The 72,089-nt window shown below is 36.6% G+C and overlaps 3 protein-coding genes across 4 annotated transcripts in view; 2 read left to right on the top strand and 1 right to left on the bottom strand.

The window, feature by feature from the left end:
- The window catches only part of LOC306867740 (COMM domain-containing protein 2-like), a 6,900-nt gene extending 4,138 nt beyond the window's left edge, over nt 1–2,762 (top strand). Inside the window, exon 5 of the mRNA XM_079413584.1 lies at nt 45–2,762. Coding sequence (XP_079269710.1) covers nt 45–242 — 198 coding nt within the window. The 3' untranslated portion in view covers nt 243–2,762. The remainder of the gene's footprint in view (nt 1–44) is intronic.
- A 10,578-nt stretch (nt 2,763–13,340) lies between these two features.
- On the top strand, nt 13,341–55,972 carry LOC306867722 (WW domain-containing transcription regulator protein 1-like). 2 transcript variants are annotated; one of them, XM_079413558.1, is made up of 6 exons: nt 13,341–14,040; nt 37,204–37,343; nt 46,750–46,952; nt 51,768–51,889; nt 52,017–52,129; nt 53,537–55,972. In XM_079413558.1, exons 1-6 carry the CDS (start codon nt 13,631–13,633, stop codon nt 53,716–53,718), a joined length of 1,170 nt encoding a protein of 389 aa, XP_079269684.1. In that variant the 5' UTR covers nt 13,341–13,630; the 3' UTR covers nt 53,719–55,972. The 2 variants fall into 2 exon arrangements, with proteins under 2 accessions (XP_079269684.1, XP_079269683.1); XM_079413557.1 differs by having other exon boundaries at nt 51,765–51,889.
- Nucleotides 55,973–57,449: 1,477 nt separating this feature from the next.
- Nucleotides 57,450–59,466, bottom strand: LOC306867419 (transmembrane 4 L6 family member 4-like). The gene is made up of 5 exons (XM_079413061.1): nt 59,244–59,466; nt 58,791–58,880; nt 58,311–58,456; nt 58,040–58,223; nt 57,450–57,906 (listed from the first exon to the last, which is right to left on the bottom strand). The coding sequence occupies exons 1-5, from the start codon at nt 59,415–59,417 to the stop codon at nt 57,898–57,900; spliced, it is 603 nt and encodes a 200-aa protein (XP_079269187.1). The 5' UTR covers nt 59,418–59,466; the 3' UTR covers nt 57,450–57,897.
- Nucleotides 59,467–72,089: the final 12,623 nt, after the last annotated feature.

Genomic DNA, 72,089 nt, shown 5'->3' with positions numbered 1-72,089 from the left:
GCTTAGTAGAGTAAGTGACTGTTCTGTGTTTGTTCTGCTTGTAGTTGGCCAGCCGGGCGCTCCGGCACCAGGTGAAGCCCACCGTGACGCTGAAGCTCCACCTGGAGGACGGTGCGAAGTGCAGCGCCCGCGTCCTGCAGACGGATCCTGCCACGCTGCAGCATCTCATTCACGAGCTGGAGCGAGCTCTCGCCGAGCTCAAGAGCAGCCACTGCCGCCGCATCCTCCGCAACATCAAATAGAGCCGCCACACTGATCAGAGACTCGCTTGATCGGCTGTAAACCAGTGATGCTGCGCTGATGTTCCTCACAGACCAATCAATGCAGATTTCATTGGTGCCATAAGGATTAACTGATGCCTTTGCTTTGTATTAAAGACAGTTCACCCAAGAATGAAAAGGATGCCATCGTTTACTCGCCTTCATGTCGTTCCAAACCTGTATGAATTTATATATTTGGATGAATGTTGGTAACCAAACAGTTTCAGTTCCTGTTGACTTCCACGATATTTTTAGTCGTATTATGGATCTGAAACCATTCAAACCAATCGCACATGTTTTACGAGGTGACTGATTCGTACTAATTTTTTTACAAGTTTTTTGCTAAATCGTATGTATTTTACGAGGTTCCCAATTTGTACGAATTCATACAACCTCATTCACGCGAATTTGTGCGATGTTCACTAAATCATTCGTATTTTACGAGTTCTTCAATTTGTATAAAATCTTACAAATTTGTACAACCTCACTCATTCGAGTTTGTGCTGAATTGTACGTGTTTTACGAGTTCCCCAATTCGTATGAATTGGTACGAACGACCTACCCCTAAACCTGGGGTCTAGGCAAATCATACCAAATTGTACGAGTGAAGTCGTACAAATTAGCCACCCCGTAAAATACGTACTAATTAGTTGTAAGTGCTGAACCATTTGGTTACCAACATTCATCAAAATATCTTCTTTTATGTTCCACAGAAGGAAAAGGGGTGAGTAAATAATGACAGATTTGTCATGTCTTGGTAGAGTATCTTTAAGTTTATGGCCCTGAAGGGTGTTTGTATGTATTTTTGGGCCGAGTTTACACCCCCGCAGAGCTGAAAGCGCAGTAGCAGATTCAGAATTTGTCTGTTAATGAGGCCAAGATGACCAATCAACTGCCTGTTTCCTCATTGCTCTGTTAACATTTGAACTGCATTCATAAATGCCCTTGTGCTTTTATTTGTTTTTCATCAATTCATATAAAAACATAATCCTTCAAATTGATTTTTAATGCAGTAAATGCACAAATGGATATGGGGTTTACTTTGAGCAAATGTTGTTAGTGATTTAACATGATCATGAGTCATTTAGGCTTTGTTGAATTTCAGGGAAACTTGTTTCCTTGTGTCAGGATAATGATTGATGTGCTAATAGCTAGCTTTGAATCTACATGTTAGCGCAGTCATCCACTCCCTTATGCTCGAGGTCGTGGTGTAACGTTAAATACGTGTGAGAGTATTCCAGAGATACACTGCCACTGTGTTTAGCTTCATTTATGAAGTGCTGGGTCTCTACCAGTGCTCTTCCATTTATTACCTTTTACTTTCAAATATTTATTCATTATATAATATTAGCCAGTTCAATAGCTTTGATTTTATCATTACAATAACATAACAACAACAACAAATAAAATTTAATATTTGTTAAAGTTTTGCTTTTGTTCATTAATTTGAAAATATTTGTATTTTTATGCACTTTTGTCATTTTTATTATAATTGTTTATTTTTCAGAATTGTTGGACATTTTAGTACTTCACATATTTATTTCATATTTATTTATTTTAAACAAATCGTCAAATATTTATATTTATTTGATTTTAGCTGATTTCAGATTCTAATTACCAAACTTTTTCAGTTGTATTTGTAGTTAACGATACAGTTTGAATCCCATGTAACTTCCACATTGTTCGATGTTTCGGAGTGAAAGTGGATATTCAGCGGGACACAATGCATACTGGGATATAAAGCGTCTCTATATGACATGAAAGGGGTTCAAATTAATAGGACTTGGAGACATCACAACAAAAAAGCCTTTTTAGAGGTGGACCAAGTTATGACATGTTGATTAAAAATTAGACAGAAATAAAAATAAATACACAATAAGACCAGGAATGTAAAGTAATAGATGGAATTGAACTTTTAAAAGAAAACATTTTAACAGTTTCTTTTTAATTAAAAAATGACCAGAAGCGGTCCTTAAACAATGAATGAAAGCCTATATAGAGCCTTCTGTCCATTTTGATTACACTGTATTAACAAACTAATTAATAACTGTCTTAATGTGATGCATATTTTTCAGTTGTACAGAAATGAAAATCATGCAATCAGAAAATCATGGCTTTTTTTTATTATTCTCAATTTATTTACATATTTTTTACTTTTTTCAAAATGCATTTATTCAAATGAATCAGCATAAATCTGTTCACTGTGAAAACAGTTGTATTGATCCATTTAAATGCATGGGCATGCTTAAAATATGACTAGCTGTAGAATAGGTAATATTCAATTGCTGTAGTAGATTTATTGGTGATTAATTTGTGTATGACTGACAAAAATGCATCACATTATGCTTAAAACTGTGTAATCCTAATAGATGGACATTTTATGAGCAATACTTAAATCTTAAACTGAGGCCCTTGCACACTGAGTCTGAAATTTTTGCATGTTAAAATATAAATATGACCACGTTGTGTCAATCACGTTTGCCTCCAAAACTTTTGTACCTCATAAAAAAAAAAAAATCTGCATCTGACTGTGTGCAAGGTTTGGATGATGAATACGAATAAACGCATACGAAATACCAGACTCTGTGCAAGGACCTTTTGTGTGTGTTGACTGTGCATTTGTTGAAGATGTGAGTTGTGTGAGGAGAGGAGGAGCTAATGACAGGTGTGTTTCCCATGAAGGCCGTCTGAACTCCTGCTGATGTCAACTGTTCCTCATCACAGATGGACAGTGTGTGTGTGTGAACTCTCACATCATGGGATATACACAGCAAAATCTCCAGTGTTAAAATCGTAGTGTTGAGGATTTTAGAGTAAAGTTGTGGTGTTGAATCTTAGAGGATTAACACCAGCTAGTGTAAACAGCACCCTCTGGCCGGAGTAAACAGAGTAGGGTGAAGCTGCAGGCCCGGAGGCCCAACTGCACGCTCAGACCAGCACTCCCAGACCTGCACGCTCAGACCAGCACTCCCAGACCTGCACGCTCAGACCAGCACTCCCAGACCTGCACGCTCAGACCAGCACTCCCAGACCTGCACGCTCAGACCTGCACGCTCAGACCAGCACTCCCAGACCTGCACGCTCAGACCTGCACGCTCAGACCAGCACTCCCAGACCTGCACGCTCAGACCAGCACTCCCAGACCTGCACGCTCAGACCAGCACTCCCAGACCTGCACGCTCAGACCAGCACTCCCAGACCTGCACGCTCAGACCAGCACTCCCAGACCTGCACGCTCAGACCAGCACTCCCAGACCTGCACGCTCAGACCTGCACTCCCAGAACTATCGTTTTTTCAGACAGTGCCTCCTGCTGTTTGGATGAACATTTGTTTTGTAGCGGTGTGTACCGTAATAATTTCCAACATTATAAACCTGCTAGCAAGTAGCAACATCGGACACGTGAGTAAGGTTATTAATTTTATTAAAGCAATTCCTGAAAATTACCAGGTTTTATGGCATAAATCAAGGTGACATCCTATTACACCAACAAATGAATAGCCTATTTTAGTATTCAATTTAGTATTTCATTTTTTGTTCTCCCCAGTTATTTTCAAACACGTGGTGCGTAACCTATTATTGCTAGCTTAGTCAGAGTTTGATTTGATCAAAATTAGTGTCAAAAGATAGCATGATTTTATCATATTTACAGCTTGTGCTTATTTTCTGTGTTATTGTACCATTCTGGGATACTTAATATGTTTTCTAACAAAATAAAAAATGTTAAAGTAAAAAATTTTGTAAAAAAAAAATGTATAATATATAATAAAATTATAATTTGTAACATATTTTAGTACTATGTAGGTCTACTGTACGTATTACTGTATAACTACTATTATTTCATACTATTAGTAGTAGAAGTATGTGTAAGAAAAATAATATTGCACATTCTTTTTATTGTACTTTACAAATCTCAAGAGCTACCACAGACAATAACAGTAACACAATAAGAGTGTAACAATTAGAAATAAGTTCTGTAATCATTACAAATAAGATCTTTGGAATAAAATGCGGCCTTGAATTTATTTTCATCAAAATATCAAGTAATCTGCGTAGAATTGACAATATGAGCTCTGTTGGGTTGTCTAAATAATTTGCGTGTGACTTGTGTATTTTTTCCCAGATGGTTTATTTGTACAGGACATCATTCATGGCCTTTGCGAGCTGCAGGGCTTGTCTTGGCAGGAGGCTGAAGAGGTGTTCCTCCAGGGCCCCATTTATTACTCAAGGTATGTTTTCAATTTTTGTTTGTACAAAAACTGTTGGATTTTTGTGTTACACAATATTTCTGACAACAGCATCTTTTAGTGAAGTTGAGAAATTTGACAGAAGAATTGCTCGAGAAATGAAAAATCTCCCCAACAAGAATATAAAGCATTTATTTTATTCAATGTTGTTTATTTTTATTTTAATCTGTGCTGATCAGCTGGCCCCCATCTTCACACAGATCTTCAACAGATCACTGTAGCTGTGTGAAGTCCCCTCATGCTTCAAACGCTCCACCATCATCCCGTCCCAAAGAAACACAAAATTACTGGACTTAATGACTACAGACCTGTGGCTCTAACGTCTGTAGCCATGAAATCATTTGAAAGACTGGTTTTGGCTCATCTGAAGGACATCACTGGACCCTTACTGGACCCCCTGCAGTTTGCCTACAGAGCAAACAGGTCTGTGGATGATACAGTCAACATGGGACTGCACTTCATCCTGCAGCATCTGGACAGACCAGGGACTTATGTGAGGATCCTGTTTGTGGACTTCAGCTCCCCTTTTAACACCATCATCATGGAAACCCTTCAGAATAAACTAACCCAGCTCACCGTCCCCACCTCTGTCTGTCAGTGGATCAACAGCTTCCTGACAGACAGACAGCAGTTAGTAAAGCTTGGTAAATCCTCATTCAGCACTCGTACCATCAGCACTGGAGCTCCTCAGGGCTGCGTACTCTCCCCACTGCTCTTCTCCCTTCTCCCACCAACGACTGCACATCTAAAGACCCCTCTGTCAAGCTCCTGAAGTTTGCAGACGACACCACACTGATCGGCCTCATCCAGGACGGTGACGAGTCTGCTTACAGACAGGAGGTTAAGGAGCTGGCTGTCTGGTGCAGTCTCAACAACCTGGACCTGAACACGCTCAAAACTGTGGAGATGATCGTGGACTTCAGGAGAAACCCCCCTGCTCTCCCCCCTCTCACCATCATGAACAGCACTGTGACTGCAGTGGAGTCATTCAGATTCCTGGGCACCACCATCTCTCAGGACCTGAAGTGGGATATTCACATTGACTCCATTGTCAGGAAGGCCCAGCAGAAGTTGTACTTTCTTCGCCAGCTGAGGAAGTTCAACCTGCCACAAGAGCTGCTGAAACAGTTCTACTCTGCCATCATTGAATCCATCCTCTGCACCTCAATAACTGTCTGGTTCAGCTCAGCTACCAAATCTGAACTCAGAAGACTACGGAGGGTAGTCCGGACTGCTGAGCGAATCATTGGTACAACCCTTCCCACTCTCCAAGAACTGTACTCATCCAGAGTGAGCAAAAGGGCTGGTAAAATCACTCTGGACCCCTCACACCCAGCACACTCCCTCTTTGAACTGTTACCGTCTGGTCGACGCTACAGAGCTCTGAGCACCAGAACGACCAGACACAGGAACAGTTTCTTCCCTCAGGCAATCCATCTCATGAACACTCAATAAATAAACGTGGAACACACAACTATTATTTATTCACCACACTTGCTTACTTTTTTATCTATCTATTTTTTTCATTTCTAATTTGCACATACTTGACCTGTACATAGTTGTCTATATTATATATTGTGTTTTTGCTGCTTCGTACATTGCCTATTTGGATATTTGTATATTATTCTTTTATTATATGTGTCCTGTCCTGTTGCTGTCTTTCTGTTGCACTGTGGAGCTTCTGTCACTACAACAAATTCCTTGTATGTGTAAACATACTTGGCCAATAAAGCTCATTCTGATTCTGATGTTATTTAATATGTAATATATACATTATTAACCCAATTATTTATTTTTTCACCATTTTTCTGTGCATTGTTTACAAGTCGATGATTTGTGGGACCTCATGAAAAAGAATACAAAAATAAAGTTTGGTGTGAAAAAATGACTCCAAGCACTATAATTTATTGTATGTAAATATAGAATTAATGTTCATCCCATAACTCAATACTAAAGAATGTGATAAATCATTAATAATTAGAAAAAATAATAAATGACTATGAAAATATTTAAGTAACTGAACAATTTCTATTTACAAATACAATTAATAAAAATAAACCAGACTTAATGCATTAAATCATAAGTATGTGTAATATTTTATATAATAATGCATTCAGTCATAGCGTAATATTTTATAGCAGAAAAAAGTTGCAATTTTTCAGCAATTGAATTCAGGTTAGATAGTCTTCCAAACAGCAGGAGGCCCTGTCTGAACCAGCAATAGTTCTGGGAGTGCAGGGGGGCCTCCGGGCCTGCCCTTATTAACACTGCGGAGTGTGATTAGTCACATCCGGGACATTTACTCGTGTGCGCGCCTGACCCATCTGAAATATTTTACACAGGCACCATTTTATTTACCTCATTTAAAATATGTATTTTATAACATCATATTTATTCATAGCGATATTTATGTGCTGTGCTCTCCTACACTTTCCTCAGAGATATTTTATTTCATTCACGATGCGGAGCAGACGGGGAACAATGGTTTTAACAAGGAAATTATATGTATTTTATAAAATAATATTATTTAATAATGGTATTTGTATGCTGTGCGTGCCTAAACGATCCGAAATGTTTCTCACTGATGAAATTTGAATTGATGTCAAATCAAACAACAGTATAAAACAATATCAGTAATTGTTTCTTGAGTCTACTGACCAAATTTTGTGATTGTTGAGCAATAATTGAATGAGTTTTCATAATGTTGATGTGTCACTATATTGGATTTGAGTGATTGTTCCATATACATTTCATATTTGTGTGTGTGTGTGTGTTTCATATATTCATATGTATATGTTTGAAAATAATTCTCTATACTCTCTATACTGAGTGAGTTCAATTGTTCACCATTGAAAGTGAATTTGTGCCATCACAAGACTTGGAACATGACACGTGAGTAGCATGAACTACAGATCAGATATGAGTTTTTGGTATACTTTTCCTGTCATTTATTTATGCTCTGTCCCATTTGTGTGCATTCATTTTGATAGACGGAGCCCTGCCTCAGTGCAGTGAGATCAGCATCAAATTCAGCTGAACTGAATTTGTACATATTATTTAACAAATATCCTAACTTGATTGTTGGTCTCTGTGCATGACTGTGTGTTCATGAGACACTATTAGTTCAGTTCACTCTGAATTGCTCACAAGTTGTGAAAAAAAAAATCAAGATTAATACAAATGTGACATAAAAAAACAACACATAGAAATCCCCCAAAGAATATTTGTGTACTTTCGTCACTGAGTTGAATCTTTTTCTCTGACTCCGGACCAGAGCTTCGGTTGTCGTGTCAGTCAAAATGACAGCTGAAAGATGAACGGGATAACTTCCCAGACAGCAAGCAGTGTCGGCCCAGATCCGTATGGATTTCACTTGGGCCAGATGTGGGCCGGATCTGGGTTCCTGTTGCAGCGAGCACAGCAGATATATTTACCTCAGAGAAAAAAACACATAAATTGTATTTCATGTTGTGTTTTTATTAATCTTAATTGTTCACAACTTGTGTACTTTTCCTGGTGGAGTTAGACTGAACTGCTTTGCTAACAGAGTCTCATGAACGCTCATTCATGCACAGAGACCACCAATCAGGTCAGGATATTCTGCAAATAATATGTTCAGTTTGTTTCTCACCAGACCCTATCGTATATACCCAGAACACATTGAATATACGGCACGTGTCACATGGGACCACTCTGTGATACTTTGCATGTTTTCTTTAAAAGCTTGGTGTTAATCGCCATACTGCCATTATATGAAGAAGCACGTGTGGGACATTTAAAAAAAAGCTTTTCATGTTCCGAAAAAGGAAGAAGGTCACGGCATTAGAACTAAATGATGAAATCATTTTTATTTTTTTGGGTGAACTATCCCTTAAAACAAATTGTTCACCCGAGTTGTTCTTTACTTATACTCATGCCGTTCCACAGACACTATGTATGACATGTATGCCAAACAGGTTTGGAATCACAGTAGGATAAAAAAAATGATGACAGAATCTTTGGGTAAATGTTTTGAGTAAACTATTATTATAATTGATACTTGTCTCTGATATTTGCCCCCCACCCTTTCCCTATTTTACAGGAGCACTTTTGGATTTCTTGCTTGGCTGAAAACCGCAGAGATCCACATCTTGTCATGCTGAAAATAAGAAAGAGATTACTCCAAGGACTCCAAACACCACTGGCACAGACTTCGTTCAGTGAGCATTAACATTCAGCGTTGATGGTAATGAATGAGATGCTGTTGTTTAAGCAGATACATGTAAGCACTATAAACCCAATGACATTCAGGATACATATGGATCAAAAAAGAATGTATTTTGTGCCTTTGCATTGATTTGCTGACATTACGTTTTAATTGTTGTAAGAACATGTTCTTTACATGTATTGAAAACACTGAAGGTGAAGACATTTTGGTGCAGGGAAAAAGATTTGCAATGTTTCAATTAAAATAAATAAATGTAGACATGCATTGTTTTGTGGAATTAAAAAAAAATGTTTTTAACCTGTACACGGACCACACAATGAACAATAAAGTACATTTTAACACCATAAGAGTTTAAATGTACTCTGTAAGTAATGTATATATGTCACACTTTCGAAAGTGTTATTTTAACTCCATAATGGAGGGAGTCATATATACATTTCAGGAGTGTTACATTTGACTCAATTCAACTCAATGAGTTCAATGCACACTGGCTTTTTTGCTGTGTAGGCCGGATGTTTAGTCTGAGCCACATCAAGTCACAATGGCTTGCAATTATATGAATCACGGACTTATTGTTCTGTCAGATGAATATAATCATCTCCACACATGAACATGTGCATTAGGCATGTACGCTGATGCTGAGGTGTGACTGGGATTTACACCGTTGACCTGATAAACGCTTCACAACACATCTGACCCACATTTCTAGCCTGCGATTGGCAACATCCTTCCACACTTGTGGCTCCACACTATAAGATACTAGCAAGTTGAAAAAATGTTTGAGCTCCAAAAGGAATCTTCCTCCTTTGCTGTTAGAGGGGGGATATTATTAGCCTAAATAAGCTGACGAAATACAAAATTACTGTAACTGAAACGTTATGTAAGCTGGCTTCCCTTCCAAAAATTTACCTATACAATACTGTGTATATATATATATATATATATATATATATATATATTTATATACAAAATAATAAATGGTTAGCCTGCTATAGTTAAACCATGGTAACCCCAAATTACCATGGTTTTGCTACACTAACCATAGTTTAACTGTGTAACTGTGGTTGTACAAATGGTAATCAATGCACCAAAAAGAATATAATAAATAATAATAATAATAGTGCTGCAAATAGCCTACTTGCAACACAAACAAATACAGAAATGTGCTGCAAATACTCGCAACACAACCAAATAATGTGCTGCAAACACACACAGACCACAACTGAACCTTAACGAAAATGAACCATGCTACAAAAAAACCATGGCAACTTTAGTTAAACCATGGTAACCACAAATTAACCATGGTGTTGCTACACTAACTTATACAAATGGCAGTAAATACGCCAAAAAAACATGGTTACTATACTTTTACTATAATAAAACCATGGTTAATTTTTGTAAGCATTGTTGGAGTCCCCTTGAAACATTTCCCTTATGAAAATTAACCATGGTTTTATTATAGTAAAAGTATAAAAACCGTTTTTTGTTTTTTTGGCGTATTTACTGCCATTTGTATAAGTATATAAATGTAACAAATTATTAATTATTATTAAATACATACAATATCAGGGTTAACCTAAGTTACATAAGTTACATACTAAGTCACCATGGTTAATTTGTGGTTACCATGGTTTAAAGTAGTCATGCTTTTTACTGGTAGCATGGTTCATTTTCGCAAGGGTTCAGTTGTGGTCTTTTCGTGTTTGCAGCACGTTATTTGGTTGTGTTGCGAGTATTTGCTGCACGTTTCTCTTTTTCCAGTGCATTTATGTATTTGTTTGTGCTGCAAGTAGGCTATTTGCAGCGCATTTCTCTTTTAGCCGTGCGTTTTATTATTTGGTTGTGTTGTGAGAGTTTGCAGAGCTTTTCTGTATTTGATTGTGTTGCGAGTATTTGCAGCACGTGCTCTCAAACTGATGTAGATGTTTTCTTAATTTGCTGGTGCTTTTTGTATTTGCACGTGTTTTCTTAAGTTGCAGCGTGTTGAGCTCTCTCGACCACCGTATAACTTAGAAAAAACAAAACAAAGTCTACACATGTAATTTAATACAATACATAATAACACACATCTTTTATTGATTACATTACATTTAGTTATTTAGCAGACACTTTTATCCAAAGCGACTTACAAATGAGGACAATGGAAGCAATCAAAATTAACAAAAGAGCAATGATATGCAACTGCTATAACAAGTCTCAGTTAGCTTAACACAGTACACGCAGCAAGGTTTTTTTTAAAATAATAAATAAAAAAAGAAAACAGAATAGAAAAAGAATTGAGCAAGCTAGTGTTAGACGCCTTTTTTTGCTTTTGTTAATTGTATAATAAATAAAAAGAAAACGGATCAAATACAAAAAGATTAGGAAAGCTAGTGTTAGTTATTTTTATTTTTTAGCGAAAACAAGCAATGAGTAGAGTGCAAGTCTAAAAGGGACAAGTTTTTTTTTTTTTTTTTTTAAGAATATAATTAGACTAGAGAGTGCAAGAGTTAGAGGGTCAAATAAAGATGTGTTTTTAGCCGATTCTTGAAGATTACATGATTACATGCAGTGTTGGGGAGTAACTAGTTACAGTACATGTAATGGAATTACGTAATTTAATTACAAAATAGATGTAATCAGTCAAAAATGTGTCATTAAATTACAGTTTCTTATGAAAAGTTTAACGATTACAAAGGGGGTTAAATCTGAATATTTTCACACATATACAGATTTGATTGATTTCTTTCATAAATTGCAAGACTGCTAAAATACGAGACACCAATGTTTCAGCAGTTTAGGACACATGCTTATCAATAACTGTTTAATTTCCTATTTGGGTTAATGCATGTGCTTTATTTTTTAAGATGAACTGTTTTTCCCATGTGTTCCCAGGTGATGCCAGTGTTTCCTGTCATAGCTATGCAAAGATTTGACAGTATGATAGCTATTAAACTTGATCTTGTTATGATTTTAAATCTGTTTTTAGCCTCAGAATGATCTCACAATAAGTAGAGGTGCTAAACTCTGATTTGGCTGTGCTTTAAAATGAAGTTTTCCTAAGTCTGACTGTAATCCGTGTTGAGGACTACAGTACTGTAGGGTTAACCCTGCCTGCTTTAAATGTTTGAAAATGATTAACAGTTGAAAACATTAGAAATTTAGAAATGTAATCAAAAAGTAACTAAATGTAATCAGTGACATTACTTTAATAAAGTAACTGAAATTTCTTCTAAAATTGCCAAGCACTTATAATCCGATTACATGACCTAAAATGTGTAATGTAATGTAATAGGGGCAGCTGGTTTTTCACATGAGTGATAGGCTTCGGTGAAATAAATCAATGAAATTGTATTATGTGTTTACTCAGGCTGTTTCTGGTTTATGCTGTGTTTTGTTTAGACATACACAAGCAGAAGAAATCAGGACGGGGCAAACACTTTTTCACAGAACTCTATATATGCAGCACTGTTTTGTTTTATTGTATGTATATAACAAAGCTCCCTGTCAAAGAACTTCTCAGCAAATATGCATTTTTGATGTTAGTATTTACTTGAAATAAATGCATTACTAGAAATACAATGTTGAACTGTTTGGCTTAGGTAAGAGTGTTAATTCTTTGGAGAACGATTACATTACATTTGGAAAAATGTGTCAAATCGATTCATACTATTATATTTATATTTTCAGTTTTCATTTATATTTTAGTTGAAGTTGTCATTTTAGAATTATTGTTTTATTTTAATGTGATTTTGCCATTTTAATGTGATTTTTTTTTTTTACATTTATATTTTGATTAATCTGTTCATTTCAGTTTTAGCTTTAGTATAATTTGCCTTTTTATTTCAGTTACTTGCCAAGGCAACATTTCTCATTTTTAAGCGTTTTAAGTTTAAATTTTCCATCTATTATTTATATTTTATTTTATTTCAGCTTTATTATAAATTATCTCATTACCTAGGAAATAAATGTGACACATGTAATTAAATAACTCAAATTACCAAATAACTCAAACCATAATATCTTACACATTAAATATACATTTATTATTTATTACAATATCTAATAGGCCTACTTTACATTAATAAGTTTGGGAATTCTGGATAAAAATATTGGGTGTTTATAATATTTTAGCAGTGCCAAAGTTGATGATTAAATGTACAATATGTCATGTTTGTTATCATTTCATTTATTATTTGTTTCCAATGTATGTTTAACATTTATTTAGAAATGTTACTATTATTAATATTTAACAAGTAATAATAATAAATATATTACTATTTTTAATATAGTACAGTATAGTAGTAAAATAGCACATTCAAATGAACCAGATTTAATAGATTAAAATAAAATGTTTAGATAATTGTGTCAGATTCTTCTTAAACTTTTTATTCAAAGACAATCTGGTTTTGAGTAGGCTACCACTTCAGTTTAAAACAACACCACATTTGTTGAGTTGCTAAATTCTGGATAATCCATAGATAATCTATAGTTGCTTTTATGAGCAGAACTGTAAGGCACTGATGAACTGAATATTCATGAGGGCTGGAGACACTGAATATTCATGAGGGCTGGAGGCACTTAATATTCATGAGTGACACAGGAGCCGCTCAGAGACGCAGAGGGAGAGAGAAAGAGAAAAGCTTGAGTTTACAAACTTTCCATCGGGACACAAACTCCGTCAGCGGAGCAGGAATATCTCTCAAAACTCTCAATGCGGGACAACATGACATACACTTCTGTAGCTTTATGACAACTTTTGAAAGACTTTGAAATACTTTTTAAGTAGACCGAAACTACTTTTACCAAAGAAAGGAAAAAAAAAAAAAAAAAAAAACAGGCCCAGCCAAAGAACTTCCTACAAGTTCCAGGATTTATTTTTTTAATCGAATATTTTCATACGATTTTCGGGGTTTGTGTGTTTTTATATCGAACAAAATGAGCAGTAACCCTCTCCAGCCGTTACCGGGCCAGCAGGTGATCCATGTCGCCAAAGACCTCGACACGGATCTGGAGGCTCTGTTTAACTCGGTGATGAGCCCCAAGCCCAGCTCCTGGAGGAACAAGCATCTGCCCGAGTCGTTTTTCAGGGAGCCGGACTCGGGTTCGCACTCCCGGCAGTCCAGCACCGACTCCGGCAGCCTCCCGCCGCATTGCCAGGTGGCGCATGTCCGCTCTCACTCCTCCCCGGCGTCGCTGCAGCTGTCCGCGGCCGCGCTGGGCGCTCCGAGCCCCGGGAGACACCACTCTCACACCCGCCACCAGTCCTTCGATGTGGCCGAGGACCTGCAGCTGCCGCCGGGCTGGGAGATGGCGTACACCCCCAGCGGACAGAAGTACTTCCTCAAGTAAGTGCTACATTAATTATGTGTGGATCGCGACATTCCAGCACGGCTCTACATTAGCTGAGCCATAAATCAGTTACTATAATGCATACGGGCTAATTGTGACCCCAAAACCGGCCATAAGGGCCAATTTTGTGAAATTGAGATGTATACGTCATCTGAAAGCTGAATAAATAATCTTTCCATTGATGTGTGGTTTGTTAGGAAAGGACTATGTTTGGCTGAGATACAAATGAAAATCTGGGATCTTGAGGGTGCAAAAAAAAAATAAAAAATTCTAAATATTGAGAAAATAGCCTTTAAAGTTGTCCAAATTAAGTTCTTAGCCATGCATAATCAAAAATTAAGTTTTGATATATTTACAGTAGGAAATTTACATCTTCATGGAACATGAGCTTAATATCCTAATGATTTTTGGCATAAAATAAATCGTTTTTAACCCGTACGTGTATTGTTGGCTATTGCTACAAATATCCCTGTGCTACTGATGACTGCTTTTGTGCTCCAGAGTCACATTTTACTTTCTCGCTACTTGATTCATTTACTTGTTTTGTTATTATTTCACTAAACGTGAACATAAAGCAACCGTCACTTTATTTCACTCGTGATTAAACTATTTATTATTTCACTTTTAAGTGTTTTAGTTACTTACACTTATCTAGAAACATCACCACATTGTTTTTAAAAGCAAGAAATCCCAAACAGGTTATAATCTCTAAACCGGTTTCTGATCCGAATCAGTGCGCGTTCACACTGATGAAATCTCTGCCGTCACGTTTAAGCTCTCGTTTTGATCTATGAACACACTCATGTGGAAGGCGTGGGCCGGAAACACACAACACAGTATCTGGGTGTGGATCTGAAAGACAAAAAACACCCGGTCTTGCTTACTGTCGTGTGCAACATGTTTCTCACAGCAGGCCTATGATCAAGGCCCTTTCTCACCTTGATAAGCAGGTGTTTAGCATATCTCAGAGATAGCCTATCTCTCCAGCGCGTCTCAATGTAAATGTGTGTTTTGACTTGCGTCTCTGTAGGAATGAGACAGCTATTCTTCTGCAGCCCTGGGGACTGTGCTCTTATCTGATTCGGGAGGGTTGATTAGTCACCAGGGTTGTGATCACCTCGGTGGGACGGCGACTGTGGGGTCTCGCCCCCGCAGCTCACTGATTGCGTTGAGATGATAAACACTTTAATGTATCAAAATCTAATTTGCTGACACCAGAGACCAACGCCAATTCTCACCTACCAGTTAAACAATTAGTTGCCCACATCTCTCCTACTAGAAAGCCTTCGGCGCTCCTTGGGTTGTAGTTGTCCTGTTTGTGGATAAACATGGATGGTTCTCAAATCTCAGTTTTACACTGGAAACCACGTGGCGAAGTAACAGTGCAAAGTAAACAACTTTTATAGACCTGGTAAAATGCAAAAATAGTAACGTGGCATGTCTGAATATGAAAACTGACAATTTTGAGTATGCAGAAATAGCATTCATTTAACGTGAACTAAACACTGGGTGAAATATTGTATTAGCATTAGCTGTATTACCAATTAACAGATCAATTTGCATCAAAATAGTTTGTTTGGACACACTGATGTCACAACAAACGATATTTAAAAGTTGATTAACCTATTTAGTTTAATTGTAATAATGTGTCCAATTATATTCATTTTTTTCCCTGCTGTACGCAACCCAGAAACCCGTTTTTGGGTCATAATCTACCAGCTGTGCAAAATAAATAAATATACACTACTAGTCCAAAGTTTGGAATAATTATGACTTTTTAAATGTTTTTGAAAGAAGCTTCTTCTGCTCATTAAGTCTGTTTATTTGATTAAAACTAAAAACAGTAATATTGTGAAATATTATTGCAATTTAAAGTAACTGTTTTCTATGAGAATATATAGTAAACTGTAATTTATTTCTGTGATCTGCAGCTGTATTTTCAGCATCAGTCTTCAGAGTCACATGATCTTCAGAAATCATAATAATATACTGATTTACTGCTCAACAAACATTTCTGATTATTATCAATGTTGAACACAGTTGTGCTGCCCGATATTTCCGTGGAAACCATGAGACATACCATTCAAAAGTTTGGTGTAAGATTGAAAAAAGTAAATAAATAAATGCTTTTATTCAGAAAGGATGCATTAAATTTTGCTAAATTTTTAATCTGCAGCACTTCAAAAACACACAAAATATGAAATGAATTATTCCAAACATTTGGCTGGTAGTGTACATATATCCTCTGTATGGGAATTTCCATGTTCTTCTTTTATCAGATTATCAACCAAGCCTCATTTATATGGGGTAATACTTAAAAACTTAGTTTCATAACTTCAGATTCACGTCGATGCTTTGATGGTGTGTTAATTCTGAGGCTCATTTCAAATGACTTTGGGATTTACTGGAACAATCTGTCTGCATCTCTTCCTTCTCTTACCTGAAACTTTCCGTGTGAAAGCCATAAGAAAGCGTGCCAGGGCTTGCCACACATTCAGCAGACACCTCCACCACCAACAAAGCAGCAGACGCAAGCTTCACACACACCGCCCTGCAATTAAACAGTCAGGAGAAGCCTGTCAGTAACGATCACATCCAGTCAGTAAACGTGCTTCCTCTCTTCCTGCTAACCTCACGCTTGTCTATAGGATCTTGTTTGCTTTGGAAGGAAATGCACAGAAGAAAACACAATAGTTTGTTGAGGCTCAGGAAGTGAATATTGTATACTGAGAGACTCTTCTTCTTTGGCTGGTTGCAGCTGTTCGTTTGCCCCCACTGTCTCTTTCCAGCGTCACACAACCCCCTCTTTCTGCTTCAACATCTTTCTGGATATCTTTGTTATAACTTGCAGTTCAAGGCACTCCAGCTCGACTGTTTCTGCAGGAATGATTGAGCCGATTGATTTTTGTAACACAATATCATGAAAATGCATGACTATTTTATGTTTTGCTGAACTCGTATATGAATTTGTAGGATCTTGTTCGTATGACAGAATACAGTCATGCTTACTTTTTGCTAAAAGTCATACGGTTTTGTGTGTTTTTAATCAAACCTGCATTTCTTCGCCTAACTTCATGAAACATGAGATAATTAAAGGTTTATTTTTTATCATTCTTGCTCTGATACCAAAGCAGCTTTAGTCCAAACAAGTGAGGCAAAAGAATTAGTGTTTATAGTTCTTTCTTCATGCAAAGGCAGTCTGTAATTATGCCTCCTTTTGATGCCATGCAAGCACGAGAAGGTCTTACAGTGTTCACTTTTGTTTGTGTGAAACTGTTTTTTTTTTAGTATGGTTTCTTTTTATTCCTGGAAACATGAGATACATAAATGTCATAAAACCTGCCTGCATCTCACATTTTAACCCAAAATGAAAAAAAATTAAATAGAATAAAACATTTATAATTAAGCTTATTTTAGATTTATTATTATATTTAGAACATTTTAAATGTAAAAATGCATTTTTTTACCATTCCCATTATGGTAGTCCATAAAAATCCCATTCTCATCCAGACTTTTTTAAATTCCCATTTCTCTTTAATACAATGTTTTTACTGTTTTTTTTGGTTTTTTTTAGTTTGTTTTGCTTTGTTTTTTGTTTTTGTTTTTTGCTTTGTTTTTTGTTTTTGTTTTTTGTTTTCCAACTCAGCGCAAAGGCAGCACAGTAAAAATACAATAATTTATTCACTTTATAATTTAAATAAAATATTTTCACATTACAGCAATGAGAATTTGTAGGATTTAGTTTTTTTTAATTTTTATGAAAATAATGTCCGAGTGCGAAAACTTATGATGGTCCTAAGATGTTTAATTGTCATCATCCAAAATATAATTTCTATAAAAAAAAACAATTTTTTTTCATATATTTTTATATATTTGTATTATATCTAATTTCTAATTACATAATTTTGTATTTAGTTTTTGGAGAGAACTATAACCAGGACATGCTCTGGACAGGTTTCGAGAGAGTCACCCGTATGACGACGCTTTATTGGTAAATAAACTCCGAGCAGTTGTGGGTTTGATGTATAACAGTCGTGTTGGAAGCCCGTGATGTAGAGAGAGGAATATTTCGCTTGATCCAACTCATTCTGTAAACTAAACGCGTCTGCTGTAGCAACTGGAGGTTTATTAATCAAAATCCTGCTCAACTGTTATTGAAATCCAGATGTGCTGTGTCAAGGAGAGGTAACGTCCCTCAGCGAATCAATCCCAGCTTTATGTTCAGTAGCATTACGTTTTAAAACACTTGTTAGCAGAGTTACTGTTGGGTCCGGGCAGCGGGAAATGTTTACTAAAGAAATCATTAAATGTATCCCCCTTTTCGTGGGCCGACGCTGAAGGAATGTCAGGATAATGCTTCTAGCTTGGCAGGGTGAGCGGCGAAACAATGGCATAAAGCGGCCTGTAATGGAATCTGTGGCTGTGCTATCTGCGCTGCAGACATAACACATGTGTTTGTGGAGATTCTCTCTGTCTGGGGCTCGAGAGGAGATGCTGGACTCTGGTGGCACGGCTGGAGAGACTTGAATGAATTGGAAAGTCATGAAGATCCAGTCGTGCGATGCTGGTTGGCTGGGCCGCATCTGGCTGGCCCTTTCTTCTCCGCCGATAGCTGCCATCAAAAGACAAAAGTCTCTTTGTAGCCATGATTTTTTTTCGAGTCACTTCAGGGCCTTGCGTGACTCGCCGATATAAACTGTATAAAAGCAATTAAAGTTGAAGGAAATGCCGTGCGAGTGAGCGCTGAACACATTTGTAGGAATGGGCAGAAATAGAATAAATAGAAGTAAAAGAGACCTGAGTGATGTAAACAGATGCATCTCATACTGCAATGAAATGTCATCTGGACATCAGAATAAAGATTATGACTAGGTCTCATATCTTAAATGGTTAGATACTAGCAAAATAAACATTGTTAGTGGTGCTCTATTACTATTGCTCGTACTTAAAGTTTGGTATTTTGCTATAAGCTTGGATGATACGTTACTTTTCTGAGTGATAAAACTTTCAATTTGCACCCGGAGTGTTTAAAGTACTGTATAATTTGAACTGTAGTGTTATTTGGAATTACATTTAAAGTGATTTAAAATGCGCTAAATTGCAATTTCATTACAAATATGTAATTACAAATATATTTAAATGTATTACAGACAATAGAAATGATGGATACACTTTATTTTAAGGTGTCCTTGTTACAGTGTAATTATACATTTAAGTACTGAGTAATATTAATTAACTACATGTACTTACTATATAAGGTTATTAGGGTGTGGTTTAGGGTTACTTGCATGTAATTATGCATAATTAAGTGTTATTATAATAGTAAGTGCATGTAACATGTGTAACAAGGACACCTTAAAATAAAGTGTTACCGAAATTACATTAAAATAAATGTTAATTCAGCACTTTAACCATATTTCAGACAAAATAATTCTGAAATTACATATAGAAAAGTCGAGTTGCATTTAACTATAACACAGTTAGGACTAGTTAGCAATCACCCATGCAATATTTATTTCACTGAATCAACCGATATATTTTAATTTATACCAAAACAAAAATCAATGTTTATGGTTAAATCAGGTAGAAATAGCTTAAGGGAACAATTGCTGGTTGCCATATTTTACAGAGTAGTCACACATGCTATACATGTGTTTGACGTGTACTTTGTAAGTTGAACACATGGCGCTCCATTGAAGCAGTCAGTGGTATTGGGGTGTTTGCAGACAAAGGCCAGTGTTATGAAGTGCTCAGTAAGCTCATTGACGTCTACAATAACACGAGCGCTGCGTTTCACACACGGCAGCAGCTGATGGAGGGCTTCTGGGCTCACTCATCTTTACTGTCTGTTTCAAAAGATCATCTTCTGTGCATTTGTGCACACTCTGAATTTACTAACTGACAAACTGTCATTGTGGAGTTTGAGGATCATCTAGTTGCGTGAGTAATAACATGTTTAATGAAACAGTCATTTGAAGGCAACTCTGTCGCCCCCTTGAGTAATGTACAAGAACAACATGAACTTTTTACGACAAGTGTTCATATTTGTGTTTTTACCTTTAAGGTGCAATCATATTTACAGATGTTTGGGACATTTTCATTGCCAAAATTCAGCCATTCCAACAGAATTCTACACAATTGGGAATTCTGCATAAAGGTGGACGATTTCCCATGCAGATTTCACAACATTTGCTTGGTTTGGAAGCGAAATATGTGTGAGTTGTGATTCATAAAACTATTGACAGCAGACAATGGACCGTAAAATTGTAATTATTTTAACTTGAGTGCCTCATTTTTAGAACGCTGTGCCATTCGCAAGACACTGAAAAAGACGTAAGTCTAGAAGGTTTACATAGAAAAACAATGGAAAAGTTGCGCAATGGAATGGAAAAACGTATTCTATGTCTACGATCCCTTAAGGTGCAATGGTTTATTTCCCTTTTTTTGTGGAGCTGAGTCCTAACTTACGACATGATGCCATCACTTTAATCATCGGAAAACAAAGAACCCCTTCAAGATGGCTGATTATCTCCATGGACGGCCTTATCAAGCAGATAAGAGCGTATTTCTACACTCAGGGCTTTGATTTCATTAATGTACGTCTGGCAGTAGAGCAAAGAAAGAGTTTAACTGAACTTGGCTCTCCTGCATCGATCAGTCGATCGTCCAGATGCATTTTAGTTCGCGAATAATGCCAGATAGAGGATGAAAGTGTTTTGACAGCGACTGCTTTGTGTACCGCGCCGCTCCTCTGAGCTCGATGCCAAAGTGTTTTACGACGTTTAAATAAAGAAGCAGGTTTGTAGCTCTTCAGTGGCTCTTGTACACAGTGTTGCTGACCGTCAATAGACATCCCCTTCTGGGAAGACATCTGTAACCCTTTAGCAGGGGAGGATGGGAGATTTCGATGCACACGGCCCTCATATCTCTGTATAGTGACCTAAAGTACTGACCGAAAAACTGTTTGCCGGTGCTTCATTAGTGGTGTTTGCTAAGGCATCGCTATTGCTCATACTGTTGTTCACCCTCATGTTGTCCCAAATCCATATGACTTCCTTTCTTCTGTGAAACATAAAAACAGATGTTAACCAAAAAATAATAAGAAAAATCTGTCAGTACCTTTAGTCCACACATTTGAAGTCAAAGTGCTCAAGTGTTGTTTGGTTCTCAACATTCTTCAAAATATCTTCACTTGTGATCCATGAAAGACAAACATGTATATAAACTTCTAACCCTAACTACTTTTTTAAGCGATGAAAAAAGAAAGTATATATGCAAGTAACTATCTTAAACACACTGGCAATCACTCACAATCAGTGATATTTAAAACTATTATTTTGAATTAGTTTTTTCCCTAATTCATTTCTGTTTTTCTATTTAGTTTGAATAATTTGTTGTGTTTTTGTAATTTATTATTATTATTATTATATTTTATTTAAATATGTCCATGTAATTTTTCATTCATTTTTATTTCAGTTTTAGTTGTTTTATTTGAAGTCAGTTTTTTCTTCCCTCGTTTTAGTTGTAGTTAACTATAATAACCCTGCTCAGAAACACTCTGACACCTTATCATTGTTGCAATGTTTTGCATAGAAAAATGCTGTTTATGTTTTTCTTCTACTTTAAAACCTAGTTTAGTTTACTATTAACTTTCTTCAAATAGAACGGAATAATTTCCGGTTTTGATTTGAATTTTGAATTATTATTTGCTGTGCTTTTACATGTGAAGTATTTTAGTAGTTTGTGTAGCTCTTCGCTGGGATTGTTGTGGTGTGGGTATGTGTCTGAGTTTCTCTCTCAGAGGTATTTTCCATGTGCTTTGCTGGTCTCTGCACCCCCTCTCCAATAAGCAGCTGAAAGCGATGGCTCTGTCTACAGGATATGGAGCTGCTCATTTCCTTTTGTTCATGAGAATAATGGCAGGAGGGATGCTCTGGGCAAAGTAAAAACAATAAACATGCATGACGCACTTCAAAGAGCGGTTCAAAAGAACCCCCCCAAAAAAAGAATTACGTTCCTCCAAAAAAGTTAGTTTGCAGTTTTGACACCTGCTGTCTGACAGTGTCTTTCCATAGGAAATCCCCCGGCTGTAGATCTGTGCTCCAGCTTCACTTCTGCGTGGAATCACTGTTTTTACAGCCCAGTATATACTTAAAAATTAAATGATATATATAAATAGACTATAATATAATATATATATATTTTTCCTGAAATATTTCACACTGAAATGACATTCCAGACATAAAAGCAGATGTTCAGCAGAATGTTCATGCTGCTGTTTTCAATATTCTCATGAAAAAGTAGTGCACTTTAGCTAAATTTTGTGTACAAATATTATATACTTGAAAATGAACATTGAATCATTAATTGCAATTAAATGAGGCTGTGTTGTTGTTTACTTGTATATTAAATGCAATTAGTTGACCCACTTCCATAAAACCTAAGTATATTTTTAAATCTAATTTCATAATTCTGTTGTCTTTCATAATTGTAATGTACTTTCAAGGATTTCTGATGATCTGAAATATATTTTTATAAACTTCTATGGACTTCAACTGAAACTTGTAAGGAGTTGCAATGAAGTAAATTCAAAATATATTCACTTTAATTGTAATATTACATAACACACTAAAGTTAAAATTAAAAAGTCTACTTAAGAGTGTTAAGAAAGAGTCATGAAAGTGCACTTAAGTGGCCATTTATTGCATTAATATTAAATTATATTATTATTTTTTGTTGTTTTATACTTTTAAATGATAGAAGGACACTAGATTGAATATGCAGAAATGCAAATGTGATTTTTACAGCTGCAGTCTGCAGCTTTCTAACAAAGCTTTGTGGCTGGTTTCTATGGTTGGTGGTCGCTTGGTTTGATATAATATTCTGTTCTCTGGATATGTATAAGAAATTTCGCCCTGTTTTATTGCCCACCAGGCAAAATGATCACTATCATTACAACCATGGTTGCTTGTGTTTTGTTGTCTGTTTATAGGCACAAAATCACTGTTATATTGTACAGAAAGCATCTACATGAGCTGATTGCATTGGAAAATGGGTTCTGTGTGTAAGAGTTACCGCCCATTGAGTTGTGGGGGCGTGTCCATGAGTGGGCAGAGCTTATCGGGACCACGCCCCCTTCTAGACTTGTTGACAGACTGTGTGACAGACTCCTCCCTCTTGCTGAGTTTTTGTCTGTCAGTTATGTGGATGGATTGTTTTCGGGGGCGTCTCATTGAGTAGCGAGTGGGGAATGTGTGTGGTCGCGTTTGCTTTGGACTGGATCGGGGGCAGCAGCAGCATGGGCCTGCCCCTGATTCACAGCAGCCCCGTCCCGTGTGATGCATTGCTGGATTCAGAGGGGCCTTCGCTGAAGGACAACTTAAGCGTGATGCTTATTGTCTGTCTCTCCTGAAGGGTCTGGCATGTGTCTGATCTTTGAAATGCAATAGACGCCCATGCATTCCACTCACTACGTCACCGACACGAAGGTGGGTGACAAGAGGAGGAGAGAAAAGAGTCACATTTGCTCCAAGTGGCTCCTCCAAAGAACACACATTCCAGGAGAGCAATGCCTTTATGCTGCAGCTGAGGAATCTGTATAAAGAGCAGAGAGAGAGAGTTCCCAGGGGTTATTTTCTTTGAGTTTAATCGAATTTGACAGACCATTTAACATAGCCGTCAAAGTTTCTAATCTGGTCTTGAGTCAGGTGCCGTCAGGGTCTAAAGTTAAAGCTGTGTAGCACACCTGCCAATGGAGAGTGAACTGAGAGAATTCACTAACCTTAACTATGATGGCATACCAGCCACGAAAGACTTAAAACTATATCTATTTTATCTTTGTGACAATGAAATACTTTCTTATTGGGCCTTGAGAAACCTCTTGTGAAAAAGAAGTGTACATTCTTGCAAATAATATAATATTAATCAAATAAAAGGCCACTTAAGTGACTTAAAGAGACACTTTCAAGACTGTTTCTTAACACACTTAAGCACACTTTCAAAAAGTGCACTTTGTAATAATGGCGAATTCAGTTTTGAGGGTAACGCATTACAAGTAGCGCGAGTTACATAATCAGATTACTTTTTTCAAGTAACTAGTAAAGTAACACGTTACTTTTAAATTTAAAACAAAATATCTGAGTGACTTTTTCAAACAAGTAACGCAAGTTAACTAGTGTTATTCAATATTACACATGTATTTAAATATATTACATACAAGTCTCAACTAGAATGACATTAAATTATATTTTAGTTTAGCATGTTTGTCAGTACAATCAGAAGTACCATATTTCAAAGACAATAGAATTATAAAGAATAATATATATAAAGATGTACTTAAGTGCCACAAAAGCACTCTTTAACTTCTATTTGTACTATTTTAATTTAATTGTAAACCATAACAAATGTTCATTTAATTGCAAATAACATGCAATTAAATGTCAGGAAACATAACACAATTAAGTATACACTTTTAAAGTATACTATTTCCCTTACAACTACTCTGTTTAGAAGTCTCCTGAAGTGTAGGCCTACTTCTTTGTCACTAGGGGAATGCCATGATTTTGCTTGTAATATTTTCGTTTTGGTCATTTAATATTCTACATATGTGCTGCTGCCGCAAGATGTGTCCGGATAAAAACAACTCTTGTTATTGAGTGCACGCAAGTCACAACAGATGTTTTCATTAGCAGCCCTTTTGTATGTCTTTGATTTGAATCACTCACGCCACTTACATCAATAAGGGCTGGACGATCATTCTTAAGTTTCACATGATTTTAGTGTGAAAAAATGCTTGCTAATATAAGTTCTTTTCAATTTTACAGCCGAAACCCTGAAATGACTCAAAAATGATGATAAAACTATGTATTTGTACAAGTTTTGGTGGGAATCGACACTCCACAAATGCTTCTGGTTGAGTTTAGTGTAATTGGTATTGAACCTGTATGGGTTTAATTTTAGCTCTGGGTGTCATGTGCTGCTGTGCCACACTTCACATGAACATAAGCAGCGATTAGCAGATGGTGGTTCTGTCGATGTAATCTGTTTCTTACTCATTGTGAGCGTGGTTAAGCAGGTGTTGAGAGTAGAACAGGTAACGCTGCATAACTGTGCACTGGAGGTTTCTGAGAGCCGTGGGCCGGCCGATGTCTGAACAGATTACCCCTACAGGCACAGAGACACCTGAGTCAAACCCAACCAAATCCTCCCCATTATCCTACGCCTCAGTAACCCGCTGGAGCGGCGCTTGGAGTCGGTCTGTCTCAGGTCTGTTTAGTCTCTTATTGCAGTTTTGGCTCATGTGTGGTCATGTGAGCGCCGCTCTGACTGCCTCATCACTCATTACTGCTCATTTGATTGTAATTAACTCCTTAACTAGAGATAGAATTGGAGATTTATGGCAAAACGTATTGGGCTTTTATAAATGAGGCATCAATTGGGATTGTGGGAATCAGCATTTCCTACAGGATTGTGTTTCTGGCCTCTATTCATTTTCTTTTTTATGTTTTTCGTGTGAAAAAATAAATGACAAATTAGCATTTTTATCATTTCCTCTAAACGTTAGCAACCCAAGTCAGTTCAGAATGATTAGTGGATCTGTTTAACAAATGCATTAAAAAGCGCAAATAAATGACACCTATCAAGCAGCTCTTTTGATTGGAAAGCTTGTAAGAAACCCAGCTAGTGTTTCACATTAAATAAGATTATGTCTTTGAGAATGAGATTAACAAGAGAAACCTAGTGTATTTTTTTTGTGCTGTCAAACGATTAATCGCATCCAAAATAAACGCTTTTGTTTACATAATAATATATGAGTGCTGTGTATATTTATGTATGTATAAATACACACACATGCATGTATACATTTCAGAAAAATATGTTATGTTTATATATTAAAAATATTTATTATAATATGAATATAAATATATGTTTTCAAAATATATACTGTATGTGAGTGTATTTATATATACATAATAAATATACACAGTACACACACATATATATTATGCAAACAAAAACTTTTGTTTTGTATGCACACGCTTTTTTAATTAAAATGATAGTTATTAACCACGTGTAGTAACCTTTTTTAAAAGAAGAACCAAAAATAACAGAAATGGAAAAAAAGATGATTGTGTTTTTCAGCAGAGTGGAGCCAAGTGCATTAATTGAGCGAGCGAGAGAGCAGCGAATGGAAAGGAAAGTGGTGGGGTCTGTGTGTGAGAGCCAGAGTTCATTCCCATGTCTCCTGTAGGATTATTCACAATGAGTGCTTTGTCCTGCAGACATGAGGCTAATATGTGTCCACTCTTTATATTTGTACTTACTCGGAGACAAGAGAAAGACGCTTGTGTGCCGTCATGAGCTGACGGGGGTTTGTTTGAAGCGTCCTCATTGAATGTGGAACAGTTGACTGACAGCTTTACAGTTGGCTGGCATATGGGCACACTTATCAGATGCTGTCGAGTCCCGTTCTGGCCTTCCAGAGAATCAAAGCATTTGGTGTCTTTGAGGAGGGAAATGAGTATTTGTATGCAGCAAAACAGTGTGAAACAGAGTTTGAAAGAGCTGTCAAAGAGCCCAGTGTGGATGCTGACTTCAGCGCTCTCGTTCTCGCGGCCTCGTCCAACTCATAAACATAACATGAGACATTGTGCTCTTTATCTTGGAAGGAAAAGGACGGATGGGGCTGCGGCGCTGGGTCAGACTCCGTCAGACTGTTCTCCAGCGGTACTCAAAGTCCTGGCAGCCTCATGGAAAAGGGCTGTGATCGTGCCTTTGGCCCACTCGTCACCCGCTGCTGCTGATATATTGAGCAGCTAACTGCAGAACGACTCGATTTGAACCTTTACAGCTGCGGGGAATATTTTGATAGGTGGTGCTTTGCACAAAATTGCTAGCATTCCAACACACTCAGTGTTATTGATATACTAGTATAGTTTTTATTGCAGTTTATAGTGCTGTCAAACGATTAATCGCGATTAATCATTACAAAAACAAAAATGTTAACATTGATTTTAACATATATATTTAATCAATAAATATACATTTAAATAATTGTCTTCCTAACTTGAAATTGCCCACTGAAATTTAAAGTTTTGTTATTAGACAATATTTCTAAATATTGTAATAATTTCTTATTTGTATTTAATTTTTAAAGTATATATTCATAAATACTTCCTTAACCCTAAAACTGTTCAAAAAGTGTTTTAAATATATATATTATTATTATTAGTTGTTGTTTTTTTTATCTGAAATTGCATCACATAATCTGCCACTGAAGCTGTACAGTGATCTAGAGCAGTTATACAGTGACAAAGTTATATTTGACCATATCATCATTAGCAATGTGTAACTGAATGTTTGGTCCATGAGTGCAGTGATGAGATGAGCGCTCAAACACAACAGAACATGACTGGACTGAATGAAGTTAACTATTAACTGTGTGTCTGAGGGGGTTTGTATGTTAATGTGTGATGTGGGAACGGTTGACGGGTGACAGGTTGTTGTCAGGGTGACGCTGGGACTGAATTTAACACAGCATTCCAGCAACCCACACACACTCGAGGAACTCATCAGTGCAGTGCTCTGTAAAGAGTCTGAGGACTGCTGGACTTTTACAAACATTCACTGCTTAAAGGGTGAATCTCACTTTCTGGGTCATATTTCTCTCAAAACAAAACAAAAACGTGGTAACACTTTATTTGAAGGTGTCCTTGTTACACGTTACATGCACTTACATAATAACAATGAGTTATGCATAATTGCATGCGAGTAACCCTAAAACAAACCCTAATCCTGACCTTAACCATACAGTAAATACATGTAGTTAATTAATATTACTCGAATTAATTAATAGTACTTAAATGTATAATTACACTGTAACAACGACACCTTAAAATAAAAAAAGCTTATTTGAGGAACATTAAGATCATATATGATCTTAATGTTCCTATCTTAATGTAAAAAAAATACTACTTGGATATATATAAACAAATACTACAATAATGCATTAATATAAATAATAAATGTTTCATAACATGAATAACAATTTAGTGAGAATATATAGATACGTCAGGGGCAGTTACATTTTCATTTCCTTTTTTTAAGGAAAATTACAATTTTGAAATTTAGAAATTTAATTTTCAAATGTAATTTTTTTATGAATGAATGTATATTTATTGAGCAAGGACACATTAAAATGATCAAAAGTGAAAGTAAATACATTTATAATGTTGCCAAATATTTATTTTTTTCAAATAAATGCTGTTCTTCTAAACTGTGTTCATCAAACAATCCTGAAAATAAATAAACAAATAAATCATGGTGTCCACAATAACTGTGTTCAACATTGATAATAATCAGAAATGTGTCTTGAGCAGTAAATCGGTATATTAGAGTGATTTCTGAAGATCATGTGACTCTGAAGACTGCCTAAAATTCAGCTTTGCTCACAGGAATCGGTTACATTTGACTTTATTTTAGAAAAGAGTTGTTTTGGATTGTGGATGTGAATGAAGACAAACCCTCAGACGTTCATGATATTCATGAGTTCTGTGGGTTCACGAGAGGCTCAACAGCTCTCCGCTTGAAGAGATGGGATCAGTACATTCTTTTCCGCAGCACAATTTGCTTCTTGTTAGTCTGCAGTCGGGCAGAGTCCTTCTGGAGTTATTTAACATACTGGGCCGCCGTCCAGATCTGCCGCGTTATGAAGTCCTAATGAGATCCTCCTAAATCATGCAGTGTCTCAACAACAGCACCAGCGTATAAGAGCCCGGATCTGGAGATCTGGACAAACCTGACAAACCAAATACTGAATGTACCAGTTACATATTTAACTTTTAAACAGGCTTTTAACTTTAACAGTGTAGCAGAACAATGATACAGACCTCTTAATTGTGCTAAGGGTCAAGCAACTCCCAAACTTCCCATAAGGCTTAGCTTTGTCTCTGACGGGAAAGGCAGTAGTCATGAGTCACTGGTTTACTGTCATGATCTCTGTATTCAGACCCTCAGTTCTCCTCCAGCCCACAGTATGACTGCCTGTCTGTCCCTCAATACAAGACATCTGAGGCTTGTATATGTATGTATATATACACATAAACTGTAGTCTATATGTAACATATAATAATACATATAAAAAATTGTTAATCTTTTGAACTGTAATGCATGTTTCTGAAGTCTTATGCTCACAAAAACTGCATTTAATTGTTTGCAAGACAGTAAAAACAGTAATATTGTGAAACAATATTTTTTACCATTTAAAATAACTTTTTTTATGTGAATATATAGTAAAATGTGATTTATTCCTATGATCAAAGCTGTATTTTCAGCATCATTACTCCAGTCTTCAGTGTCACATGATCTTCAGAAATCATTATAATATACTGATTTGCTCCTCAACAAACATTTCTGATTATTATCAATGTTGAAAACAGTTGTGCTGCACAATATTTTTGTGGAAACTGCATGCATTTCATGTAGTTTAGGAAAGTCATCAGTGTCCACAGCTTGATAGTAGTTTGCTGGAGAAATGAAGTCTACAGAAGAGCATTTAGCAAAATACGATTAGGTAACTCATTATATTTTACTTTAAAGACCTGTTCACACCGGGACGACTTTCACGCGCGATATTCGGCGACGTTTAACGCCTCGTGACTAAACAAAGGGCGCCAATGTGAGTGTGCACACCGACGCGAAAAACGAGATGTTTTCTGGCAAAACTGAGATGAGCCGTTATGTTCTTTTTGCTCAGCAGTGGTTTTCGTCTTGGATCTCTGCCATGCAGGCCATTTTTGCCCCGTCTCTTTCTTATGCTGGAGTCATGAACACTGACCTTAACTGAGGCAAGTGAGGCCTGCAGTTCTTTAGATGTTGTTGTGGAGTCTTTTGGGACCTCTTGGATGAGTCGTCGCTGCGCTCTTGGGGTAATCTTGGTCGGCCGGTCACTCCTGGGAAGGTTCACCACTGTTCCATGTTTTCTCCATTTGTGGATAATGGCTCTCAATGTGGTTCGCTGGAGTCCCAAAGCTTTAGAAATGGCTTTATAACCTTTTCCAGACTGATAGATCTCAATTACTTTCTTTCTCATTTGTTCCTGAATTTCTTTGGATCTCAACATGATGTGTAGCTTTTGAGGATGTTTTGGTCTACTTCACTTTGTCAGGCAGGTCCTATTTAAGTGATTTCTTGATTGTGAACAGGTGTGGCAGTAATCAGGCCTGGGTGTGGCTAGAGAAACTGAACTCAGGTGTGATAAACCACAGTTATGTTTTAACAGGGGGCAAACACTTTTTCACACAGGGCCACGTGGGTTTGGATTTAGTTTTCACTTCATAAAAAAACGCTTCATTTAAAAACTGCATGTTGTGTTTAGTTGTTATCTTTGATTAATATTTAAATTAGTTTGATCTGAAACATTAAAGTGTGACAAACATGCATTAAAATAAAAAATCAGGAAGGGGGCCAACACTTTTTCACACCACTGTGTTTATATATATATATATATATATATATATATATATATATATATATATATATATATATATATATATATACAGTATATATGTAAACACTATTGTATTCCTACATATATACTTGATAATTTGGCTCTCTAAACATTCGTGTGACTGAACAGAGCCAGTAAATCCGTGCCAGGTCTAAAGTTAGCACACCCAATAGCAGCTGCAGGGCCGTTGACTCCCACACTCACGGGCCAGTTGTCCGAACCAGTAACACGACGAGCCACCCAAAGTCCTTCACAACAGCTGAGGAAGATCTGATGCGGGACTGCTTCAGTTTTCCACTTGCTGAATAAGTATTCTTGGAGTCTGTTTCCACACAAACACGGCAGCTATTTAGCGTGGACTGTCCCTTGCCTTTGGATCCAATGGGTCATGTTGGCGCTTGAGACTTTGTGATGTTCGAATCCTATTTTCGAGAAACAAAATGTTTCAAATGTTTGACTGTGAGTTTTAGTTTTAGGGCAGTAACTAACTAAATCTAGTGACGCTAGTAACATAAAACCACTTAACGCTTATAGCGCTTATTGAACACTTATTGAATTGCGAAAACACTGACTGTTTTTAAACAGGTTTTTTGAGTACTCTCAGATGAAAACATCACCCCACCCTAAACTCACACCTATGATTGAGGGTGGCTGATGCTCAAACCACACACACATTGTTTACAACTGTAATAATACTCTAAAGCTGCTTTGACATAATCTGTATTGTTAAAAGCGCTATATAAATAAAGGTGACTTGACAACTTTTGGGAAATCAGCTAGCAGAAATACTCATATACTCTTCAATACAGAGTGATATTACCCCCAAAACTCCACACAAATAGCTTCAGTGCACTTTTGTTTTAGCAATTACCCATTAATTATCACTTTATTACATGACTGTTTCAAAAACTTGATTGTGCTTGGTTAACTGCTAGGCCAATTGTGATTTTTAATGTATTATTTATTTTTTTGTCTAAGTGGAAGCTTTAAGATAATATGCCATTAAAAAAATAGTATTTCATGTTTATGTAACGTGTAATAACTGTGTAGTAAACATGTAATAGCAACTACTCATCAGATTGCAAAAGAGATCTTATTGTCTGACGCATTTTAGATAAGATATTGTCCCTCTTAACTCTTTCCCCGCCAGCGTTTTTGAAAAAAGTTGCCAGTCACAAAATGTAATGGCCCCCAGAATATTTTGCTGTATGAATATCTAAACGTGCAGTACTTAAAAATAAAGATCAGAGCCTCTCTTGCGCGTAGACTGTCTCTTGCCTTTTGATCCAATGTCTCATTTTAGTGCTTGGAACTTTGTGATATTCGAATCCTATTTTTTTTTAACTAAATCTAGTGACACTATTATTTCTAAGCATCACATAATGGAATTGCAAAAACAATAATGTCAATTAAATAATAATCACAATAATAATAATAATCACAACAATAATAATCTATTAAAATATGCTAATGGTGTATTTTTTGTCTAATTGGAAACTTCAATGTAATTTACAGGTAAAAATGTCTATAAATAATATTTAATGTCCAAATAGCATGTAATAAGTGTGTAATAAATGTGTAATAGCTAAATACTGCTCAGATTGCAAAAAAAAACCTAAAAAAAAAAAAAAAAAAACAATAATTATAATATAATCTCATAGTTATGCATTTGAAAAGATATTACCCTTCTTAAATAGCTTTACTTTTATTTTTACAGTATATAATAATCATTAATTTTCTACTTTTACTAGCTTTATAGCTGAAACATTGCAACGCTGACACTGTTATTGAACTGAATTGAAACAAGTGCTGTCAAACGATTAATCGCGATTAATCACATCCAAAATAAAAGTTTTTGTTTGCATAATATATGTGTGTTCTGTGTATATTTATTATGTATATATAAATACAAACACAAGCATGTATATATTTTGAAAATATTAACATGTACTTATTCATACTTATTCATATAATTTATATTTTAAATAAATATATTTATTTTACATTTATTAATTGCGATTAATCGTTTGACAGCACTAATTTATTTTGAATTTTTGATTTATTAATTGATACATTTTTGATCAAAAATGTTTCTTTGAAACAATCTGTATCCAAACGATCAATAAATCACTATGTAATTAAGTGTGCCAAGTCGCTCGACTCTAGTTGAACTGCTTGTAGCTTCACAAACCATTTGAGAGTAGCAGGTTTTGGTCCCACTGTCCTCACTGCTGACCAGGCCTGCAAACACAAGCCACGACTTGCCCTGTTTCCACAGAAGATGGCAGGGCTCAGCGGCAGTAATCTGGATGACTATAATTAGTAGCGCATTCCATTTCCTGCCCGCCCCTCCCTCACATTTTCACATTCAATTGAATACTTCTGATTCCGCAATATCCAGCTGGTGTCCTTCAACAATCCCCACCGTCTAAATCTGACCTCTGGCGATCCGTCTTTCGGACAGGCCCTCCGTCACCGATTTCTTTTCTCTTCTGAGGAGGAGTCGCCTTTGTGCTGGATGTGCAGGAATTCCCCGGTAACCCGAGCTCAGAGTAATTGGGAAAGTGGATCCTTTTCTTTTGTTCCTGTTTTCAATTAGCACAGCTGGGTGTAGAGAGTCCCAGAGCCATGCTGGGCTGCTGTCACCCTGCGAAAGGGGCGGTTTTCAGTGGGGAGGATGTCCCTGAGTCAGCCCAAACCTGACCACAGTTACCATCCGCCCTGTTTTAGCATGAGCGCTTGAATGAAATGACCTTTGAGATGCTTTTCAGAATTTTGTGCAGAAGAAAAACCCTCTTGATCGCGTGGAGCTTTTTGATTCTTTTTCTTACTGCCTATATATATGTGTGTGTGTGTGTGTGTGTGTGTGTGCCAGCTCCATCTGGAGTGTGTGACAGTCTCTATGGCTACAGACAGACACACATTCCTGGAGTTTTCTTGCTGGACTCTGAACACGCTTGTGGGTGAAAGATGCCTTCAGATGCGTCTGCTGTGCCACTGCCTGCTCTATAATTAGAACAACATACGAGATGGATCTGGGTAGAGTTTGATACTTTTTCAAACAGGAAATTGGGACATATCAAATAGCTATTTTTTTGTAATTAATAGGCTTTAGTTACATCACAGCCATGATTTGCTGAATTTCTAATATTGGGGGTTTAAATGAAGAAATTAAAGTACTGTATCATAAGAGGTCAACAAGATTTTTTAATTAATCTTCAGAAATTTAAGAGTCTATTTACTATGTAGACCTGGTGTTCTCAACTTTAAAGATTAAATTCCACTTTTCTGCAGAGTTTAGCTTCAACCTTGATCAAACTTACCTGCCTGTACCTTTCTACAGTAGTAATTCTGAAGACTTTGATTACCTTGTTCAGGTGTGTTTGATTAGAGTTGGATCGAAACCTGCAGGAAAGTGGATCTCGAGTGCCAGAGTTGAGAATCCCTGAAGTAGACATAAAATCATGTCTCAGAAACATTCCTTTCCAAACAACTTACAACCATGAGCTCATTAACATAGGACAGCATCACAAGTAAACTGAGATTTGCATAAAAAGCTTTTTATCAGTTGTCCCTTAAGAACTCACCGAAAAGGTCAAAGAGAGGCTGGAAAATGGTCAAAAGAAAAGTACAGCTGTTTGTGTTGAACAGAGCCTTGACTAACATTATAAGAGAGAAAAATATAATGTTGTAAAAGTGATAAATATGATTCTTTAAGTAGACAAAAAAATGCTATGCTTGTGCCACTATGCCATTAGTTCTGATAATTCTACAAAATGTGTCAAACGAGAGAAAGCCAAATTGTGCCACTGGTTAATTGTTGTTTGCTTTAACATTAGGCTGCTAAACAGCTGCTCCACTGCACGTATTGGCTTTAACGTGTGGGAAGATGGGGCTCAGATTTAAGGGTCCCAACCCACAGGTGCAGGACAGCTGCCCCACCCAGAACCCAAAGACTCCCGAGGGCCTGTTCCTTCTCTCTCCTGTCAGACCTTCGTAAATCTAAACCACTCCTGCAGTGTTAATTAACCCCACTGTTGATGTATTTCACAAAGCTGGAGTCTCTTAAACCACAACTTTAGAAACCGATGGTCAGGTTTACAGCGTAAAAACAGTATTTACATGTTATTTTAGCAATATTCTTTTTTTTTAATATCTTGTGAAGCAATACAGAATTCTTGGAAATTTAACCACTAAAAAATTAGAAACAGTTTATTAAAGAGACAGAATAGTTTCTCAAAACAAACACCGGGAGGTCTGCTGTCAGGGCAGCACGTGGAGACATGGCTTCCTGTTCTGCCGCTGTGCAGGCCTGAGATCAGCAGGAAGTAGATCATCTTCCCAGCAGAGCGTGAATAGTTTGAGCGAGTCACTCTCTGATTGAGGCTTTTGTGTGTTTTGTGACTCATTTGGTCACTAACAGCCATATGATTTTCTGTTCGGACCAGTTTATGTACAAACAAGCAGGGGAGGTTTAGTGTCCTATATTTTAGTTTAAAACCCTGTAAAGAATGTAGTCAGCCAGGTTGATACGTTTATGGGTCTCAATCTTTTTAAACCCAGATTTTGATATTAATTGATTGGTTAGAATTAAGGTGCATTTTTGATTGTTGACTGTACACAATTTACACTCTTAAAAATAAAGGTGCTTAAAAGGTTCTTCACAGCGATGCAATAGAAGAACCATTTTTAGTCCCACAAAGAACCATTCCATCAAAGGTTCTTTAAAAGAACCATCTCTTTCTTACCTTTTTATAATCTGAAGAATCTGAATCGGCTCTTCAGATGTTAAAGGTTCTTTATGGAACCATTTAGACTAAAAGGTTCTTCTATGGCATTGTGAAGCACCTTTGTTTTTACCATTTTAAGCTTGTCAAAAATGGTTCGAGTCTGTCATGCAAATTCGCCGCATTAACCAATAGAAATCTGCTTGGTTTGAAAGTGACTCTTGTGGAAGTGAAGCATCATGTTTCACTATACAGTTGACAATGGAACATTGACCTTTTTTGGCAATACAATTTTGCCATATTTCACTAATAAAACTGCACCTTAAGAATGAAAAAATAAATCCAAAATTTAAAATGACTTCTTCAATTTCCCGTATTTGAAGGTTGGGTTCTTTTAATTGAGCAAAGGTGTCACAATATGATGTTTCGGTCTTCTGTTGGTCACACGTATTCATATCATATTTATTTTGCAGGTCTTAGTTCGCCCAACTTTCATATGCAGTTGAATGGGAAACTTAGCTGAGATTGTGTATAAATGGAAGTCAATGGAACGAAAAATGACCACCCCTTTAGCTTTGCAGGTGATGGACTGTAAATAAAATAAGCCTACTAGCAACCCACTTTTGGAGCTTATCTAGTGGTTGTACAAGGCTTGCATTTATTCATCATTACCGTATCCTGCAGAGTTCAGTTCCAGCTCTAGCGAAACTCACCTGAACCTGCTCATCAAGGTTGAAAATGTCAGACAAGGTTTGAGACTAATCTCAAGCGGAAGTCATTTCTCCAGGAGCAGGTTTGAGCACCCCTGAACTAAGCCCACCTGATAATGAAAGCCACGCTAAACTGGTTTACTAACCGAGGGACACTGAGATTGTCATGTAGTAACCGCCAGTCTGTTGCTCGTGGCCTTGCATGAAAAAATGCAGAGAAGCCAGAATTTCACGTAGCTGCAGTTTTGAAGGGTTCACTCAGGGTGGAGGAGTGGAGAGGACATCACCGCCTGTAAACACCAGAACATCTGCTACTTGATTCACGATCTGCAGTGATTGTTCATTCTGGACTTTTAGCTCTGTGGTTAGAACTGTAGGTCGAAAGGTTGCGTTGAGTCCAGCAATGGCTTGAGTTGAATTATTTAAGGAGAATGTTGCATAGTAAAATGAATATATATATACTTTCTTTTTTTTTGCAAAACTTTTGAGTCCCCCCTAATAAGTTTGCTCACAAAACCTCTGTGTTCACCGAAGCAACGTTGCATTTACTTGGGCTCAAAATGTTTGTAGGGAAATGTATGGTGAATGTGGGCATGGAGGGCGATTTAAGATGCAGTCACAGTCTAGTGGCTTTAAGTTTTGGTGGGCTCCTATGAATTCTTATTTTTGTGTATACATCTGTTTAAACCCACTAAGGGTTAAGTTTAGGGGTTGTCCTTAATGCTTAGGTTTTTTTTCTGAAAAAACAATTTTATCAGACAAATTCATGTGAAAATGGCAACTCATAAAATAGTTCAAATCTAGTTTGTTTTCTCAAATTTAGTGGTAGGCAGCATTTTTTGAGCACAATTTTTTGGGAACCTTTGCGAAAGAAAAGCAAAATCATTGATATAATTGATTCTTCCCATCTCTTTTTTTCACCATCACCATCACATTTCCGTAGTGCTTCCCCAACGCTGACGCCATTGTAGTTATACCTGGCCAAGAAATCCAAATGTGTCCTCTTAGAGACAGTTGGGTTTTAAATGGGTTTTGTAGTAAAGGGTTGGGATCAAGCTGAAGTGTCCAATGTACAAAATCGCCATTGTGTTCCTAGAATACAAGAAAAACAAGTTCTGATTTGCTTGACCTAAAGAAATTCAGGTTTTTCTTCTTAGTGTGAATACTCTTCTGCAGTGTGTTTAATGTGAACATGTTGTTTTCGTTCTTGTGCAGTCACATTGAGAAGATCACCACATGGCACGACCCCAGGAAGACCATGGCACCCTCGGTGACCCAGATGGGTCTCCACAATCAAGCCTCCAGCAACGGCAACATACAGCAGCGCTCCATGGCCCTCTCTCAACCCAACCTCGGTGAGTGTGAAAGCCGTCCATCCCAGCAGTCCACATTCCCCATTACTCATGAAAACACACATGCTCTCTTGAGCTGTTTTCAATCAGCTGGGAAGGAGCTTTGCTACAAGTGCTTGCCCTGTGTAACATCCTGTGTAATGAGCCGTGACATTCACACAGACATCTAAAAATCACACCTCGGATGTGGAATTGGGATGAACTTCATGGAGTTTAATAAATGTACAATACTTGACTTCTAGCATGCTACAATACAGTTTTTTTCTTTTGTGTTTAGATGTGTGTGCTAAGGGTTAGAGATTTAAACAAACTCCTATAGTCTTAAACCCACACCATTTGTGCAACACACATGATCCACTAAAAACACCATTTACTTTTATTTAGTGCACTATTTGAAGGCAACAGCCATTTGTAGTGGTGTCCGAAACCATAGGCATAACTGAGTAATGAGTGTTCAACCGATGTACTGTACACTCAGTGGATACCAATGCACTGTGAGAGTCACTTAAAATAGATAACCCCATCTCAACAGAAGACTGCGCCCACAGCCCTTTCAGGTACAATCAAATTAAATATTCAAATTCACAATTCTGAATTCAAGTGGACAATACTTTATTAGTCGAGAATTGTAAATGAGCGTATTGAGGACGATTTGGAAAGGGTTTCGTGGTACCAGTCTTGTGGTAATTATTAACTTTTTTACATTTTGCTGAATTTGTATGAATTCATAGAATCTCAATTGTATGTTTTTGTATGATCTTTTTATGCCTCACTGAGGCTAAGGTTAAGGGGTGGACCTTCATGCTTATTACAAAATCAGAAACTTGTAAAATAGCTGTTTTCTTCTGCGTACTCAATGGCTAGCCGCAAGAGAATAGCCCTGCACTGTGAGGGTTGCTTCGAATATATTCTCACATCTCAACAAAGATGGTGTCCAAGGCACTTCTGGCACACTCGGTTTCTGAATTCACAAATTTCAAATTCAAGTGAACGATATTAGTTGAGAATAGTAAATGAGCATATAGGGGACGATTTACATTTGCCGAATTTGTATGAATGCATATGATCTTATTTGTACATTTTTGTGTGATTTGTTTGCACCCCACTGAGGGTTAGGTTTAGGGGTGGACCGTAATACTTATTCTTTTTCTAAAAATTTTATTTTTTGCACAAATCAAATGGAAGTCCCAAACTCAATAAATAGTTGTTTTCTCATGCACACTCAATGGCTAGCAGCTAGAGAACACCCATGGGTCGCGACCAATAAATTCCCGCATACCAACAGATGGCATCCACAGCACTTTCACAGCACACAGTTTCTGAATTCAAGTAGATTATATTAGTGGAGTATTGCAAGGAATAGTAAATGATTTCCGAAAAGCCACAGTCTCATGGCAGTTATTAGATACAAACTACGTTTACCGAATTAGTATAAATTTGTACATTTGTTTGTTTTTGTATAATCTGTTTATGCCAAACTGAGTGTTAGGTTTAGGGATGGACTGACATGCTTAATTGTTTTATTAAAATTATTTTATATTTTTGTACAAATCAAATTGTACTAATTCATAAGAAACTGTGTAAAATAGTTAGGTTCTCTTATAAGATCAGGTTGCGTTCAGAATGTACTCTATTTGAATCTAGTATGTGTTTTTAAGGAATAGTTCACATTTACTTCAAAAAAAAAAAAAAGTCTGTTTTGCATTATTTTAGGCTAGGTACCATGTTTTAGACCTAGTAACAAAGTGTTTCATTTAGTGATTTCTTAAAGTATGTGTACATGACATGACGATTATCTGCCATTTCTGTATAACAGCACATAGAGCTGTCTGTCTGTTGATCAGAGGCCCTTAATGAGGTTTAACTGGTATTTCTGAGAGGGTCAAATGCTGATTTAATGAAAAAAGCCTCCCAGCCAGCAGATCTGAAGGCTTTTAAAGCCGTATTACATGTGTTACTGTCATACGTGAGGCGTTCTGTAGCATGTTTTGCACATTGCTTGCTCTGTCCCGTGACACTGGCCGTCGCTCTAACTCTGTCAGTACCTTAAACGATTTCCAAATGTGCTTTCTTTGTTTGGCTTTTTTCTTCCCAAATCCTGATTTGTGATGAAATGGAAAAAAAGGTGTGCCTCTGCTTTGTTGGCAGCGGAGAAACAGATTCCTGCAAAGTGGGGGATGGAGGGATGAGAACAAGACGAAAGAGTTTGGAGGGAGAAATATTCCTTCCAGCGCTGCATACAGTAGACAGAAACTATCTCAGAATATAGAGTTACATACTATGAAGTTTTAGATGTTGTCTCTATTCACAGGAAGTAAAGATATTTAACAAAAACTCCTAACTGTTTCCTTCTTACCTTGTTGTAAATAATAGCAAATAAGATGCAACTTTTCCTTTTCAATGTGAGCGTATAGGGGACACTCGTCCAAACGGCTGCTTTTCTGTAAACTCAACCACTCATTTCTCGGGTGCACGATCTTCCGATGACTCAACCGCTCAGGGTTTTGTTGAGATGGCGTGTCATCCATTTTGGCTCACCGGGATCTAGTACAAGTTCAACAGATGCATAATAGAAAGCCGTGACTCAGATCCTGTGCCTACAATCCCACAATTCCTTGTGCTTCCTCTGTCCCTGGATGGAGCAATTTTTTTCAGCCTCTTGGAACTTGCAACGTATTCTTAGTTCAGACCAGCTTGAGCTTCACCTGTTGTGTGTTTGCAGTAATTCATGGCGGGGCCCCCCCTCAAAACTTAGGGATTATGGGTAATTGACACTCTAATGCAGGAGTGCATTATTAGAACAATACAGTTTTGTTGAATGCTTTCCATAGCTCCCCCCTGCCTCACTTACAACAACTTTTTGCCATATTGCATCACACTCCAGAGTTTTAAAGGCAGCTGCGATTGTTTGTTTTTTAGCTCGCAAGAAATTGAGCCCAGTATGAATGTGTCATCTGGTCAATGATGAGATGCTCATTTCTTCTTGCATTAAAATGTACAAAGTGCATTAATCTGCACATGCAATATGAGGAAATGGCATGAGGGTGTTGCTCTAGTGCTGTGACTAGCATGTGTCTACACTAAGGTGAAATGATCCAGAGATGATTTGCAATACATGCTAATACCTCTTGTTTGTAATTGTCTGTTGGCCTGATCAGTGATCATTTTACTTATAAAACTTAACAATCCTTGACAGTAGGGGTGGGCAATATACACGGTTAAATGGTAGAAATTTGTCAACCTACAACGCTACACATTCAAGATGATACTGTAGCTGTGCTATGTGGTCACGAAAACGTATCATTTGCATGTGTTTTTAAGCATTGCGGATGAAAAATATGTGATTTTAAGCCATTGAAACACAATCAGCTGTGCAAGAAGGTGAAGATGGTGCTCACAGAGAGCGGGAGAATTGAACAGATTTATTTTTGCCTCTTTATAGGCCTTGAACAGTTAAATGCACACATTTGGCATGTGCCAAAATGTCCGTCTTTGCAAGTATCCTCATAAACACAGTAATTTAGGTCTTCACTAAAAGTGAACAGCTGAGAAAGAAAACACATGTAACAGTATATTGGATCCGGGCAGCTCTTAAAGTGACAGCAGTCTAATATTCCTGCTGTCTGTCATTCATGTTAATCAAACAACAAAAGAGAAAATCTCTCAATGCTCTTGACCAAATCACTTTTTAGTTTGTCCTATTGCTTGTAATTAGTTTCTTATTCTTTTTTAATCATTGACTGTTTATTTGTCTTCAGTGAGTTTGAGTTTTGTTTGTTTTTTTAGTTTAGGCTGTATAGTTTTAAATTTTTTTGTGATATTGACACTGGTGACAAAAATTATGAAATTTCTGTGGTATATATACTGATATAAGTTTGTGATCATATCACCCACCTCTACTTGACAGACATTAACATGACCATTTTCAAGGACAATGAAAATTCTGTCCTCATTTACTCAAACCCATGTGGTTCCTGTGTGACTTTTAATTCTTCTGTGAAATACAGTCAAGAGATTCTGAAGAACTGTTTTCGTCCAAAACACTGGACCGCATTGATTTTCATTGTATGGGCAAAATAACAAATTAAAAAAAAGAAAGTCGTACAAGTTTGGAATGACATGAGGGTTTGTAAATGTGGACCGAATTTTCATTTTCCAAGATACTAAAGATATTTGTGTTGTTGCCGGTGACTAATTACAGATAAGTCTGATACAATTATGTGAATTTGAAAAAAATATATATCTACCAATTAGTACATTTTTAATACATGACTGCTAAGACTACTCCTAATTTGCATGATATCTATCCTATGTACTACTATAGTATAACAGAACAGGACTGGGGCATCCCATAATAGTGCACTGAAAAACTATACCAGTTGTCTGGATGGTGTACTACTTTTGGTGGATTTTTCAGTGTACACTAACCAGTCCACAATGTGTTGTAGCTTTAGTTTGACAATTTGGGGGGATCATTGGCATTGAGTTTCAATTTATTTAGTTTATAATAGTGGACATTAGTTGCTGTCATGATATTAGGTTTTCACTACATGATGATCATGGCCAAAATAACTTACAATAACAAAATTATCACAATAGACCCAGCGTTTTCTTATTTTTTGTTTTATGATGAGTGCAATAGGTGCAATAACAAAACCAATTATGTTGGCATGTCAACAAGATCACTTGTGTTGGATTATTTACGATAGTATTATATTATGTAGTATTATATATCACAGTTATCGTGAATACCAGTATACAGCACACCTAGTGGACAGAAGGTTCAGTCACATATAAAATAGTGCATATCCTTTGCTGTCTTTATGAGAAGGTATTTAGATCTTCACCATAAAAAGCACAAGTAAAAGTAAGTGGAGCGAGATATGAGGTCTGTTAGCCAACGCTTTGATTATGAGCTCTTGTTGGGACAGGATGTCCTTTTAATGTCTCACAGATTTTTGGGACTGGACATTTTCCTTTCCTTTTTTCCTGCCATTTTTGCTGACCCTGCTGTAAAGCTGATGCTGTTTCTGGGAAATCAATGAAACAAGAAGCTCTTTGTGCTTTAGCAACTCAATCGACTCTGTCCGATCTCTCTCTCTCTTCCTTCACGGACCTTGTCCGCTGCGCATGTGTTTTCTATCATGGCGGGGGTTGACACTCAGATGTCAGGGGGGCCAAAGGCTGGGAAGCCAGAGTGTGTCCGGCTGAAGCTGTTCACATCTGGACCAGCAGCACACGCTGGAATAGATCGTAACCGAGAGTCAGTGTTGCTTCCCACCTGTTGGACTGTGTTGAACTTGGACAGTGAACGTCATGAACCTTGACCTCTTGATGAACGGCATTTAAAAGTGAATCTCATGGAACCTCAAAAACATGTCCGGGTCATATTTAGCCTAAAAAAAATCTATCTTTTCTTGGGACCATTAATATGTCCACTGAGACTACTAATAATGGATGAGTTTGGTGATTTTTGCAACACAAGTTACGCCAAACAGAATTGCAGCAGTAATTCAGTTTTATACAAACTGTTTCTCAGAAATTAAAATTATGTCGTTGTCTACTCACCGAACTAGTTCATCTTTGAAACACAAATGAAGATATTTAGATTAAACCTGAGAGACTTGTGTCATTCCACTGTAAGTCCATTCCACCAAAACATTCAAGCTTTACAAAGTTAACAAAGACTTTAAATCAAAGTCTTCTGAATATAATGAACAGATTATAAGGTAACACTTTATTTTGATAGTCCACTTTAGACATTCTACTAACAGTAAGTAACTTTGCAACTACATGTCAACTAGCAGTCATTAGAGTATTAGTAGACTGTCTGTTTAATATCTGCTAATGCTTTATTTTGATGGGTCCACAACATACAACATACTGACTATGAGAAACTTTGCAAGTGTCAACTTATTCTACTAACACTAAACCTACCCTACTGAGAGTTAGTAGACATGTAGTTGCAAATGAATGAGAATTAGTTGGCATGTAGTTAACATGTTGTTACAAAGTTACTTATAGTTAGTAGAATGTCTAAAGTGGACTAGTGTAAAAGTGTAACCGATTATAAACATTGATCAACACATCTATAGATCATATCAAATATGGTAAATAAACACAAGAAATGCTTGACACGCGAGAACAAACCTCACTGGTTCTTCTGCATCAAGAAAGCACATTTTGGTAGAATGGACTTTCAGTGAACAGAAATCTGTCAGATTTCAAAATATCTTCATTTGTGTTTCGAGGATGAGCGAAACTCTTATATGTTTGGAATGAGGTGACGGTGAGCAGGTGTTGAACATTTTCATGCTTGAGTGAACTATCCCTTGAACTGTCACGGAAAATAATATCACAATGCAAAATATCTCATTGGTAGTAAAAATGGTTGATGACTTCAGTGGCAGAAGTGAGATCTGAACTAGCGAACGTCTCCTCTTCATCTTACCATATAAGGCCGTCTTTGCTTCACCTCAACTGCTCGGTTGCCAAATCCTCCACCCCATCCATAAAACTGATCCTTTGAAGATCTTTTTGATGTGAATAAATGTTTGCACATCTTATAAAGAAAGCAAACCGTGATAATCCTCGGCTCCTGCCTGGTTATGATTGTGGAGTTTAGTAGAGTTTAGTTGCTGGCGCGATGCAGTCGTTTTGAGTGATAATACATGAGTTGGTGGTATCTCTTGACATTTTGACCTGGTTTATCATTTACCACACTTCCATAGTTAATGTGTTGTCTTCCTGTTCACTAGACAATTGATAGCCTGAAAATGTCTATAGCAAGTCTGAAGAATCACTGCATTTAGTCTAACGAGGAAATTGGTTTAGTGCCAGTTTGAAACCGTTCTCTTGTGCATTATGTAATGCTCTCCAACAGAAATCCATTTATAGTAGAACTGAGATGCACAGAGGGTGATGGGCTTCAACTTTTTCCACCCAGTAAGTTTGATTGAGTCTTTTGCACATTTGAGAAGATGTGAGTCCTGAGCAGATGCAGACACTTTTATCCGACTTACATTGCATTAATGGTACATGTATCATGCCTTCACTGAGAACTGAACCCATGGCATTGCTAGTCACATACAAGGGCAACATAGCAAAAACACTTATGTCCAGCCCGATCTAGCCTAGCTGATTTTGAAAGCAATGAACACCCTCATTCTCTTGGTGAGCACACTTAGCATTAGATGATTACATAATAAGAGTCTTTTTAGTTTGTTTGTTCTCAACCATACTGGAAACCTCAAGAACATTGGGTTCCTTTTTATGTATCTGTAACTGCTATGTACTTGCATAAAAAAATGTACTGTTTGTGTAAATGATGGTTTATAACACTGAAACATTTACATTTACATTTGCTGAAATTGAACGGAGTAAGCCCAAAGTATACTTTGGTTTTATATGTATGCCAGATTTCTCTATATAATTGTAAAACAAGTAAATAAAGTGCTACCAAATTTTGAATAAGAGAAGGATAGTGGACAGTCGACAGTGTAATTACATATGTAATAACATAAGTGTAAGCACAATGTAAGAATTAATATATTGTATCAAATTCTTTTTCATAAAGTAAAAATAAAAGTTCCAAAATGGTGTTTTCACAGCGATGTCACAGAAGACCCATTTTTGAAGTTCTTAATAGAACCATTTTCTACATTTGAATAATCCAAACCTATAAAGAACCTTTTCTGCTATAGGAAGTTTCTATGGATGTTAAAGGTTCTTCATTGAACCATCGATGCCAGTAAAAGACCTTTATTTTTAAGAGTGTATATTGTAGTTGACACTGTCTATTATAAATTGGGACCAAATGTAATTTTCACTTGTTAAGGTTTGCACAGAATAGAACAGAATACAAACTATTTACTCTTAAGGTCATTGAATCCCTTCCAGTCGCCTGATCACTGGCCATCACGTACATCAGGAGCTTTTTTATTTTTAAATAAGCTGCACAATAATTAATCCAAGAGCAGGACGAGCTGCTGCCGTGATCCGGAGCGCAGAAAGACTGTTTGTGCCGTATCTCACGACTCTTTCAGCCCACATCTGGCTTTTACAGGAATGTTTTGTCCATGTGAAAGTGGTTTACGCGACAGATAAACACACCGCACACACAGATACACACACATGCTCCATATGGTCACGAGTCGCCAGCACTCTTCATTTCTTCCTGTGTGGGGTGAGATGATTATCATCATGAAACTGGCTGAGTTTGAACTGAAGTAAAGCATGCGAGTCGTATTGTGCTGTAATGTCAGTTGTGAAACTCTGCCTGCGTCCTTGAAGCAAACATTGTTTCTTATCGGTCTGTTCCTCTGAGAACATCAGACGTTCTTTACACTTTTCACAAACCAGAACTCTGGCTCCATCCAGAGATAAATGAAATCACGGTAGAATACAGCAATTATTGTAAACAATTTACCAAAATGTTCATTTTGAGTTCAAACTCATTCTTCTGTAATCTCAAAGACCCCCCCCAGTGATCTGAAACAGTGTGTACCACACTGCTACTGGACGTTAGCCAATCACAACAGAGCGTATTTACAGATTGAAATTTTAAAGAGACATTACAGTTCAAATGTTTGGTGTCAGTAAGAAATGAATGTTTATTAATGCAAATTGATCAAAATTGACAGTGAAAGCTATTGCATTAAAATCGATTTCAAATAAATGCTGTTCTTTTGAATTTTCTATTCATTAAATAATCCTGAATTATCTTCCAAGATGGCGGATAAAAGCACAGAGAAACGATATTGTTGGAATCACTTTCAAAATAATTTAATTCTGACTTATATTTTGTACGGCTAACATTAAAAGTGGACTTACGTGATTTGCCTGTTGTCGGTTTCAGTAGGACTGGGAAGAGGTTTCTTGGTAAACACTTTTCTGTGCTGCGTTCTGGCCAGCTGTAATTGAGTCATTGTGTTGGTGTGCCGTCTTTGTTTAACCTGTTTTTCCTCTGACAATTAGAAACAAAGACACTTTTCTAAACACTATGATTTGCCATTTTAGCATTAGGATTAGAACTTGGATTAATAAATCTGTCTGGTTTTGAACAGATAGACTTTTGTGCATATAGTCTGGCTATTTGCCAAAGAACATCCCATTTATATACAACCTTCTAACTGACATGGAAACAACCAAGGAGAAATGACCTGAAATATATACTGCAAACTTTAAAATGATGTTTTCTGTCCATCCACAAGTAACAAGTACAACTCTAACTCCGAATATAAAGTATCTCGCATTGTAGATGCCTGATTCCTCATAAATAACTTGTTGCTCAAAACCAGCCAATCGGCTTAGAGCTTGCCGGATGGAGAAAGTTCTTGAATTCTGCTCAGTAAGTATGTGATGATGAGTGAAGGCTGTGCTGAGTGTGTTTGTCGTGTGTTTGTGGCAGTGCTGAACCAGCAGGCCCACCAGCAGCAGGTCCAGGTCCAGGCGCAGGTCCAGGTCCAGGGCTCCCAGCAGCAGAACTCTCAGCCCATGATGAACATGAGTGGCCCCATGAGCGCCCAGCAGCACCAGCAGAAGATGAGGCTCCAGCGCATCCAGATGGAGCGAGAGCGCATCCAGAGGAGGCAGGAGGAGCTCCTGAGACAGGTGAGTGTCTGCTGGAGAAACAGTCCACCAGAACTATTGCAACAAATATAGCGTACAGGGTAAAACAGAGATGGAAATAACAGGATTTCAGAAAGGTGACTGACAAAACATTTGAATATAAACCAAAAATAGTTTTTTCATGCTGCTGTGAAGAATAATTTATGTTTCTTGATGCCTCAAACCCCAGCAGTTGTTGCCAGAATGCAGGGTGATTTTAGGGGAAAAGATTTTTCCAAAAAAATGTGTATATATATATATATATATATACATATATATATATATATATATATATATATATATATATATATATATATATATATATATATATATATACATATATATACATATATATATACATATATATATATATATATATATATATATATATATATATATATATACATATATATATATATATATATATACATATATATATATATATATATATATATATATATATATATATATATATATACACACACACACACACACGCATATATATATATATATATATATATACTGTACATACATGTATGATCTAATTGTAATGAACTTGTTAACTGAAAATTTGAACTTTGACAAACATAAAAATAAAGTATGTATATTTAAGAAAAATTATATGTTTATATATTAAATATATTTATAAATTATATGAATATATATATATATATATATATATATATGCATGTAAATATTTTCAAACTATATACTGTATGTGTTTGTATTTATATATACATAATAAATATACACAGAACACACATATATTATGTAAAAAAAACTTTTATTTTGGATTAATAGTTTGACAGCACTAATAAGAACATTTTTATATTTGATGAAATGTTAGCTTACAACTAACACAACTTTTTAACAAATTTTTTGGGAAAAAAAAAGCTGATAAAAATTACAAAAGCACAACAAAAGGACTAAACTGAAAATTAAAAAATTCAAATATAAAAAGGAAAGGTAATTCAAACTAATCATAATTAAAAATGAATAATAATAATAATCGTTGTTTATAATTAAATGTGTGAATAAAATGTGTATAAGAAGTTTTCCAAAAGAGAGACATGGGGTCATGAAAAATATGACTTATAACACAAGAGGCAGTTTAAAAACGGTCTTGTGAACTTTGACGCCATCCAGTGTTACAGCAGCTGTGGCCGCCCTCAGCAAGCAACATAAATCAAAGTTCAGGTTTATAGAAATGTGTCCCTGGAGCACAAAAGCAGTCATCAGTAGCACAGGTATATTTGTAGCAATAGCCAACAATACATTGTATGGCTCAAAATTATACATTTCTCTTTTATGCCAAAAATCTTTAGGATAAAATTGTTCCTAAATCATGTTCAATGAAGATTTTTTTGTAACTTACTTACCGTAAATATATCAAAACTTAATTTTTGATTAGTAATATGTATTGCTAAGAACTTCATTTGAACAACTTTAAAGGAGATTTTCTCAATATTTAGATTTTTTTGCTCCCTCAGAGTCCAGATTTTCTTATAGTTGTATCTCAGACAAATATTGTCCTATCCTAACAAACCATACATCAACGGAATTATTTCCTTATTTATTCAGCTTTCAGATGACATACAGTCAGGTCCATAAATATTGGGACATCGACACAATTCTAACATTTTTGGCTCTATACACCACCACAATGGATTTCAAATGAAACGAACAAGATGTGCTTTAACTGCAGACTGTCAGCTTTAATTTGAGGGTATTTACATCCAAATCAGGTGAACGGTGTAGGAATTACAACAGTTTGCATATGTGCCTCCCACTTGTTAAGGGACCAAAAGTAATGGGACAATTGGCTTCTCAGCTGTTCCATGGCCAGGTGTGTGTTACTCCCTCACTATCCCAATTACAATGAGCAGATAAAAGGTCCAGAGTTCATTTCAAGTGTGCTATTTGCATTTGGAATCTGTTGCTGTCAACTGTCAAGATGAGATCCAAAGAGCTGTCACTATCAGTGAAGCAAGCCATCATTAGGCTGAAAAAACAAAACAAACCCATCAGAGAGATAGCGAAAACATTAGGTGTGGCCAAAACAACTGTTTGGAACATTCTTAAAAAGAAGGAACGCACCGGTGAGCTCAGCAACACCAAAAGACCCGGAAGACCACGGAAAACAACTGTGGTGGATGACCGAAGAATTCTTTCCCTGGTGAAGAAAACACCCTTCACAACAGTTGGCCAGATCAAGAACACTCTCCAGGAGGTAGGTGTATGTGTGTCAAAGTCAACAATCAAGAGAAGACTTCACCAGAGTGAATACAGAGGGTTCACCACAAGATGTAAACCATTGGTGAGCCTCAAAAACAGGAAGGCCAGATTAGAGTTTGCCAAACGACATCTAAAAAAGCCTTCACAGTTCTGGAACAACATCCTATGGACAGATGAGACCAAGATCAACTTGTACCAGAGTGATGGGAAGAGAAGAGTATGGAGAAGGAAAGGAATTGCTCATGATCCTAAGCATACCACCTCATCAGTGAAGCATGGTGGTGGTAGTGTCATGGCCTGGGCATGTATGGCTGCCAGTGGAACTGGTTCTCTTGTATTTATTGATGATGTGACTGCTGACAAAAGCAGCAGGATGAATTCTGAAGTGTTTCGGGCAATATTATCTGCTCATATTCAGCCAAATGCTTCAGAACTCACTGGACGGCGCTTCACAGTGCAGATGGACAATGACCCAAAGCATATTGCAAAAGCAACCAAAGAGTTTTTGAAGGGAAAGAAGTGGACTGTTATGCAATGGCTAAGTCAATCACCTGACCTGAATCCGATTGAGCATGCATTTCACTTGCTGAAGACAAAACTGAAGGGAAAATGCCCCAAGAACAAGCAGGAACTGAAGACGGTTGCAGTAGAGGCCTGGCAGAGCATCACCAGGGATGAAACCCAGCATCTGGTGATGTCTATGCGTTCCAGACTTCAGGCTGTAATTGACTGCAAAGGATTTGCAACCAAGTATTAAAAAGTGAAAGTTTGATTTATGATTATTATTCTGTCCCATTACTTTTGGTCCCTTAACAAGTGGGAGGCACATATGCAATCTGTTGTAATTCCTACACCGTTCACCTGATTTGGATGTAAATACCCTCAAATTAAAGCTGACAGTCTGCAGTTAAAGCACATCTTGTTCGTTTCATTTGAAATCCATTGTGGTGGTTTATAGAGACAAAAATGTTAGAATTGTGTCAATGTCCCAATATTTATGTACCTGACTGTATATAGAAATCTCAATTTTGAAAAATTGACACTTAAGACTGGTTTTGTGGTCCAGGGTCACAAATGGTTCAAAGGAGAACACATCAGTCCAGCCTCGGGAAAGCAGCGGCAGACAGACCTCTTCATATTGTGTTTATATGAAACAACTCTGAGTCTTCGGTGTCTCCGTTCACTCAGTTTGTGATGATGGACATGTTTTCAGTGTGAGGACACATGCTGTTTGCATATGTTTGTGGACTAAGGCTGAAAAAAAGAGCAGCTTAAAAAAAGATGAGTCAGACTTTGGTTTCTGGTTTCTGGTTCTTCCACGCTTTTCTTCTGGACTGAATTCTTGCAGCTGTTTTTGTGAACGCACTCCACCCTGAATCTCTTGTATATATAAACAGCCTGGCCTGACCTGCTCTGCCCGTGGATTTATGAGCAGAAATCTGGAGCTTATCGTTTGATAAAACCATTTACATTAATTCTTATGAAAATATATATTATTAAAACTTAGTTTATTATTTAAACTCTTATTTATGCACAATATAACATTTGATTACACTTTATTTTAAGGTGTCCTTGTTACAGTGTAATTTTACATTTATTGTAAGTACTGAGTAATATTAATTAACTACATGTACTTACTACATGGTTAGGGTTGCTATTAGGGTTTGCTATTATCCATCTGTCTGTCTCTCTGTCTATCCGTCTGTCTGTCTGTCTGTCTGTCTGTCCGTCCGTCCGTCCGTCCGTCTGTCTGTCTGTCTATCTGTCTATCCGTCCGTCCGTCCGTCCGTCCGTCCGTCCGTCCGTCCGTCCGTCCGTCCGTCCGTCTGTCTGTCTGTCTATCTCTGTCTGTCTATCTGTCTGTCTGTCTGTCTGTCTATCTATCTCTGTCTTTCTGTCTATCCGTCTGTCTGTCTGTCTGTCTATCCGTCTGTCTGTCTATCTCTGTCTGTCTATCCGTCTGTCTGTCTGTCTGTCTATCTCTGTCTGTCTGTCTGTCTGTCGGTCTATCTATCCGTCTGTCTGTCTGTCTGTCTGTCTATCCGTCTGTCTGTCTGTCTATCCGTCTGTCTGTCTATCTCTGTCTGTCTATCCGTCTGTCTGTCTATCCGTCTGTCTGTCTGTCTGTCTATCTATCTATCTCTGTCTGTCTGTCTATCTGTCTGTCTATCTGTCTGTCTGTCTGTCTGTCTGTCTATCTCTGTCTGTCTGTCCGTCCGTCCGTCCGTCCGACCGACCGACCGACTGTAGATATTGATATATCTATAGATAGATATATCCCCCAAATAAATCACATACAAATATTATATATTCAACTGCTATTTGATTGTCTTAATTGATAGTTTGGTATTGAATAAATTACATACATTTCATTAATATATATATATATATATATATATATATATATATATATATATGTATATAACATTTATATTTAATTTATTGTATGTTCCTGACAATCACACCGGCACTATTACCTTGAAATACCGTGTATATTGAGTTAATGTGGCACTGCTGACACATGACAGCGATGTAAAGCCGCGAGTGTGCTCGGGTTACAGTGTGTGTGTGTTTCTCCAGGAGGTGGCGCTCCGGCAGCTGCCTATGGACTCTGATACTATGGCACCGGTGGCACCAAATATCAGCTCTCCACCAATGACGCAGGGCAACATGCCCAACAACAGCTCAGACCCCTTCCTCAACAGGCAAGTGTGCCCTTTACCATCTCAAAGCACTCGGTTTAATGTTACAAATGAGTTTGACGTGGTCCAGATCGCCCAGATTGCTCTGTGAGGGTGTGAAGTCGTGTTAAAGGCCTGTGTGTGTGTGCAGCGGGCCGTATCACTCACGGGAGCAGAGCACAGACAGCGGGCTGGGACTGGGCTGCTACAGCATCCCCACCACTCCTGAGGACTTCCTCAACAGCATGGAGGAGATGGACACAGGTACAGCACCAGATTAAAAACCATCATAGAGCAGGGTATCAGTGTTATTTTAGTTGTTATAGTATTTTGCTTCATTTCTGGCTATATTATCGGCTTGATTGATTTCACAGACACTGTTGGAAGAGAGCTGAGCTGGATGCTGGCATCACTGAATCATCAATGAACTGACTTTAACTGGAAAAACTGACTGTTTGTTACTGTCCTCTTGCAATATTGATAACTATTTTCCTGTTCAACACTGTAAAGCTGCTTTGACACAATCAGTATCGTATATAGCACTACAGAAATATAGTAGTATTTTGTACATTTTCATTAATATTTTAAATTAGATTTAAGTTTTATGTTTCCCATTTCATTTTAAAGTTGTATTCATTTTTTAATTAGTTTTAGCAAGTTTTTAATTTTTATTTTTTTTTGTTATTTTAGTACTTCAACTAAATGAAAATGAGAAATAAACTAGCTAAAATAAAATAAAACAAGTTTAATTTTTATTAATTTTAATTTTCTTTTTTCTTTTAGGTTTAAGTAGTTTTGTGGCATTTTGCACTGTCAATATGACATGACAATATTTTCATGAAAATTAAGCAATTTTCCACCGGATCTCTTTTTCATTACTACTTTGAGAATTTTTTATTATTATTATTTATTATTATTATTATTATTTATTAAGTTTTTGCGGCATTCTCTCTCTTTTTTTTATTTATTTTTTTTTTTTACCTAAATCAGTATATATTAAAGATAGTACAACAAATACTACCATGGTGTACATTTTTAAATAATCCATACAGTATTCTGATACAGCATATATGAGAATTTGGAAGAAAATACGCTTAATGGTCCTAAAATAGATGGTCCCTATTGTTTTCCAAAGAATAATATAATATAATATAATATATATATATATATATATATATATATATATATATATATATATGTGTACATTTTCAGAGGTTTTGGGGCCACTTACCCCTGAAATTTTGTATGTATACGCTATATATGTTGTATACTCACAGTATATGTTGCTTGTAAAGGTGGTGTAGATACTGTATCGTACATATAACTGCGTTATACCCACTTAAATGCATGTGTCCATTTTTTTCAATGGTAGCGTGGTGCGTTACCACGTCATTCGATATGGGGTGAAATATTTTAAAAAGGTTGTGTGAGATTTCAGTTGCAGTTTGTTTATCAGTTACATACTGTATCTCTTCTTGCAGATGCCAGGGAGTATAGCATGTTTAACTTTCCCCATGCCAGTGATGGCCTGAGTTTGCAGACGCCTGCGCTATCCAGTGAATGAACATGATTGTTAGCTAGTTTTATAGATGTTTAGAGGGTAATAATGACCTTTTATGACTGCTAGGGAAATAATTTTTCCGCCCTAACCTCGCGTCTTCTTGTCTGCAGGTGAGAGCATGGTGCCGGTCAATATGAGCGTCCCCCAGCAGAGCCGTTTCCCAGACTTCCTGGACTCTATGCCTGGCACCAATGTGGACCTGGGCACCCTGGAGGGCGCAGACCTCATGCCCATCCTCAACGACGTGGAGTCGGTGCTGAACAAGAGCGAGCCCTTCCTGACCTGGCTCTAGACTCACACACACCACACTAAAGACTCTTTTATATAAATATATAGATATTATATTATATATTCAATCAGCCTCTTCCTCTAGTTTCACTGTTTAGGTGTCAGATTTGTTCCCTCACTTCACCACGAGTCGAAGAACAATACCAAAGTGTTTAGCCTGTGAACAAATAAGCGAGCACGCCTCAATCAAAGCATAGTGGAGGAGGACAGACGTGTTTGTTTAGTAACTGATGTTGGGTAGATGTGATTCTGACTGTGTTTGTGTTCAGAATGATCACATTGAAACACCCGAGGAGTGTCTGATCATGTTTAACAGACACGCTTGTGTGTTTAACCCAGAATCAAGCTTTACCGGGTGAGTCTCATCGAACCTGTCAACAACGCATGCAAGCTTATTTCCGCCACCGAATAAAATTATAAGAAGGTAATTGCGACTTTATTCACAATTTTGACTGTTTTTCTTGTAATTGTGAATTTATGTCTCGCAGTTCTGCATGTAGTTAGTCTGAAACGAGTAATTACGAGATGTAACTGAGAATTCGAAGAAAAAAGTCAGAATTACAAGATGTTTTCTCAGAAATGCGCGTTTACTTCTCGTAATTTGGACTTTTATCAGACTCGTGGGTTTATTTCTCGCAATGTCAAGATATAAACTCGCAACTGTAAGAAAAAAGTCAAAATTGTGAGATAAAAAGGTTTTTTTTTTTTTTAAAACAAAGAAATAAGAAATAAGCTTTGATAAAAAATAAGCTTTGATAAAAAAAATATATATATATATATTTGGATCAATGACAAGAAGTAAATACCTAAAGAAAATGAAGCCAGTTTTTAGGACCGTTAGGATTTTTTGAGTAATAATTAAGCACATTTGCCTTAAAAACACTAATGCGAATCATGACTGAGAATAAGAATTACTAACAAACTCAAAAATAGAACCATCAAATGTTACAGTAATCAGATTTTTTGTATGACGAGCGTTGTTGGTGTTTGTATTTGATTTAGATGTGATCATTTCTCAAGGGTGTTTAATTGTCAGAGAATCGAAATGGTCCTTACGTTTTCATGAGATTCACCCTGCTTTCTGCCAAATCAGTAGCACAAGTGTGCCTGTCAAAGCTTTACATTGTGACTTTATATCAATGAATAACTATTTCAGATGTGTTTTACTTTTATTCCAGTTTAGCTATTGTGTGAAGCTCATGATGGCATTTGTAGACAAGCGTTTCATATCATATATGTTTTTATGTACTGCTACAGTATTCCTATTTTCTATTCTGTGCTCTTGACATCTGGTGCATTTAATTAGTTAGCAGTTTAGTATTTATCAAGAGCCATGAACTTCTTTTTAAATAGTTTTTAGATTTGTTTCAGGAATTTATCAATGTTTTCGGAGCACTACAAATATGCCAATACTGATCTAGTCCCTCGAAATCGTCAGGGAATATCTATTAAGTATTTTCTGATACCAGAGATAATTTTGCCTTCATTTGAATGATTTTTAGGGGCCGAAGCTTGTTTTTTCTTGATTTAAGTACCCTGGCTGAAATCCAGTTCAATATATAAACATATAAATATGTTGTTTTTTCTACACAGGTCTAATTTTTGTATTGCATGTTTGATCTGTTTGATATTCATAGCATCGGAGGTGTATAGACCCACCTCACCGTGACTTCTTTATTGTCTATTGTTACGTTATAGATGGGTTATGAATTGAAGTGTGTTGGATTTGTGGATTGGGCAGGCGGGGTGATTTTTAGTAGCTGTAGGTCAAACTGAGCTCATGACGTCCTTCATGAGGACCGAGCGGTTAAGTAGCGGGTCAGAAAGAGCCGATACGAGCTGTTCTCCAACCCGAGTGACCTCAGAGATGTCCAGCCATCGGTTTCTTCAGTTTTGGACAACTAAGGACGAGATCAGGTGGTCTTGAGTGGCCCGTTCTGCTCCAGACACTCAGCAAGAGGGACCGTTTAATGATTTAAACAATTTTCTAAATCATGCAATATCTCAAAGAGTTGAAAATATGCCTTCAGATACATCAAATGGCCATTATGTTTTTGTGTGTTATGGGGTGAGATGAAATCTGGTGTGTCATCTGTACCCGTTGATGCCAGACTTGGATGTTGGTCACATGCTGGAAAGCTCAGAAAACAAACTGCACAGAAATATGATGTACGTGAGAAATGTGGTTGTACCCTCTAAGAAAACTCTATAATTGTCAGTGAAATCAAAAAGGAAAAGAATAAAATGTTTTATTAGCATGGATGTGTAGCTGTTTCTAAATAAAAGGGACTCATTTTTTTCATCTAAATTATACAAATTGAGGAAACCAAAGATGACTAGCAGTACACGTGTCATGTGAATTGCTATTTGCAATTGTTCAATTTAATAACAACAACAACAATTGAATAATGAAATAATTGTTCATTTATGATACACCTTGTTAGCAGCTTGTCAAGTTTACAAAAGCACATGTTCACTTTGAAAGGATTTTACTTGTAGATGTTGATTCTATTAAATGTAAGAAATAATTGTTTAAAGCTTCAGTCAAGCTTCATAAATAATTAAAAAAATAGAGCTGACATGACATCAGGGGACACTAATTAAATGATTCATATTTTATAGAAAAAATGCCCAAACCCTTGCTTAACAACGAGACTGTATTTAGAACAATATGCAAATGTGATTTTTAGATAATTCTGCCTTCATTTACAAATTAAAAAGTCCCGCTGAAAAAGACAAATCATAGTGAGCCAAAAACCTTACCCATACCAGCATAAATACTATTTAAATTCTTTACAATCATATTTAATTGACTTTTTTAATGCAATATTGATGTAAACATTTAATTGTTTTGTAAAAATGTATTTAAATCTATATTAGGGACGCAAAAGGCACATGCAAGTTAAAACAAACTATTAAAATTGCAATTATTTCATATGTTTCTGAGAGTGAGAAACCCTTGTCCAATAAACTCTTTTCTATATTAATTACTAATTATAATTATGTATCAAGTCCAGCCCGATTCCTCCAGCAGGGGTCTCAGGATCACCTCTACATGTTTTATTGAGCGAGTTATTCTCTATTACTGGATTCTGTGCAGAGTTTACACTTATTAAAGGTAATCACACTTTACATTTGTGTTTGTTACTAGTTAAATTATATTTTGTATATTACACAATATTGTTGTTGTTACTACTAAAGTCATATTTGCAAGTCTGACTAGTTTCTATTGCACTGAGAAACAAATCATTCATCATGCAGCCACAAAAAGCAAGATAAAGTAGCTATCAAGAGGAAGATTATGAGTAATAAAGCATCAGTCACATGCATCATAGAGCATAAAGTTAATCATTCCTGTGTGAAAATGAGCGCTATAAACCCATCATAAAATAACATTCCCCTCATAAAAGCCCTGATAACACACTGGTGGAACAACAAACATTTACTTTAATTTACTTTTAAAAACAAGCCACTCTCTCAATAATAGAAGTTATGACATTGCATACAAACTCTTATCAAGTACGCGATAGCGCTGTTTTAGCTTGCACGTCGGGTTATTGCACGCTCTTTGCATATTTAGTTATAAAAAATGACTTCAGCAGGCCAGCTGTTGTTTATGAAGTAACCCTGAACTATGCAGAGTCCGTCAGATCATCTCACTGTCCCTCCTGCTGCTTCCTGTTTTCTCTGAAAAGAGTGAGACGGAAAAGAGCAAGTACAAGGACAGCCATGTGGGGCTTTTTAAATCAACAGTTTATTAAGTGTCAAATATTTTTTACTAATATAGCAACACATTTCAATCAATTTCCTGAGATAAAATAATAAAAAAATATTCCATATATTTGCACTTCCCTTTATTCATCATGAAAAAAAGACTAAATACTTGTATGAAAATAACATTCTCCTACAGTTTGAATAAATATTCAATATTATTTTTAGTGCGTATCAATACACTATCAATATCCTATATGATATAAATCTATATGAAACATCATATATAATAATATATGTTGCCTTCATAAGCCATCAGCCATCAGGCAGATACAGCAAAAACGGAAGAAAGCAACATCCATCTGAACATTTGTATAAATACAAGTCATGAGGTGAGAAACTGTTGAGAATTACAGATATGGATGTATGATTAGTCCTGGAGAATCAATGATCCAAGTCCATTCTGAGTGGTTTAGGAGCTCTGCGGAAAAACACAAGGTTAAGTTATTTCAACATGTCAAACTAATGGTGAATTCACACATAAATAATCAATTGAAATTGCCATCAATAAGGCCTGTGGGTGCTTTATTGTTCTTATCAGAGTTTGTGCGTACCCCGCAGCAGCCGCAGCAGTCTCCACAGATGGTGCCGATGAGCCCGTTGATCACCTGGAAAGCGCACAGACCGACCTGAACCAGACCAGTGACCAGCAGGATTGAGAACAGGGTCAGATGCCACGTGATGACATCGCCCGGACCGTTGCACAGATCCCACAGCGTTGAGTTGGACAGGTAGTTTCTGAAAGAACCAAATCAGGTGGCAGGTGTTACATTACAGCTACAGGATTATTACTTGATTTCAGTTCATTTGATGATAGAGACGCACCCATCGGCAAATGGGTACTCGGTGTGGTTAGTCCCGCTGAAATAGGTGAAGCACTTGGGCCCGCGATTAAGGGCCACACAAGACACAGCGACAGAGTAACCGGCGCCCACAGCTCCGGCCGCGGCGAACAGAATTGAGCTGAACATCTAGAAGAAAACAAACTCTTCCTGTTAGCTTTACTGTGTCTAATATATCTGTATATCAAACTACGTCTTCCTGTTTCTTTCATTTGTTACAGCAGGTGCTTTGAAATGGTATGTGTTGTGAAATTCACTTACAAGTAGGGTAAGAATAAGCATATTTTCTTTATGCACAAATGCATATTTCTAATATATCACTCAGAAAGGCCTTTTCTAGTGGGAATTCTCAGATGGCGGCAATAACATGATCATTGTGTTGAGGAATGGTGTGAAAATGTCATTTGTCACATGGAGTCCTCAGATGACACTTAGTGTTTGAATCGAAGGGGCGTTTTCTCACCGCGAAACGTTTCCCGCAGCTCTCATTCCCACAGCAGCCGCAGCAGTCATTGTTCTTCAAGCCCAGGAAGACCAGCGCAGGGAAAATCATCTAAACACAGACCAGCTCGTTACTTAAAGGTTAACATTTGCCTATTAGTTCATTCCTACAATAAATAAAACCATTAAAATAAAATAGTTACTTATAAAATAAAATAAAAAATTGCCCCCCGTTAAAATACTCGTTAAGCTATGATGCAAAAAAATATATAATAATAATATGGGCCTCGATCAAATCCTTCGTAGATCCATAAACTGTCACTAAAATGTGTTGCAATGATTTTACTTAAATTTTTTACTTTTTAACAGAAATCTGATCTCAAATTGTGTGATCTGAAAATGATCTCAGATAAAGTTGTTTAATAGTCTTTAACTTCTTGTAAGAGGAAAAACTGACATTGACTCATCCACTCACCAGCACACCAGATCCCAGAATTCCTCCGAAGTAAAAGACTTCATCCGTGATGTCGCTACTCTCATCGACTACTTTACCACCAGGGAAAAACAGCATAATGTTGCAGATGACACAGATGATGGCCAGCGGGAGGAGGGTTATTCCCAGGCATTTGGCGAAATTTCCAGAACACATAATTCAGTCTTTTCAATAGTCAAATACAGTCTGTATGTGTGCTGTGTATGGTGTCCTTTGTTCGGGTTAGGCGTCCGCTCCTGTGCTTATGCAGGTGAGTATCGGTGTGGACTTATACTCTCCTGCTGCTGTGATGTCAGTGATGTGCACCTCTCTGTAAATGTGTAACTGTAGTGTGTCCTGCACCTAGAGAGGTGCGTTCATCTGTAAGATCCCTCGTACTATCAGCACTGACTCACTGCGGTCTCACCTTAACATGCAACACTTTATGATAAAACATTTAGAGACATCAGTGTGGCATGAACACATATGATGATTTGACAAAATCCTCTTGATTTGACACCAGTGAAGACCTCGACTTTCAATGCAATAAAAAGAAAAAGAAAATAAAATAACTAAAAATATAATAAAATACCGAACTACATAATACTATTATTGTTAGAAATTGCAACAATATAACATAGAAATAAATGCATTTATACATTTAAAATTTTAATTAAAACATTAAGTAAACAATAAATAAACGATAATCTCCTGTCCAGAGGAGAACTGCCCCCCGGCTGAGTCTGGTTTCTCAAGGTTTTTTCTCCATTCTGTCTCAGAGGGGAGTTTTGGTTCCTTGCCGCTGTCGCCTCTGGCTCGCTCAGTTGGGGACACTTCATTTCTAGTGATTATCATCAATTTGATTGCACAGATACTATTTAAACTAAACTGATCTAGACAATGACATCTCTGAACTCAATAATGAAATGCCTTTAACTGAAAATCGAATGTTTAATCTTATTATTATACATTACTGACACTCTATCCTCCAGTTTGATACTGTTAAGTGCTTTGACACAATCTGTATTGTTAAAAGCGCTATATAAATAAAGCTGACTTGACTTGACAAATACGTGGATAGTAAATGGCGTGGATGAGGCTCTTTAAATAATAATCTTTTGTTGTGCATCAAAGAAATACAGAGTTCTGGCATGAAACTCTAGTTGGCTCAGTACAATAGGTCTAAGTCAATCTGACCTAATGACATCTTTATCACATGGCACAGCTGATTGGTTTTCTCCTGTATCAGCAGCCAATGAGCTCACTGCTCAGTATTCAAATACCTGGCTTTTGCTTGTTGTAGCAGTTAGCACCGCACTCCACCTTCCCCAGCTCCACCTGTGTAGATCTGCTATGAGGTGATCATGTATGCTATAGGGGGTTATTTCATGTATGTTATATGTGCAGCAGCAGCATTTCTAACATGTTCACAGCAGCAGCAGCAGATCGATTCCGCCAAGACCAAATACATTAACATTGTCATGTACTTTACCATGCCAATCCCTCCGAGAGAAATACACTTACAGTATTTTGATCTGCTGACTAGCATATAGATGTTCAATACGTGATTATCATTTTAAATTTTAACTACAAATATTCTTCATTACAAATGTGTGATTACAAACTTATTTAAATATACAATGTATAAGTGTCAAAAGAAATGACAGCATATCTCAGTTACCATAAAGACTTGTCAATACATTCAATTACTTTTAAAGATGTACTTAAGTCCTACTTAAGTGAATCAACAAAAAAAAAAAGCTAATTGCTTTTAATGCAAATTAAATGCAATCAGTATAATATAAATTAAACTATTATACATGTTTAGTTTAAAATGCAATTAAAAGTTCAAAAACATTACATTCATTTCTTAAGTATGTTCTTTTAAAGTATACTATTTTTGTAATAAGTGTTTTTTTTAAGTAGGCTTGTGACTATATTAGCATTATAATCTTTTTATGTATATTTGAGTAATAGGTTTTCATGTTGTCTTACACACATTAAAACAGTTAAGAGGAATAAAATGGCTATGTCTTTAAATGAGTCTGGGTCTGCCTGTCATGTGACTAATCACATGACAGGAAATAGGAAATGGACAGCATAAAGGAGGCAGCATGCAAAACAATCAGAATCTCACTTTATTGGATCATCACCCTCTTTGGATTGTATATATGCACTTCTCACATTCATATTGGGATTTATAGCATGCTGGAATTCTTAAGGACTGTTTTAATGTATGGAACGGAAAGACTCTGTGCTTTTAACAGCCTAGGATTTTAAGTTGTTTTAAGTCTCTTGCGAACATTGTAAATACATATTTGATTTTCACTTTTAACATTGTTGTCTGTCTCATCTTTTTAAACACTCAAAGCCCTCACACAGTTTAATCTGACCCCATTATAAAGTCATGTAATTCGGCCGATAAGGCCAATCGTTACAGGCTGTAGTGTACTCATTTTTCATGAAGAGACGGCAAGGAAGAGGCGAGGTGGAAATAATAACAGCCGCTGTCACTTTATTAACAAAAACAAAGAAAAACATTCCAGTCCATAGGAGAAAAGCAATATAACAACTTCACATCAAGCAAGGAGTACTAAACTGAGGGCTTAAATATACAGGATTAAAAATAAACTGAACAAGAAACAGGTGCACTAATCAATCAGTAACCGTGACAACAAATGAAAAAATGAGCTCAGGGAACTGAAATGAACATATCACAAAAACAGAAGGAAAAATAATGGACCAAAACAAAGTAGACATAAATATTTATGTTTCTACTATTAAACTTGCACACATATAGTATTCATCAGACCAAGTTAAAACAAACACGATGTCCCGTACTTCTGTACAAATATTTACTTTCACTTTACAGGCAATATAAATTATTTTGTAGGACTTTATTTACAGGTTTGTTTTTTAGTACTAAATTTTAGTCTCCAGTGACAAGGCTTTCTCATTTCACTGTTTGCATTGAGCTTGATTGACAGGTGATCTGACCAATCGGCCTCCAGGAATGGAAGCGGCTCCAGGAAAGTTGTTCACTTTCAGACGAGTCAACAGCTGTTTGTCCAAACACAGAGCAGAGACCGAATATAGGACATTTTCGCTCTTTCAGTCGGACAAGGATGTGACTGCAAGTGTCAAAGCTAACACGAAGGCCTTATACTAATGGCAATGGACTATTGAAATCCAAATTCTGAACAGTTGTTTACTATACCAATGTTTTTATGGACGTTTGCACGTGATATAATTACAGTTAAATCAGCAAAGTAATTGCACGGCCACATAATGGATGCATTAAACTCTAGTATTAAGACCTCGTTAGCTTTGGTGTTTGAGAAAGGAACTGGAGCATTTTCTTTTGTGTTGTGGCTTGATTCCACAGTGTTGTTTTCTTATATTTGCGTTTTAAATTTTCATTGTGTTGTGCACTAATATTTGTGAGTTTTCTGATTTGTCAGTTACTTAGGGTGGGTTTATTAACCCTTGAAAATAAAGGCCCCAAAAACTGTTCAACAAAAGAACCTTTCAGTGAGTAGTTCTAAAAGAACAATTTAAGTGTTCAGTGTCATGTTGTTGTTATTTGTTTTTTTGCATAGCCAAATGTTTGTCCAATCAAATGCTCTCAAAAATGAAAATGTCCTTCCCATTAATACCACCTTTCGAAATTTCCAGAATCGAAATTTCCTGTATTAAAGGGGTCATGATATGGATTGTTTTTAGTATTATTTTAATATGTTCCTTGAGATTTACTTATAACGTTAATAAAGGTTTTTTTGCACAAAAATTAAATAAATAAATATTGAAAAAATGAAAGATTATTTTCAACCCTCTCTAAAATGACCTGTTTTTTAAGGGGTTGGTCCTTGTTATGATTGGCTAACGTCATTGCATAGGAAACAGTATCAATGTCCCCTCACTATTGCATGTGTGTTTTGACAACATAATAAAAAAAACGGTCATTTCCAGACAAAGCATTATGAAATGTTTCCTTGTAAACGAGGCACAGTGTCATGGAGAGTTCACAAAGTAAAATGCTGTGATCAATCCTCAGACACGATCCGGTGTGTTATTAAAAATAAACTATCCACTTGTTCCTTACGCTGGGATCCTTCTGATATCTGTACAAAGACGTGAACGAGCTGTTTAAACCAAACGCGTCGACAAGATAGCGGCAATGATTGTAATTTCTATTAGTTTTTGACGTGACACTTGCATTCAGCTTAATCAAGTGTCCGCCGTTAGTGACTGAACACCAGTGGGCGGGGCCTATAGCGAGAAGATGACTATTCGTCGATGTCATGCTCTGGAGGCGTGTTTATGCAAATGCTTGTGCCCAGGTGACGTCACTTTGCCCCTCATATCCTAACAAGCCATTTTTGGAGCTTGATTAAATAATTATTTTGTTTATAATAATAAGAAGGTTTTAAGCTATGAAACTTGCAGGATGTTTTAATGGTACAAAAACCCCTTTAAATGGAAAGAGCATTTATTGAAGCATTAGTCTTTAAGTTGGATCATGTGGACAGGGTCCTGCTAGTGTATAAAGGAAACTTCATTATGCACACACTGGCTAAATTAAAACAGGGCTTGATGTTTTAAATATATCCACTGGCGAGGCTGAATAACAGCTCAACCCTGTGACCCTCCACATCCTGAATATCCTCGCCTCGTTTCCAGCTGTTCATTCAGTGTATGGTTGGCTCAGTTCCCAGGGTCGCTCCATGGAATATCTGCATTTCTCTTGTAGGAGTTTCCCCTTTCATTCCTCTCAGCATGATCTTTCAAGTTCATATTGGGGAAAAACAAAACAATGGCCTGTTTAATGGTGGCATCATGCTCTAAATACAGTCTGGTGTTTTGGGAATGTATGAAAATTGTACTATATACAGCATATCATTTATAGAGTTTAAGCATTTTATACACTATTATAGTATTTAATAATATTTCAAATGATAGTTTTATAGTTTTCAGTTTTCATCTTAATTTTAGCTCAATATATATATATTTTTTTGTAATATTCCTATCTAGCTTTATTTTTATTTCAGTTTTAGTCACTTTAGCACTTTAACATTTATCAGTCATTTTAACACTTTTTAGTGAAAGTTTGGGGTTGTTTTTTAAAAATAATATACTGAATTAATTTTTTTTTTATTTTATTTTATTTTAGTTTATTTTTAGCAATGTTATGTGCTTGTTATTTTATTGATTTATTTTTGTTTTAGCTTGAGTTCAGTGTTTTATTTATTCCCATTTAGTAGCTTTAATGCTTCAGCTAACAGTTATTTCAGTTATAATGTAACATTTCCAATTTTTGCTTAGTTTAGGTTTTTAAAATTAGGGCTGCCCCAGGAAATGTTAGCACTGCCTGAAAGACTGTGGACCATTCCGGGCTAGGTCGGGGATTGAACATTAACCATCATCAACCCAAACAAAGTGAGAGGATAAACTTAGAAACAATTGTTTCTTGAGATGATAATGACCATTACTTTATTTATGATTACATTTAGTTTATAAATGTGTAATAAACACATCACACTGTGTGCATTACAAAAGTGTCTCACATTGTTGTTTTTCTATAAATGTAATAAACTATTTGAGGCAATTAATTAATGGCTTATGGCTTTGACTAAACATTTATTTGACAAAAAATATAAAAAATGTTTGATAGCATTTTACCTCATAGTGAACCCACCATTTTGCTTAGTTTTTTCTGTAGTCAAAAATCTGTGATGTTGAATGTTTCTTTTGACCCCTTTCGACCTTGCTTTGTGAGTCTAAATAAAGTATCCTGATGCCATTATATGAGCATATAAAAATAAGTTATTATGGTCTATAAAAGTGTATTTCATTTGAACAGTGTGTATAGATGGAAGGGTGATTGTATAACATCACAGCGTCACAATCTGAACTTCACACATCTCGTCATCAGACCTGCTCACAGAAGTATGCTCAGACCATTCCCCATTTGAAGGGTGTGTTGTCTTCAGGTCCAAAGGACTTCTCTGTAACTCAAATCCTATCAGAGGTGGGAGGGAAGTCAATAGTAAATCAATGGAAAGATTGATATGCATGAATAACATGCATGCATGTTGCCCAGAGCAACAGTTTCCATGACAGCTTAGTTACTTATAGGGATAGTGGATTGGGGTCATACACACTTGAAAAGAACACACTCACACAAAACTCACATGATTACATCATCAATATGTACCCAGCAGCAAATCAGTGTATTTTTACTCTGACCCTGAAATGACCATCCTGTCATCATTTACTCATCTCTGTGTCTGTATAACTTTCTTTAGTCTGTGAAACTCAAAACGATGTTTGAGGAACTTCTATTTATGAGGAAAATGAACTTTTATTGACTTTTAGTAGATGGGCAAAAAACAATACATTTCACAAGAGGAAATTCAAATCTCAGTTCTGTTAATGAGAAACAGATATAACACACCACGTTATGAGAGGAGATAAATGTATTTTGGCCTGTTCATTTATTTGTGGCCTTGAATGACAAATAGAAAATATATGTGGACACATTGATATAAAGAGACACAGATACATACACAAAAGTATCTTCACTGTTATCAGTTATGATGCTAGTAAAACATCAGACCAACCCATTTACGATCACCATAATTATTACACATTGTTGTAAGCTTAACGGATTTATCTGTCAAAGTTGAGGGTGAGTCCAACATCGCAGACACTTGTTGGTGGTACATTTTGTCAAGTTTACCACAAAAACATACATTATGATTAGTCTCTCCATGTTATTAATTTAGAGGATACTATAGTGTTTCTTCACTGGTTTGCTGCTGGATACAGATTTGAATCAGACAGTTTCATGTGTTTAAAAATATATTGGATAAAATTGAATAGAGTCTTTGACATCACTAAAAAAGTAAATGGGTAACATTTTGTTTTCCTCAAAAATTATCAGTTATTTTGCTATTCCTTGTATTACTAGCATTTGCATTTAGCACTGTTTTTCAACCCTATAAAATCAGACCTGTGACCCGTTTTTCACAACACACCAAACAAAAGCGTTTCTCTGTCCCATCTTTTGGTCACAGAATGACAGCTTTCTCAATATAGATTTTAAAGATATCTGTACAAAAAGAGGACAGGAGGAAACTTCTACATAAAACAGATCAAAAACATTACAAAACTGGGTATTTTGTAATGTTTTTGAAAAATAAAATATCACTATTATAGGACAGGATGTGCTAGACAACACACAAAGCTACAGAAAGGTATTTCTGACGTTTTAAAACGCCTTTTCATTATTATTAAATCCCTATGATTGGGACATTTGTCCAAAAAAAATATGAAAAGAAAGAAAGAAAATAAATAAAAATAAATAAATAAATAAACTTTTTAAATTGCAGTAATTATGAAGAAACCACAGCACAATATTTGTCAAAGTAATAAATGACAATGATGAGTGATTCAGACCCTAATGATGCAACGTTCTCATGAAGAGTCTGGAGAATTATGTTGCCATAGTTATAGATGTAAACTAGCCTGGATTACATCCTACCATGTCAAACCTAACATAAGTGAAATATGGTGTGACCCAAGGCTCTGTCGTAGGTCCTCTGTTGTTCTCCTTGTACGCTTACATACACTCTTTAAAGTCACTTTTAAAACATCCTGCAACAGTTAGTCTGATAAAATCACGCCCATATATAATTTTTAAACAACATTTATATATTTAAAACATTATAAAAATTGGGAAACTTATCCCGATGTTCACCAGTTCCTGTGCCAACTTCATATCCTACACTTACACTGAACCAAGCCATACTGGCTACAACTACCTTATACAACTATATGAGCTACTTAGTTTCGTGAGTAACTGGGATAGCAACACAAAACCTGTGGATTTATTTATTTTATTTAGTCATTTAGCAGATGCTTTTATCCAAAGCGACTTACAAATGAGGACATAAGAAGCAATCAAACGCAACAAAAGAGCAACAACGTGCAGGTGCTATTACAAGTCTTGGTTAGACTAACGCAGTACAGATAATTATTATTATTCATTTTTATTTATTTATTTTTATTATTTTTTTTAATTTTTTATTTTTATAAAAAGACATAGATAAAATAAAATTAGAATAGCGAGTGCTAGAGTTAGAGGGTCAAGTAAAGATGGAGCAGATGAGTTTTTAGCCGTTTCTTGAAGATGGGTAAGGATTCGGCTGCTCGGATTGAGTTGGGCAGGTCATTCCACCAGATGGGAACAGTTAATGAAAAAGTCCGTGAAAGTGTTTTTGTGTGTCTTAGGGATGGTACAATAATGCGTCGTTCACTTGAAGAACGCAATCCGGGACATGGTTACAGGGATTTCCCTCTGTTCAATCATTATTTGCTCCTGAACTGCACTAACATTCTCAGGTCACTCCAGTGGATTTTCCTCAAATTACTGATAGACACTTTTTACTAAACATAAGAAAGAGATCAGCTATGTAATGAGCATAAGAGCACACATTCAATTTATTTATTAAAAGAATCAAATAACTGTCTTAGGATCCTGACAGATATGGTAATAAATAGTTTAAATTAACCAAACATAAAGGTAAAAAAAACAAAAACAGAAATACAGGAGGTTTTGTGAAGGAGCCTGTAATGCTTGAGCTTTAGATTTTTAAATATATATATGTGTGTGTGTGTGTGTGTGTGAACACAATTAGCTTTAACACTCAATATATCACTAATTAAGATGTTACTATATAACCAATATATTCTCACATTTGATCTGTTTAGCTGGTTCCTTGTATCTAGTTTCTTTGTTTGCTCATTGCCTGCTCATTTGTTACCGTAGTTATTCATTGCATCGTTAATTCTTCTGATCTTCTTCTCTTCATCCCTCATTTTGTATTTGTATTTATAGCCTTGTATTTCAGTCCTTGGTTATCAGTTCTTCTTGTTATTTCTTGATGGTTTGGTTTCTAGTTCCCTTGTGTTCCTGTTCTCCTGAGACCCAGTTTATCTTTTGATTGTGCTTGTTTTGTTTCAATAAAAGTACCGCAAAAGATCCTTGCCGCTGTCACCTCTGGCTTGCTTAGTTGGGGACACTTCATTTCCAGAGATATCGTCGACCTGATTGCACAGACACTATATAAACTGAACTGAGCTGGATGATGCCATCACTGAATTCAATGATGAAATGCCTTTAACTGAAAATCGAGTGTTTAATCTTATTATTATACATTATTGACACACTATTTTCCTATTTTGATATTGTGCAGTTGCTTTGACACAATTTGTATTGTTAAAAGCGCTATATATTTAAATAAATTTTAATTTTAATCAATTTTATTATCAATTTATTTATTAATTTTAATCAATTTTAAATCAATTTCTATATCATTTTAAAATTCCTTGTTTTTATTATTTTTATTTCCATGTTTTTATTGATTTTTAATGTCTATTTCACTTTCTTTTATGTAAAGCACTTTGAATTACCACTGTGTATGAAATGTGCTATATAAATAAACTTGCCTTGCCTTATAAATAAAGGTGACTTGACTTGATATATATAACATTTACCCAAAATGTATTTTCTGTACTGTACTGTACTGTTCAACATATATTTAGTATATATTCTACATATATTTTGTCTGTGTACCCTTGTCAATGTGGTGTTATAAAATGTTTAATTTACATATTTTTAAAACAAATAATAAACATACATACATATGCAAATATAAATTTCCAGTTTGCCCTGTGGAGGGAAAGATTTATTAATCATTTATTTAAAAGACAGGAGTACACTTGGACAGAAACCTAATGATGCAAAGGTGAAAGTTCATAGATAAATATGAGCTCATACTAAAATAATATCCCATGCACTATAAGAAATACATCTCTAGAAAAACAGAAAAGGTACAACTAAATTTTTTTGGTTTATATTCATTTAACTTTTTACAGACATTTCCTTTATCCCTAAAGCACAACACTTATTATATTAAATTATATTTCATTTGAAATATGGGTAAAACACCTGTCAAAAATCCAATCAATATGAAAAATTTATTGATATTAAAAGTACACTGGACCTATTTTCACTTTTCTAAGAGTGTAGTAATTATTCAAAAGGATAAAAGGAATACATTTAGTGACAAGCTCAGTAGCTCTCCATTAGTCTTCATTATTCTCGTATGTGTTTTAATATTACTGTTAGCACAAAGCATATAAATCCTGACTGCTGTGGTATGTTGATATTTTCTACCTAATACTGACTGTGAATAATGTGACTGTGATTATTAGTCAGATTCATGTTCAAACGTGCTCTGTCTTTGTCTGTCTAAGGGTGCCGTGCGGTCCAGGTACTGTGCTTACATTAGATAGTATTGTTTGCTTATTCCCTTCTCCACCCATGTGATCTTTTACTTCTCCATCTGCTGACGCCGTGATAGGATGCCATTTAGAGGTGATGGTGAGAGAGGAACACCAGTGGTGGGTTATTACCTGCAGACTTTAGACTCTGGCTTTGACACGAAGATGTGATGGGGAGTATCAGAACAATAATTATATCATTTATTTGTTTATGAATTGAGTAATAATTCATTTCACGATCCACGACATTTCAACATTCATTGTTGTGAGAGGTGTTTCACTTACATAAGCAGAATTATATGTTTCTCAATGGAACTGCATCCAGAGGACTGAGTTACAGATGCTAATACAAGCTTGAGACTGTTTTTCTTGCATAATATGAGTCCGTTTGACATTTAGGCTGAGCTGCCCTCTGTCCTCTGGGCCAGGAGCATGTCAGCACTCCCACAGGAAGTGACACGGTGCATTTGTCTATAATGGACAGGAAGGAATTCACCGCTTTTTTGCCTACATGAGCTTAACATGGGCTTTGGCACTCAAAAATGTTTTCCTAAGTTTGTCATTGACTTTATTTACTTTTTATATGCCCTTGTGAAAAAAAGTAGTACACTTAAACATACACTTACTATAGAAAATAATATACTGTAAGAGAATATACTTTTCATTTAGACATTACATTTATGCATTTGGCAGATGCTTTCATCCAAAGTAACGTCAAGGTTTCACCTCACATTTTATCAGCTGATTTCAGACTTGATTGCATGTTTATTGCCAATAGTTACTTCCTATCTTGTACTGCTGAATGTACTAAAATATACTTTAATTTAATTTCTATTGAAACTTGTGTGTCTCCTATTTCAATGTATTTGTAACACTACAGTTAAAATTATTTTGAAGCACTTTACATGAGCTAATATACACTTTACAAGGTATGCTAATAAGCAGCTAGTTAATTGTGAGAATTAGTCCCTATACTAAAGTGTTACCAGATATATATACAGTATATAAGCAAAAAAGAGAGGGGTTTTTAATCTCATAACATTGAATTTTTGGATAAATAAAGACATATATACAAAGATAACTGTTGATTCTTTTCAACGAGAGTATTGATGTGAAGCAGGTTCTAATGTTTAGCCAAATATCGTAGTTGCTTATTAACTTTTGGAATGAAAGCTTTGTTGAATTCATCCGGCAGTGATCTAACCAGGGGTCAGTATGTTTGTGAAATGTTTTGCGTGTGAGTGCATGTGGTGTTGGATGGAGACCGAAGGAAAGACTTTATTAGGTCAAATCCAGGTCACGGTAAGATTTATAATGTATTGTCTACACACGTTTGTGTATGATCGCCCCCTCTCCGTCTCTCGTCCTGTATCTGTTACAGAACAAAGGTGCTATTTTCTGTCTGGACGGTTGTTGTGGTAACGGCAGGGGCCGTATCATACCGTGATCCACCCATGTGAACGTAAGCTTTGGCCTCGTGCAGGTGAGCACATTACACCATCAGATCCTCTTGTGATTTTCAAGCACTGAATGATTTTCAGACAAGCATGAATATAATTATCCATTATTAGCCATTACTCATAGTATGACTCTGAACATGTGGGAAGGAAATGTATTTTAGCATCAGAAACAGAGTGTCACAGAAGGGCCAGGCTCAGCCCAAGACCAATTACCACGATCCATCTCACCTGAGTTTTGAGCACCCTCACCTGCACCTCATCACTGCTGCAATCACCTCTCACATAAAGCCACCATCCACAGATCACCAGTTGTCCGATCTTGTTGTTTCTACAAGGACCGACTCCATACGAAGCTGCTCGCTGAGTATACCTCCTGACATTATATCTCATTAATACTTACCTGTTTCTCTGTTCCTCTTCATCCTCCGACCGCAGACTCCAACTCCTGGTTCCCGCTGCCATTCCCGTACGCTTCTGTGATTCCCATCTCACAAGGACCTAAGAAAGGGAAAAGGACTTTCCATTACAGAAGATCGGACCACGACGACATCAAGATGAGTACATCAGACCCGTTTCAGGAACTAGTCGACACACTCAAAAGGATCCTTACCCAACCAGCTTCAACACCCTTACCATCATCAGCTCCCGCTCCCGTCACTACCATCACCAACTCTTCTTCGCCAGTCATGTTCGCCAGTCCCATGGCCCGACCAGCGCCCTACTCAGGTGAACCCGAGGAGTGCAATGGCTTTCTGTTACAATGCTCCTTAACTATTGATTTACATCCTCAGATGTTCCTCACCGATCAGGCTAAGATTGCGTTTGTGATCACCTCTCTCACGGGACCAGCTCTAAGATGGGCAGAGACTATTCTCAGCCAAGCAGGACCCGCTACCCAATCTTATTCGCATTTTATCACCCACTTTAGAGAGGTATTTAGTAGTTCACCAGGCGATTCCTCAGTTGGCGAGCAGTTGTATAAACTTCGGCAGGGTTCCATGACCATACACCAGTTTGCCCTGAAATTCCGCACCCTAGCGGC

Source organism: Barbus barbus (assembly GCF_936440315.1).
Source record: "Barbus barbus genome assembly, chromosome: 49".
Taxonomy (NCBI): Eukaryota; Metazoa; Chordata; class Actinopteri; order Cypriniformes; family Cyprinidae; genus Barbus; species Barbus barbus.
This window is presented reverse-complemented; position numbering and strand designations above follow the sequence as displayed.

What these genes read in the sequence shown, in the direction of transcription:
- LOC306867722 (XM_079413557.1), top strand. Translation starts at nt 13,631, where the DNA reads ATGAGCAGTAACCCTCTCCAGCCGTTACCGGGCCAGCAGGTGATCCAT. An exon ending in TCAGACCCCTTCCTCAACAG is followed by an intron (nt 51,890 to 52,016) that starts GCAAGTGTGCCC and finishes GTGTGTGTGCAG; the next exon opens with CGGGCCGTATCACTCACGGG. An exon ending in CATGGAGGAGATGGACACAG is followed by an intron (nt 52,130 to 53,536) that starts GTACAGCACCAG and finishes TCTTGTCTGCAG; the next exon opens with GTGAGAGCATGGTGCCGGTC.
- LOC306867419 (XM_079413061.1), bottom strand. Translation starts at nt 59,417, where the DNA reads ATGTGTTCTGGAAATTTCGCCAAATGCCTGGGAATAACCCTCCTCCCG. An exon ending in TTCTGGGATCTGGTGTGCTG is followed by an intron (nt 58,881 to 59,243) that starts GTGAGTGGATGA and finishes GTCTGTGTTTAG; the next exon opens with ATGATTTTCCCTGCGCTGGT. An exon ending in GCTGCGGGAAACGTTTCGCG is followed by an intron (nt 58,457 to 58,790) that starts GTGAGAAAACGC and finishes GTTTTCTTCTAG; the next exon opens with ATGTTCAGCTCAATTCTGTT.